Consider the following 60,948-nt stretch of genomic DNA (forward strand, 5'->3'; position numbering starts at 1 on the left):
CCCCGATCGATCGAGCCGGTTGGGGCTGGATGAAAAGGACCCTGTGGAGGGCTGGATGAACAGTAGACAGTGGAGGGCTGGATGAACAGTAGCCCGTGGAGGGGTGGTTGAACAGTAGCCGGTGGAGTAGCGCACGGTGGAGGCTGGATGAACAGTCGCAGGTGGAGGCTGGAGGAGGTCGACGGTGGATGAACAGTAGCCCATGGAGGCTGGAGGGGGTCGACGGTGGAGATGAAAAGTATTCCGTGGAGTCCTGCTTTGCGGTACGCCACACCCCTCCCAATGAGCAGGACCCTCGTTTCGACCGTAGCACTCCAACACAAGCCCATTTCCTCCGTTTTGCGGTACGCCACACCCCTCCCGATCAACAGGACCCCGTTTCGACCGTAGGAGGTCCGTTTCCTCCGTTTTGCGGTACGCCAAACCCCTCCTGATGAACAGGATCCCATTTCGAACGTGGCTGGTCGAACACAAGGCCGTTTCCTTCGTTGTGCGGTACGCCAGGCCTCGTTTCCATCGGCTGTTCCGTCCAAGCCGGTTGGCTCCCACGCGTTCCGTTGCCTCCCGATGAACACGATGCATTCCGTTGCCTCCCCATGAACACGACGACGACGCAGTTTCTCCGTTCCGACCCAGCCATGTACACGAGCCCTGGCCGTACGTAGGCGCGAGTAGGCGTTCGAGGCCCCGCCCGTATGTACGTACGTGGTCGTATTTTCTATCTTGCACACTGGCCGCTGTACGTGCGCGCCTCTACTATGACACGTGCATGCCTCTACATCGACCAGTATGTACGTACACGTTCGCGACCATAATGACAACGCTACGTACGCTTCGACCAGGTGGGTCCTGACTGTTAGGCACTTCCTTGCGTGTGAAGATGTAGCTGGTGGGTCCCAGCAGTCAGGGGGCGAATCGTTTTTTTTTTGCCCGGACGCACTTCCTTGCGTGCAAAGATGTAGCTGGTAGGTCCCAGCAGTCAGGGGGGAAACATTTTTTTTTTGCGAAATACGGTGGCCCGTCTGGTGGGTCCCTGCTGTCAGGTGGAGGAATCATTATTTTGCGCGTAATAAGGAGGCACTTCCTTGCTGCGGCCATGGACCCGGCTGTCAGCCTCTCCACATACAGTCCACGTCCGATGGAAGCCGTTCCTTGACCATGTTGACCACGCCGCGCCGAGAGCACCAGGGCGGTGGACGACGACGAGGCCTAGGAAGCGGACAACTCAGAGCCCGGGAAGACGCGACAGTGGATGCCCATGCGTAGAGGAGTCTGAGGGTTCACTGGTTCGCTGCGGTGTAAGGCTGCCGTCGCCGCAGAATAACAGGGGGTGTGGGTGAGTAGAGGGATGGACTGGCCAGCGGTGGGAGTAGTAGGGGGTGGTGAGGCCTCCACGGCATCGCAGCCGGCCACGGGAGGCAGGAGCACGAGGCACGACCGGCGCTGGTTTGGGCGTCTGGAGCAAGAAGACCAGAGGTTGAAAAAGCACTACGGTCGTTGGATGGACATCGTACGGTAACTGGAGCTAGAATCGTTCATATTGACTAAGTTGACAAAGCCCTCCGTCCCCGTCAACTTAGTTGGCCCACGAGTCAGCCTCCCACTACTGTGGGTCCCAGCTAGCAGGGGGTATTCATTTTTTTGTGCGTAATAAGGAGGCACTTCCTTGCGTGCGAAGATATAGCTGGTGGGACCGACCTGACAGCTGTGGGAATATTTTTTCGCGAAATACAGAGGCCCTTCCGGTGGGTCCCAACTGTCAGGTGGAGGAATCATTATTTTGCGCGTAATAAGGAGGCATTTCCTTGCGTGCGGCCGTGGACCCAGCTGTCAGCCTCTTCACACACAGTCTACTTCCGATGGTGTCGTTCGTTGACCACGTTGACCACTCCGCGCCAAGCGCATCCAAGGTGGTGGACGACGGCGAGGCCCCAGACAGCAACGAGTCGGAGATGAGAAGGCGCGGGAGTAGAGTCGCAGACGGAGAGGTGTACGAGGGTTAACTGGTTCTGGTGCGGTGTGGTTCGGCAGTCGGTGGAGAAGAACAGGAGGTGTGGAGGGGTGGAGGGATGGCCTGGCCAACGGTGGAGTAGTGCTGCTAAGCAGAGCTGCTAGCAGCAGGAGGCGGGAGCAGGTGGTCCCGGCGGCGGTGGAGGAAGAAGACGAGAGATTGAGGAGGGATGTCGGCCGTTGGATGTAAATCCAACGGCTAACGATGTCAGAATCATTTGTTGACTAAGTTGACAACGACTTGCGTTGGCTTCGACTTATTGGCCCACATTTCAGCCTCCAAAAATGTGGCACGTATTCAACCCATTTTTTCAGAATTTAAAGTCTTTTTTACGGGGTAGAATTTACAGTCAATTTGATCTTTTTTTAAATTATAGTCCATTAGTTGCGCTGGGTGAACAAATAATGTAGCATCCTTGCGGCCCATTTATGTTTTTCCTAAAAAATTACAAGCCATTTGCACTTTCTCGAAATACACGATTTTGTTGGGCTAATTCTAATTATAATGTTGGGGTGGGCGCAGCAATTTTATCAAAAAATAAACAGGGGCTTAGCATTTTGTTATATATATATATATATATATATATATATATATATATATATATATATATATATATATATATATATATATATATATATATTAAGTGACTTATTATTACATTGGTCCTTAAATCTTACCAAGCTTTTGCAAAAAAATCCAGGATTTTATTGTTAAGAAATTATTTTTATAAGTTAATAAGATGTGGGATATTGTTTTCTTACATATGTAAGTATCTGTTAAATATATGATGACAATAACAATAATATATAATAACATAGAAAATAATTTAAATATATATAATATAGTTAGAAGGGAAACATAAGTTGGACCACGCGTTCCTATTCTTATATAGAAAAATAGAACAGACCTCTATGTTTTCTTCTAAAAAAATACATAAATTGGGCTGTCGATGTTTTAGGAAAAATAAAACCTCGGATGGGAGGTCCATAGGCCGGTCGATACATGATGGCCCTCAAGAAAATACAAACAGGCCTATGGACCTCCCATCCGAGGTCGTGGGTTGTGCATGTTAAAAAAGAAAGCCTAGACGGGGCAGCCCAAAACCCAGTTGATACTTGCTGCCCCAGTGATAATAAATGATACCTGCCAGCTCCCCGGCTTCGTTGTGAATTTATCTCCTATAGTAACTACGTTGAAGCACCTAAAAAATGTAACTATGTTGAGAAACCCGTGGGCCCCAACGTCAGTATAGCATTAGGAGGAAGTATTTTTTCGATGAGGCACTTGCTTGCGTACGGCCATAGACCTGGTGGGTCCCGACTGTCCGCCTCTCCACATACTGTCCTCTCCAGATTCCTCTCGTTTGTTCAGCATGTTCACAACGGCAGACAGCGGCATCGCGGCGAGCGCACAAAGGCGCAGGAGGAGATCCGACCACATGAGGAAGTGCGTTATTAGTAACGAAACAACTGAACTAGCCTAGTGGCCGACTGACACTACCCGCCAGCTGTTCCACCCGGGTTCGATTCCACCTGTGTAGAGAAAATATCTCCGATTTTTTTGCCTCTGCCTTTATAGACATGTGGGTCCCAATTGTCATCTATGCATACCACGTCCAACACTTGCCAAAACTTCGTCCCTCGTTTTCTCTGTTTTTCGCACACTCGACATTGTGTGGGCATTTTGAAAATAGCATATCTTTTTGACTGTGCATCATATGAAGATGTGCTATGCATGAATGTTGATCAGCATGATGTTAACTGGCTGGTAGTTCCAGTTTCGACCATCAATAAAACTTCCAACATGATGTTAACACTGTTTGAAAAGGCCATGTCAATATAAATGCTCTGCCTCTGAAAGTTGCAGTTTCTTATCTGAAACTGAACTTGGAGTTTCTTATCTGAAACTGAAACTTGCAGTTTCTTGTCTGAGAATCACATTGTCTGCACTTTTATACTCCTATGAAACTACATTTTTAAGTGCTAAAAATAGATCTCTAGAATTCATAAAATACTTCATGTGCTCAATACTGCAAATCTGAAATTCAAAAGACATTCATATCTAAAAGTACTCTCAAAATACACAACACAAAACACGATTCACAACCTGCAAATACTAACAACCCTAAGCTCCTCCTGACAATTCACAACCTGCCCGACTATTGGGCTAGGGGGGCAGTCCCTCCTATTCCTCGGCAGCAGACAGCCGCCCCGTGAGACGATGTGAACGGCGAGGGAGAGGATGGCGGGGAAGCGTCGTAGGGCCAACTGTTTTTCTCCTCTTGCAGCTGGGTTCGGTCGACGAAGACTCCACCGGCTCGCTCTGGCACGACACCCTCACAAACGGCACCCTGTAGATGCTCGATCCTTCAATCTCTGGTAGATGCTCCATCTGGGATCGATACTCCCACCACCGCTCCCTCACGATCGGATTCGGTGAATCTGGTTGCTCCATGGCCCAGAGGAGCAGCTCTATGTACTCCCGCGCGACTCCCTCCGGGAGTATCGCCGCCTTTTCACTCTGTTGCAGATATTTGGCCATGCATGTCGCCGTCGCCGCTAGTTGGTCCTTGTTGTCAAACCAAGACTGTATCTCCAACATCCTAGCTAGCTTCACAGGGTCGTCGTCTGCGATCCTCACGTATTGGTTGTACTCCTCCATCGATCTACTTATCCAGAACAGCTTCACTTGCCGGCGGTGGTTTTTGAATGGAAGAGGAGAGGAGCAGCACTGGTTTTGGATTAGAACGGGAGAGGAGCGACGCTGGTTTTGGATTGGAACAGGAGAGGAGGGGCGGTGGTTTTGAAATGGAAGAGGAGAGGAGCGGCGCTGGATTTAGATTGAAATAGGAGAGGAGCGGCGGTGGTTTAAGAGGAGAAGAGAGGAAGAGCGGCGCTGGTCTTGGAAGTATTTTTTTGTTTTGCGTATTTTGGGTCAAAGTTTGACCACGTACTGTATTTGACAAGAAAAATGTGAATGCATGTCACCAAAAATTGTATCGTTTGGTTCGTATCTGAATGTACTTTCAAATTATATTATTTTTGCAACGTATAACATATATTTTATTTGCAAAAATCATGGTAAATTATGACCCTGAATAAAAGGGAGACTAGTTAATGTGGGGTCGCTTTTTTAATTGAAGGGTAAATTGATTTTGATTTTGATCCAGTCACAGCGCGCCGGCCCTCTCGTCCAATCCTAAATCGCTGCCGCATGCTCCTCTCCCTCTTCTCCATTGCAAAACCACCTCCTCTCCTCTCCATCATCTCCATTCAAAAACCATCGTCTCGCCTCTCCCTCTTCTCCATTGCAAAACCACCTCCTCTCCTCTCCATCATCTCCATTCCAAAACCAACGTGTCGCCTCTCCCTCTTCTCCATTGCAAAACCACCTCCTCTCCTCTCCATCATCTCCATTCCAAAACCATTGTCTCGCCTCTCCCTCTTCTCTATTGCAAGACCACCGTCTCTCCTCCCATCTTCCAAAGCTAGCACCGGACCACTCAGAAGGACATTTATGGAGAGATGCAGCAGCGAATCAGGAAGATTGCCGGCGGCGACCAGGCAAAGTTAGCCAGGTTGAAGGAGATCCTTACTTGGTTTGACAATGAGTGGGAGATTTCAAGGACGGTGAGGGCCATGTGGCAATGTATGCCAAAGAGCGAGATAGAGGCGATGAGGGCAGCGATGTACATGTACTCCTCGGCGGCAGTCATGCCGCAGTCCTTCGAGCTCATCGAGTATCTCCTCTAGGCGATGGAGCAGACAGATTCGCCCGAGGCAAAAGTCAGGCGGAGGGGTGGGCGTACAGGTCGAAGGTCGAGCACCCAGAGGATAACGAATCAATCAAGTACGATGTGCCGTTCGTGAGGGTGCAGAGCCAGCCGGAGCCACAAGAGTATTCATTCTCCCACCGCAAGAGGAGGCTGGATGGCGCGACGTCGCTTCCCCGCCGTTCTCCACGGTTCCCTCGACGCTCGCCTCGTTTCAACAGCGGCGGTAGGGTTTAAGGTAAGCTTTGCACTAACCTAATCTTCCACCTGCTCATGCTTACAATCAGTCTCCGAGTACTACGCCAATCACCCTTAAATAGCTCTGGACCTTTGGGTCAAAGTTGTGACACTATGTACAAATAAAGAAAAATACATTGGTGCTTCTTTCAGAAAAGAGTACTCCCTAGAAAACTGCCAATATAAGCTACGAGTATTTAGTTAGAGGATTTGCTGCCGAGAAAGATCTGTCCACAGAGAGCGCCACACATCCCACTGGTGGTGGTGGATGCCAATGCGTGCATGGAGCATGGTTGGTGTCGGTAATTTTTACTTGGCACACCTCGCACTCTGCATATATGTCGGTTCCATCCGTATATTTGTGCTCCACCAAAATGCAGCTGAATAACCCTGTTTGCATAGATAATGAAAAAGCGTGATTACATTATAGTGGCACTAGTTGATGAAACACGCAAAATAAATAGAAGAAAATATTGCGATAGTATCATAGTATGCCATGCTGCGAGGGCGAGATGGGCCCTGCGACGCCTCATTCGGTATGTCACGCCTCATACTGGAAATCGTCCCAAGTCTCCCCGATACACCTTCTGCCAGTGACGAACATCAGTGTACATCGGTAGTACAAGGAGGGGCCTTGAGACATTCAAATCTCTATTTTTGTGCAGATCAACTAAAATTAAGCACCCCAGTTTGCAGAAACGCTTAAACATTAACAATGGGACTAGTTGATGAAACATACATTAACAAAGAGAAGCACTTTCTTTATCTACATTGGAAACAAAATGATAGAGAAGACACTCGCTCTATTTTAACTGTATTATTACTTCATTTTATCAGTGACACTAGGGTCGAGCAGGTGGTAAACGAAGTGTACCGTGCGTGGCAAGGATGAAGGCCGGGGGTGCTTAGACCGGGATGCTGAAGCTGGCTCTTTCAGTCCCTATCTTCCCCCTGATGGTTCTGTGGTAGCATTTGGGTTGTAATCCAAACTTGGTCGAGCTAGTGTTGCGTCCCCCTACCTGCCTAGCTTATGTGGCGAACTTGTCTCCTGCTAGTACTCAGTTCGTTCTAGTAGTAGTTGCATAACTGCCCGTTTACACTAAGATGTTGTCGGATAATGGTTCTCTATGGTTGGGTTTCTTTAATGAAATCAAAGGGAACCCCCTCTTTCGATATATAAAAAAAACAGTGGCACTAGCGGCGCCAAAACATTGCCTCAAATTAATAGTGCCACTAGATTAAGGTGCAAAATAATAACATTACTGCTTTATCATGGCAGTGCCAAAACAGTAGCACAAGAGCAGGATCAACATGCAGGATCTTTGGCAAACGGTCAGACCAAAAAGGAACATACCTCGTGATGGGAACCATATCTGCAGTCAACGCCATCGTAGAAGGGATGACACCAGTCACCAACATGGATGATTCAATTCATGGGACCTTTTGGTGCAGTTCACCTAAAATGAAGCAATGTCCCATGAGCTAGCAGCTTCTTCTTCTTCTTTTTTAAGAAAAGGGCCCAGCCCCGATTCCATTTCCATCAGAAAACAAAACCCACAGAGCTTCTTCTTCATTAGTTGCAATAAAATTGAGCAACATCAAGGTTGGTCGTGAAGCTCCTGGAATGTTCAACTATAATTTGGATATCATTTGTGCAGTTCAACTAAGATCAAGCGTGAAATGTATATCTCTGTTTGCACAAAAAAGGTGGAAAGGAGGGTGACTAACAAGTGATGAAACATGCATCAAATGAAAAAAAGCATGTTCCTTATCTAAATGGCAATCGTACAAGGACAGTAGCAATTTCTAGCAGCATTGCTAGATATTAGTGTGGGCATTAGGATTAACTATGCCAACCGTTAAATATGACATTACTTTAATGGTGCCATTGCTTCATTTTACCAGCAACATTACATTAACAGCTGCTACAGAGTCGGTATTTGGGCACGGGAGAGTAGGCGGACCAGGACAGTTGCATCTCTAACAAAAAGAAGCAACTTATCTTAATGGGAAATTTAGCAGGACATGAAAAAAGTGCCATTGATTCATATTACTGGAGGCATTACATTGAAAACAACATTGGTTTAACGTGTCCTTACTTTTAACAGTGTGACTGCTACATTTTACCAGTGGCATTACATAAGAGCGGCTCGGGGCAACAAACATCAGAAGAGGATATCAGGGTTGGTCTCATTTTTGTTCGGTATATAGCCACCTTATACTGTGTGAGGCTAGCAAATCTAGTGATGGACTTACTCTGTTGACTTGTCCCCCAGTCCCCACTTTCTTTCCTTTTTCAACCAATAGATCGGGTTTATATTGAGTTTGTACTGCGTTCCCTTTATTTCCCTATTAGACCTAGAGACCAGTTGGATAGCCAGTCTCTGCTACTTTTTGCCCCCATTATTTCCTCTTTCGACCAAGTCCTAGATTCAGGTAACAAATCTTCCCCCACCCCCACCCCCTTTCTTCCTTGTTTGAACCAAGTAGTACTAGATTCAAGTGCATGAACTAGTTTTACCTCTTAACAGTAAAAAATTAGGTGGTTTTCGAACAGCCGATCGATCCTATCTACGAGGGGGCCTGAGAAATAGTAAAAGATACAAATGCAGCGACTCAGGAGCTCGGGAAGTAGAGCAAGGCCGGTTTCGAAGGAAGTTATACCTGAGGGTCGCCGGGATGTCGCTAGGTGGGCGGCGGGAGGCCGGATCAGCCCACACTACGGCAGCGAGGAAGAAGGGGTGGGAGGCCCTCCCTCGCCAGCAATGCTTGGGAGAGAACGGCAAGGCACGCTGATCGGGACGCGCCGGCAATGGGTAAGAGCCGTCGCCGAGGATGACCGCGTGAACGTTGCACCTTCTCACCTTCCCCGGCGGAGAGGATCCGGCTGGATCTCTGACCAGCGGTGAGCAGAGAGAGAGAGTGTGGCCACCGCTGTCGTGTTTAGATCTGGAGAGGACGAGACATTATGAAGAGAGCAACACTAGCAAGCAAGTGCGGAGGCTCCTGCCTATATAGTGGAGTACTAGTTTTTGGAACGGATGGAGTACCTACTTGCTCCTACAGGGAGTGTGGCTATGGTCAGTTCTTAATTGCGGTCCCACATGTGTGTGCAAACGCGATATGACGCGCGTTCCATTCGAAGAGCGGCGTGCCAGACCGACCGACCGTCTAGGGTGCGATGCGAACGCGACGGGCGTGTTGTATACTCCGTACATGTGTACCGCCGTTTTCTTGAGGCTTTGCTCCATGGCGCAATCCATGGATACAAAATTAGTATATTGTACTATTTGAAAGTCGAGGGCGGGGCTTTTCCTGCGTGGTAGGCGGGGCAGTTCCGGCTAGTCGGTTCGACAGAGACGTGAGAAGATGAGGGAGTAGGATACTGCAAACGTAGGGCTGTGTGATTTGACAGCGAGTTACTGCTGGACAGGTGGGGCCCCGTGATTTGACTTGCCATTATCATTTTAACTGCGGCGCTATGACCAGCGTGAGTCTCCCGATTCATGACCACCTCCATACAGGTACCTCTCCCAATGCTCCACCATGTAGAGGTTGGCTCTTGCATGAGAGCCCACTCCTCCACTTTTTCCTTGCCTCTTTCCTCCACATATGAAAAAATGCCATGTAAAGCGGGCTTATAGCCCACTATTGTACTCCCTCCGTTCCAAAATAGATGACCCAACTTTGTACTAACTTAAAGTTAAGTTAGTACAAAGTTGAGTCATCTATTTTGGAACGGATGGAGTACTTACTTGCTCCTACAGGTGCTAAGCTTGCCACATAGGCATAAAGTCTGATGTGGCAAGTTAATTAAGAAGAGAGAGACTAGTTTAGTGACCCAAGGAAGAAACGGTGCTAAGCGCGTGTACCTAGGTGAAAAGACAATTTTGAGTCTATAGTTAATTAAATGAAGCAAACTTAGCAACAAAAAACTAAGCACCTATGCATTTGGGACTTGATTGCTAAGCCATTTAATTCCCTTAGCACCTCATCTAAGCACCATTTCATTGAAAGAGGTCACTCCTTGGCAAATGCAATAAATACTAGTACGAAGAAAGAGATAGAGAGAAGTAAAAAAATCTTATAGCTAACCTTGTTGTAGTTCGAGTGACTAAGTGATGACTATGTATGACATGCCAACATCAGATAGCCTAACGCACCGTGTTAAATCTCCAAGGGCGCGACCGCGTGAGCCAGGCAACGGTCGTGGTAGGCGGCGCGACCATGATACGGGCTGCTAGCAGCCCTTGGATCTGAGATCGAACGGTCGCATGCTCAGTTGCTGAAAATTTGCAGAATAACCCTCTAGGATAGGATATTCACCCATAGGTCTAGAATCACGCCATGCAACCGTTCGATCTCATATTCAAGGGCTCTCGGAAGCCCGTATCATGGGACAATGGAAAGCTTCGTATCACCTGTAAATTTCCCGACGCTTGACATGACATCGAAAGCCACTTAATTGGGCGTCGAGTAGACATGACAACTAATTGGGCCCCCATAGCACTGTGCATGAATCCATTTATCCAGCAGGCAAGCCACTACCCTGCCGTTCGCACGCTCCACTCAGCATTTTTACAATCGAAAAACCGCTGGCAGTTTGCTCCTACTCGTCCCCGGACGTCCTTTAACATTACGGCAGTTCGCTCCTAGTCGTCCTGTCCTTTCACATTATGGCAGCTCCACTAATCCTAACCCTCCTCCCAAATTCATGGTGTCCCAAATCTCCATGATCGGCGGTGAGTACAAGGTTAGAACCATCACCGCCGATGAGTTCAACGTCATCTACACCCGTTCTTCCGCGACGGTGAAAGGATGCCTTGCTCGCTTCAGTTGCATGTTCGAAAACTCAAATGATGAGTGGGTCGCTGGGCTAGATGTTGAGTACACCACAGTCCTGGGACAAGAGAAGGATCTAAAGGAGGAAGATAAGAAGAAGCCCGCTGTGATCCAGGTTTGCCTGCATGACTTATGCTTGGTTTACCACATATGTCATGCCGACGTTGAGTGCGAGGAATTTAAGAACTTCCTCAAGGGCGGCCTAGTCAAATTCGTTACTGTAGACTTTACGAACGACAAAAGAGTCCTGGGTCAGATAGGCCTCATTGTAGGCAACCCCTTCGACCTCCAGAAGAATCGGCTGCTGCCCTCCCGTGGTCAGCCTTCAATGCTGACCCTGGCAGGAGCCATGGTTCATCCTTCGTATGGTAAATTAGAGAAACCTCCGTACACGTTTCATCGTCATGCATGGCAGTGGAATGTACTGGATATAGACCACATCCACTACGCTGCAATGGATGGCTACCTTTGTTTCAATATATACAAGGGTTGGATGAAGAGCAAGAGCCAAGTGTGCGGTTCAAGCAAAGAAGTATCGGCCAAGAGGAAGAGGGACAAGGACGAAGTCGAGGACGTGGACGAGGACTCCGAGTAAGGTGGCAGTGTCGTTGCTCATGGTGATTCTAACGCAGTGTCTACCGGATTAGTTGCATAGTTTAATTTCAGGTGTGCTTAGTTTAATTTGAGGGGTGTGTTGTGTTGAGCCCCCAGCAGAACTATGTTATGTTTCTTCTCGTTATATTTCGTACATTTCATCTTTTAGTTGGTATAGTACTACCACTCGTTTCTTCACATTATATACGTACAATATATATGGCCAACATCATATAGCCAGCTGTGGTAAAAAAATTGCAGAATAGGAACAAGTTTTGGTATAAGTTTCTTGCAAACCGGAGCTTCTCTCAAGAAGGCTCGTAGTTCTGAGAGGGAACGTGTCACCTTTGTGTGCATAATTCAAATTTTAAATACAAGCACATGCTCCAGTGCACCAAAGCTGGTTAAAAATCCACATGTGTGTCCTCGGGTAAATTTCTAGGTCCCATGCTAGAAATGGGAATGAAATTCAAACATCTGGGCGCATGGCTCGGCTGGAAACATTGAGAAACTTGGTTTTTTAATTCCTGTAAATCCGAAACACGCATGAAAATCATGAAACTTGGCTTGGTGTCATGACATGGCACCAACATGTTGTGGTAATTTTGCTGTCCGATTTGCGAAGGCGCACACATTAACAATCAACAAAGTCATTTTGGAACAAGTGTTGTCACGTTACAATCGGAAACACAAGTATTATTGAAATCATGGGCGTTCTATTTACCATTTACGTGCCGCCACGCGTCCCCTTTTTTTATTAGCTAGGAGGCGCCGTGCAGGGTAGCTATTTGAGTATGGGAGGCGTGCGATCAGACCCCTGCGCGTGCTTATCGGGAGGAGAGCCCTTTGACCTCCATCTGACGTCCACCTCTCTCCCAAGGTCTCCATTAGTGGCGCCCGAGCCTCTGTTTAATGGCATGGCAATGTCTCACTTGACTAAGATTTAAGAGAGAGAAAAGAAAATCTGAAAAGAAAATTTTGCACGGATCTTGATGTAAGATCCGACGGACCTATATAGCATCTACTGCGACTTATAGCAAGACTGATGAATATATATAAGGACGACAAGAGTGGATAATAATTGTCTTACATAATTAGGAAGATAATTAAAAAATCCACATGCGGCTACGCCCGAAATACACAAGGGCAAAAGAAGAAGGAAGACACATACAACGGTCTGGCTCGCTGATCTCTACTTTCTTTATGCGCTGCAGGTCGCGGAGACTAGTTCTCGTGGCGGGTGATGATCTCTTTCACCAGTTTCATGTCCTTAATATGCTGCTTGGCAGCATCCATGGATTCCTCCACCAGCCTGTTGCGCTCGATGCGGAGCATGGCATTCTTGTCCATAAGTTTCTTGATGATGACGCCCGTCATCTGCAACAAGGCAGTGGTCTCCTCCTCCTGCTTCGCCCTTCCGGCGATCTTCGCCCTCAGCAGGTCGCGCTCGCCCCGGAGCTTCACATTGCCCTCCCCTAGTTGCCGGATGACGCTGGTAGCCTCGTCCTGCAACCTCGCCCAGCCGGAGATCTGATCCATCTGGCTATGGACCATCGCATGCATGCGCATGTAAGAGTCCTCGCCTGCACGCGAGAAATTTTCCCAGGCCGCCGCGGCGCGGCAGGACATCTCTGCTGCTTTCGCGGCGTGGCCGGACCAGTCTGCTAAATCGACGGCGCGGCGGGACCTCCGTGCTGCTTCGGTGGCGCGGCGGGACCTCTGTGCTGCTACTGCTGCGCGGCTGGACATGTCGGCTGCTTTCGCGGCGAGGCGGGACATCTCTCGTGCTTCCTCTTCCATGCTCACCTCTCCCTGGTGGAAATCTCTCGACCCAGAACTCACGGTGGCCATGGCTTGATTGACTTGATTGTTTTTTGTGGATGAGGAGTTGAGGAGTAATGTGCAGTCATCTTAGCATAGTAGTATTTATAACCGAGTACTACTAATACGCTCCTAAGTGGGAAAACGTTTAGGTTGTGATCGGTGTGAACAGGTTTGCAATTAAATATAGCTGGTAGTAGTAGTAATTTGGAATGTGACGAGACGCGCTCAAAATTTATTGACGGTTCTAGTTTCGAAGTGCGGCACTATTCCCGGATGGCGTAACGTCGGCACGTTTTCTCGGCCGTGGTGTAGCATATGCCATGGTACTAGTTCTTTTTCTAATGTTGTGTACGTACAAAAATTGGCACCGTCGGATATATATCTTACGCTTGGCGTTCGACAGGAATAGCCTCGTGGCGAGCTATAGACTAGTCTTTTTTTAGACGCATTACACCTATCTCTCGGCACTTATCGCACGCACCATCACTGCTCCCTAGGTCGATGCCACCCACATACACTTGTACTCTGAGAAGAGGTGCACGCACGCACTCATCCTCTCTCACACACGCATCTGTAGCTACGAATTGTAGTTTTCTCAACCATCCGATTGGCTCTATCATAGGTTTCACGTTGCTCCTTGGCCTTGAGATTGAGAAGTTTAAAACGCAGAGGCTAAGATGGAGGCGCGAGGTTTGGGTTAATGTGCAGGCCGCACACGGCACCAACACGACACGAGCTTCGTCTGCCTGGTGCGCATGCAGTCGGGTGAGTTGTCCAAGTATAGACACAGCCAGGCCCTCATTGGTATCCGTGCCTCGACTTTGGCTGGTCATAGTGGAGAGTAACATAGACTAGTTACTAGTCTATGTTACTAGTACCTTCATAGTGGGTAGTGTCATATAGTATATGCATAATTTGGCGATGAGCGCTCTCTATATGTACCACCTTTTTTCTTTAATTTCATCTTGTTAGTTTTGCTCCATGGCGCAATCCATCGATACTACTGTACAAATGTATACATTTTTTAAAAGGCTAGAGGGCGGGGCAGTCTAGCTTGGTCCTTTTCACGAGAGGCGAGGGCCTTTGTGATTTGACGGCTCATTACTGCTGGAAGGCGGGGCCTTGTGATTTGACTGCTCGTATAAATGTGCCGACGACCTGAGGAGGAGCAAAGAACCGTGCGGTATACTCAAGTTTTACACTGGAGTAGTACTACGACGGAGGAGCACGAAACATGGCAGCCCAGTGCCATATGGCGATAAAAAATGATCTAATTTGCTAGTCATCTCATTGTTAGCATTGTTCTATTCATGCCTCGCAGAGAACGTGACACGTGCGGCGAAACACCCAAAGCAAAAGAAGAAACACGGGAGCAAAAGAAGAAGGAAGATTATCACCCCAAATGATCTAATTCGCCGTGGAGTCGTAACTGCTTCTTCATCGCCTCCATGACCTCCATCTCCTTGCGCGTCTCCTCCGCCATCTTCTTCATTTGTCCATGACGCGGGATTTCTCGACGCGAGCCTTCATCATCTGTTCCACGGCCGCATTACGTACCTTGACAGCAGCCGGGTGCTCGATGCGGAGCTTCGCCAACTCCTCCTTCTGTTCCATGACGAGGGCCTGCAGCATCTTCATCGAGGAACTACTACTCTCATGCAGCTTCTTCCAGCCGGCGTTCTTCTCCTTCAGCAGGTCGAGCTCGTGGCAGAGCTTCGCCTTGTCCTCCTGAAGTTGCAGGATTTCGCCGGTCGCCTTCTTCTCCGAGGCAATGCTCTTCTTCAGCAGCATCACCAAGCCGGCGGTCAACTCCCCCTGCTTATTGAGCTCAGCGGGCATGTCGTCGAGGCTCTCCTTCAGCAGCTCCACCAAGCCGTGGATGAACTCCTTCTGCTTATTGAGGTGCTTATTGAGCTGATCGGGCATGCCGTCGAGGGATAACGACTCCAGCGCCGCCAGCTCGGCATGTTCGCCTCCGCGGCTAGGGCGCTCCTGGGAGCCATCGCCAGCCCGTGAGAGATCTTTCGAGGTCTCTGCGTGGCGGCGAGCCCTCTCTTTTTTCCGCAGCCTTGGTTGCCGCTCCCTTGTTACGAGTAGTTCTCGACCTAGAGCTCTGCGCACCGGACATGGCAAGGACGGACGAAGAAGAAGCACTTATGAGGAGGAAAGGTAGAGTAATTTTCGGTTAGGTAGTTCCCCTTTTTATAACCTAAGTACTAGCACTAGTACTAATACCTGCATAATGGGAACACGTTCAGGTTTGGTACGTACTAGTAGGTGTGAGCAGGCTTGCACTTAATTGTAGCACTAGTACTTTCGAATGTGATGGGAACAAGGTAAAGATAAATTGATGGGTTTTGGTTTCGAGGCCCGAAACGGCTCCCGATGAGTTTAGTGGAACATAAATTTCAAGTAGACTACACTGCTCAGATGCGTAAATATTATGTTACTGTCAAAAATTGGCACAAAATACGAAGGAGACCAATGGAAGTACTAGTACTAGCAACCCATGATTTAACTACTCGCATGCGCGTAGTGGAGTAGTAATGTCTTTCTTCCGCCCTCACGTCCACTCAATTTGCATGTGATGTATTAATTGACCATCAATGAAGTGAAGGACTTTACACGCGTCAAATTATCACATGGGGTGGATCTTGGTACAAAATTGTGTCCGCCCGTGTACCCGCGTGTGCGTGCGAGGGAATGAGTGTGTGTGTGGCGTGCGTGCACATCTTCGCTTCGTGCATGTACCGCCAGTGTGGCTCAGGGAGGACGAGTACATTCTTCTGGAACCAGCAGCACGTCACTATGATCAATCCACACAAGGATGTCGCGACAACGCCTCCACATGTGCCACGTGGCTTCATGAACTGTAAGAGAGATAGTGTGTAGCGTGCCATTGTGTTTTGCACATACTCGAAGTACTAGTAAGGTACACGTGATTTTGCAACCAAATTATGAATAAATACCACACTATAGCATGTAAGCTCTGAGTCATATATGCCTGATGTAGACCTTCGTTTAATTCTTATAGTTCATCTCATTCAAAATCAATTAGTTTTTATAAAAAACCTAGGGCCTCTTTGATTCGTAGGATTTCCAAAATGCGGGAATAGGAAAAACATGGGATTAGAGTGGAATGTCGTCTTGAATCCTACAGGATTGTACGAGTGTTTGATTGTGCATAGAAAAAATGCAGAATTCTTTCAAAGAGGTTTGAGTGGATGGGATGTTTCCTATGAAATCTAGTTCAAATGAATCATATGGAAAAATTCCTATGGTTTACAATCCTACGAATCAAACAACCAAGATAGGAAAAATTCCTAAGGATTAGAATCCTCCAAAATTCCTTTGAGAATCCTTTGAATCAAAGAAGCCCTTAATCTATTTTATGATTCATGGAATTGTGCGTTGTAAAGCATAAAGTAAAAACAAATAATGGCAATTCAACTAGAAAAAAGTTTGGGCAGTTATGATACGGAAGATTCTAGAACAAAGGAGAACCACTGTTGTTTTGAGATTTGTGCATTATGCTTAAGTTCAACCATGGAGTCTGCTAGATTGTACATGTGGCAAAATCCGGTGGGGGGCTAGAAGATGGTGCGAGGGGCCGAGTGGAGGGAGACTATGAAGGAGTGCACAACTGCGAGATCGATATTTAGAGAGAGGGGCGAGAACGTGCGCTGTTGCGCGCAGTGGCGGAGCCATGAAAAATGTCCCATGAGCTAGGGGGCCAAGCATTGCTAATCCTTTACGAGGAGGGCCAATTCATCAACTTAAACCATTTTTACCAGCAATTGTCTAATGATCACATTCATATTAGCCTCGATATATAGTGATGTTAGGGGGGCAGGGCCCTTGCTGCCCCCTGTCTTCGCCATTGTGCGCGCGTCTGAGAGATGAAGCGGAAGGCATGGATGATGAGAGGGGGGCATTGGATATATAATTAATGTGGGTGTATTAGCTATATATGTAATCCTATATAGAGAGGTATAGATTGATCGATGTGGACGTGGGAAAGAGGGTGAGACCTCACTAGATATATAGATTGATCGGTTTATGTGGAAAACTATGAAAGACCTAGCTATATACACACACATAGAGGAACATCGATCGTTGCGCATGCACGTGAGAGATAAAGAATGCCCGATATGATGGAGAGGGGGATGTGTGTGTGTGTGCCTTCATGGGAGACCGACCTGAAGAAAAAGATTGCATGTGTGCGATGGATAATGCCGACTGGTAGTGTGTGTGCATGCATGCACGAGAGAAAGTTAGTGGTACAATTATAAAGAGAAGACCAATGTGTGGGTGTAAAAGACTAGGTGAGGTCATAATCAATGTAAAGTTGAATTCAAATATTTGAATAAGAGATCATGATGTTTGAAACCCATGCATGCATGAATATAACGGAGATCTGCGCGGTGTGGTTTGGAAACGAGCATGTTGTAATGTATACACATTGAACAAGGTCAGACTGGTTTGAATTTGAGATACCGATGGCAGACATCATTTGGCCACATTGCATCCGTGCATGGACACACTATTCTAATTGGAGATGATGGGTGGCTTTCGCATCACATATCTATATCTATACCCCTATATATATATATATATTATATTATTATATTTTTTATATAGTGTGCAGATAACTTTAACTTTGAAAGATGGTCGTTGGATGAGGCCAATCCGATGGTGCAGAGCTGGCAAATTTGAGCACTACTGGCCGTTGGATATCATCTAGATTCCACCAGATTTTGCCACATGTACAATCTAGAAGACTCTATGGTTGAACTTAAGCATAATGCACAAACCTCAAAACACAAGCACTTCTTCTTTGTTCTAGAATCTTCCGTATCAGAATTGCCCAAATGTTTTTCTACATGATTTGTTTTTACTTTATGCCTTACAACGCACAATTCCATGAATCTTAAAATAGATTAGCTTTCTTATAAAAACTAGATGATTTTGAATGAAATGAACTATAAGAATTAAACGAACATCTACATCATGCATATATGACTCAAAGCTTACATGCTATAATGTGGTATTTATTCATAATTTGGTTGCCAAATCTCATGCGTGCAATGCACGTGTACCTTACTAGTCTAAATGGTGTCTGTGTGTGTGTTGTGCGTGTTAAACACATTGTACATAGTATATCATACTAGTCTAAATTGTCTTTTTTTGGGTACACGTTAAGCTTGTTCTCCCGAAATTTCAAGCCGCGCCTTGTTATGCCGAAATTTCAAGCTAGCGTCTCTGTCTATCGTGCTGCGAAACTCCCGCCTCTTCAACCCGCGCCTTGTTACCCCAAAATATTTAAGATAAATCTTTGTCTCGTTGTGCTCCGACAACTCCCTCCATCTCAACCCGCACCTTGCTATTCCAAAATTACAACGCGCGTGAAAACTCCCACCTCCTGTGAAATCCCGACACGTGAAATGCCCGTGATACCCTGAACCGAAAGAACCGCCTCAAATTGGTGGGGGTACTTTTGTAACTTACCCCACATTTCGGACAAGCGCGTCCCTAAGCCATGGTTCCCCACTCCCATCCCATCCGCCCACCCATTCGTACACCGAGGCCAGGAAAACCCGCGAAGCCCCTCACCCTCCTCCATCCGCCACCCAGCCGGAGCCTCTTCCCCGACGATGTCATCCACAGCAACACCTCGACGTCCCTCATCCGCCATACCGGATGAGGATCCGTCGTCGATCTGGTCGTCCCGCCGGTTCAGCCACCCCGTCCTCCACCTCCAAGGAGCTGCCCCGACGTTCCCCTCGTCTTTCGCGCCACCTCCATTCCCACACCACCGTCTTCACCTGCACCACCGGAAGAGCATCATCATCACCGTTTCCTCGGATGAAGCTGCGGCCTAATCGGCGCCACCAAAGAGGTTGTACACTAATCGCCGCATTTTCTTCTTGATTCGATCTCACGGTGCTGCCGGCGCTCGGTCATGAGCCGACACGGCGCGGCTCCATCCACGGCGGCATCACCGGCCACTTCCTCCACGGCGTCGCTCCCTCGACGGCGACGTCCACATCAGTAGGAGTCGCTGCTGCATTAGCTCTCGCTCGTGCTGCTGCTCTGCTCTTGCTCTCGGTCCCCTGCCTTGTCTGCTCTTGCTCTTGCTCGCGCTGCTGCTCTTGCTCTTGCTCTTGCTTGCGATGCTGCTCCGATTTAGCTACACTTCAGTCGACAGAATCGACTTTTGGTTCAGCCGATTTTCAGGGGGGGGGGCTCGCCGGAGTTAAGGAAGAACCAGCTGCAGCGGGGAGGGGGCCTCGCCGGAGAGGTACCCCACTATCTATCTTAGGGTTCAGGGTGGGGGCGGTAGTCGCTGGGTGGTGGGGCGGTGGCTTGGGGATCGCCGGAGAAAAAGCTCGGCATGGGGGGGCCTAGAGGGATGGCCAGGGCGGCGGCGGACCGGCGGTGGGGAGTGTTTTCGGGGCGGGCGGGGCGGTGCACCGCTGGCCGCGGGCGGCGGGGGGCGGCTGTTTGGCCGGTGGTGGCTGGCGGCTCAGGGGGGTGGAGGTTGAAGATGAACTGCAGGCCCTTGATTTCGTATCCAACGGCTGCAAAATCGACTGACGAGAGATGAAAAAGTCAGTCGACTGACGTGTAGCCTCACCTCTAGTCCATTCAGTTTCGACAGCAAAATTCAGTTTCGACAGTTAAGTTCAGTTTCGACGGTTAAATTCAGTTTCGACAGTTAAGTTCAAAGATGAGTGGCTTTGTGGTTATGTATTTTACGTCATCTATTGGAGATGCTATTAGAATTCCACTCAGGTTAACATTGTCTCTCTTGTCCTGCTTCAGCCTCGGCATCGTACAACTCACCGGAGCTGCTCCAACGACGAAACCCTCCATCACAGCGGAGCAGTACCTCGGGCTCCATCTCCAGACGCCTAAGATCTTCTTCCCCTCCTCCGACAGCCACGTCAGCCGGAGCATCCTCACCGGCCAACCCAATCACGCTGAGATCGACATGGCTTCGCCAAAGAGGTTGTACACTTGTTGCATATCTTTTTTACTCTACATGTTATATATATTGTCCACTGAGCACACGGAGTAACGGGAAATACGATTATTTTATCCTACTATATGACAAGCAGTGAGGTACCGGGCAACTTAGCTATCCGTGATGGACTCTCTTGAACGCCATCATTATTTATCTCTGCGCGTTTGAGCTGTGCATTTGTCGATGGCCCTGGGAGTTGAGCTAGTAGGGCAGTGGCTGCTACCTCTTGAGCTTGCGTCGGGTTTTTCCCTTGAAGAGGAAAGGATGATGCAGCACAGTAGTGTAAGTACTTCCCTCAGTTTTGAGAACCAAGGTATCAATCCAGTAGGAGACCACACGCAAGTCGCCTCGTACCTACACAAACAAATAAGAACCTTGCAATCAATGCGATAAAGGGGTTGTCAATCCCTTCATGGCCACTTGCAAGAGTGAGATCTGATAGAGATAATATAAATATTTTTGGTATTTTTATGATATAGATTGAAAGTAAAGATTGCAAAATAAAAGTAGATGGAAACTTATATGATGGAAGATAGACCCGGGGGCCATAGGTTTCACTAGTGGCTTCTCTCAAGATAGCATAATTTATGGTGGGTAAACGAATTACTGTCGAGCAATTGATAGAATAGTGAATAATTATGAGAATATCTAGGCATGATCATGTATATAGGCATCACGTCCGCGACAAGTAGACCGACTCCTGCCAGAATCTACTACTATTACTCCACACATCGACCACTATCCATCATGCATCTAGAGTATTAAGTTCATAAGAACGGAGTAACGCATTAAGCAAGATGACATGATGTAGAGGGATAAACTCAAGCAATATGATATAAACCCCATCTTTTTATCCTCGATGGCAACAATACAATACGTGCCTTGCTGCCCCTACTGTCACTGGGAAAGGACACCGCAAGATTGAACCCAAAGCTAAGCACTTCTCCCGTTGCAAGAAAGATCAATCTAGTAGGCCAACCCAAACTGATAATTCGAAGAGACTTGCAAAGATAACACATCATACATAAAAATATTCAGAGGAGAATCAAATATTGTTCATAGATAAACTTGATCATAAACCCACAATTCATCGAATCTCGACAAACACGTCGCAAAAGAAGATTACATCGAATAGATCTCCAAGAGAAACAAGGAGAAGTTTGTATTGAGATCCAGAGAGAGAACAAGCCATCTAGCTAATAACTATGGACCCGAAGGTCTAAGGTAAACTACTAACACATCATCGGAGAGGCTATGGTATTGATGTAGAAGCCCTCCATGATCGATGCCCCCTCCGGCGGAGCGCCGGAAAAGGCCCCAAGATGGGATCTCACGGGTACAGAGAGTTGCGGCTGTGGAAATAGGGTTTCGTGGTGCTCCTGGATGTTTTCAGGGTATATGAGTATATATAGGCAAAGGAAGTCAGTCAGGGGAGCCACGAGGGGCCCACGGGGGTGGGGGCGCGCCTAGGGGGGTAGGGCGCGCCTCCCTGCCTCGTGGCCTCCTTGTTTCTTTCTTGACGTCCACTCCAAGTCCTCTGGATCACGTTTGTTCCAAAAATCACTCTCCCGAAGGTTTCATTCCGTTTGGACTCCGTTTGATATTCCTTTTCTGCGAAACACTGAAATAGGCAAAAAACAGCAATTTGGGCTGGGCCTCCGGTTAATAGGTTAGTCCCAAAAATAATATAAAAGTGTATAATAAAGCCCATTAAACATCCAAAACAGATAATATAATAGCATGGAACAATAAAAAATTATAGATACGCTGGAGACGTATCAGTGGCCTGGTTCCAAAGTAATAGAAGTAGCACACAAACATTTTTTTAGTGTAGGCTTTTCCTTGCTCAAGCCTGCCTACTAGAATCGCCAGTGCTCGAAAGGAAAAGTGAATGAAAAACATAGGAATTGGAAAGTTTCGTATGGTACTACTTTTCATGAATTTGGTGCAAAGGAATGGAGCAAAGGAAAACTGTAGGATTTATTCCTTTAGTGTCTCCTTGAAAGAAAAACCGTAGGAATTTTAATTTCCACTTGTCCTCCTTTTCAAATTCCTATTCATGAAGCACAATACTAAGAGATAGTAGCATAATAGCATTATAACCGTACATTTTCTTGTGGTTTGACTTAATCTCACCATGCTTCTTTGCATTCCTATGATCTTCCAATTCTTGTGAACCAAACACCCAGATTGGCAGAAATCCTGTGTTTTTAAATTCTCTGTTTTGCACGTGCATTCCTATCCTATTCCTGTCTATTTCCTATCCCGGAATCCTGTGGCAGAAATCCTGTGTTTTTAATTCTTCTTATTGTGGCATGAATATTCAGATCCATAATATTCAAGATAAAAGTTTAATGTTGACATAAAAATAATAATACTTCAAGCATACTAACTAAGCAATTATGTCTTATCAAAATAACATGGCCAAAGAAAGTTCATCCCTACAAAATCATAAAGTTTGGTTATGCTCCATTTCGTCACACAAAATGCTATCCTCATGCACAACCCCGATGACAAGCCAAGCAATTGTTTCACACTTTAGTAATCTCAAACTTTTTCAACCTTCACGCAATACATGAGCGTGAGCCATGGATATAGCACTATGGGTGGAATAGAATATAATGATGGGGGTTATGTGGAGAAGACAAAAAAAGTAGAAAGTCTCACATCAATGCGGCTAATCAACGGGCTATGGAGATGCCCATCAATTGATGTTAATATGAGGAGTAGGGATTGCCATGCAACGGATGCACTAGAGCTATAAATGTATGAAAGCTCAATAAAATAAACTAAGTGGGTGTGCATCCAACTTGCTTGCTCACGAAGACCTAGGGCATTTGAGGAAGCCCATTGTTGGAATATACAAGCCAAGTTCTATAATGAAAAATTCCCACTAGCATATGAAAGTGACAAAACAAGAGACTCTCTATCATAAAGATCATGGTGCTACTTTGAAGCACAAGTGTGGAAAAGGATAGTAACATTGCCCCTTTTATTCTTCTTTTTTTCTATTTTCTTTTGGGCCTTCCTTTTTTTGGCCTTTCTTTTTTTTGGGGGGACAATGCTCTAATAATGATGATCATCACACTTCTATTTATTTACAACTCAAAGATTACAACTCGATACTAGAACAAAATATGACTCTATATAAATGCCTCCGGCGGTGTACCGGGATGTGCGATGAATCAAGAGTGACATGTATGAAAGAATTATGAATGGTGGCTTTTCCACAAATACTATGTCAACTACATGATCATGCATAGAAATATGACAATAATTAAACGTGTCATAATAAACGAAACGGTGGTAAGTTGCATGGCAATATATCTCGGAATGGCTATGGAAATGCCATGATAGGTAGGTATGGTGGCTGTTTTGAGGGAGATATAAGGAGGTTTATGTGTGATAGAGCATATCGTATCACGGGGTTTGGATGCACTGGCGAAGTTTGCACCAACTCTCAAGGTGAGAAAGGGAAATGCACGGTACCGAAGAGGCTAGCAATGATGGAAGGGTGAGGGTGCGTATAATCCATGGACTCAACATTAGTCATAAAGAACTCACATACTTATTGAAAAAATCTACAAGTCATCAAAAACCAAGTATTACGCGCATGCTCCTAGGGGGATAGATTGGTAGGAAAAAACCAGCTCATCCCCGACCGCCACTCATAAGGAAGACAATCAAATAACATCTCATGCTTCAAATTTGTTCCACAACGGTTACCATACGTGCATGCTACGGGACTTGCAAACTTTAACACAAGTATTTCTCAATTTCATAATCACTCAACTAGCGCAACTTTAATATCACCATCTTCATATCTCAAAACAATCATCAAGTATCAAACTTCTCATAGTATTCAATGCACTTTATATGGAAGTTTTTATTATACCCATCTTGGATGTCTATCATATTAGGACTAATTTCATAATTAAAGCAAATTACCATGCTGCTTAAGACTCTCAAAATAATATAAGTGAAGCACGAGAGATCAATAATTTCTATAAAATAAAACCACCACCATGCTCTAAAAAGATATAAGTGAAGCACTAGAGCAAATCTTAACTAGCTCAAAAGATATAAGTGAAGCACATAGAGTATTCTAATAAATTCCGATTCATGTGTGTCTCTCAAGAAAGTGTATTCAGCAAGGATGATTGTGGTAAACTAAAAAGCAAAGACTCAAATCATACAAGACGCTCCAAGCAAAACACATATCATGTGGTGAATAAAAATATAGCCTCAAGTAAAGTTACCGATAGATGAAGACGAAAGAGGGGATGCCTTCCAGGGCATCCCCAAGCTTAGGCTTTTGGTGTCCTTTGAATTTTACCTTGGGGTGCCTTGGGCATCCCCAAGCTTAGGCTCTTGCCACTCCTTATTCCGTAATCCATCAAATCTTTACCCAAAACTTGAAAACTTCACAACACAAAACTCAAACAGAAAACCTCATAAGCTCCGTTAGTGAAATAAAACAAACCACCACTTTAAGGTACTGAATTGAACTCATTATTTATTTATATTGGCGTTAAACTTGCTGTATTTCAACTTTTATATGATTCATACCCTCCGATACTACTCATAGGTTCATCAAAATAAGCAAACAACACACGAAAAACAGAATCTGTCAAAAACAGAACAGTCTGTAGTAATCTGTATCTAACGCAAACTTATGTAACTCCAAAAATTCTGAAATAAATTGGTGGACGTGAGGAATTTGTCTAGTAATCAGGTCCAAAAAGAATCAACTAAAAATCACTCTCTTATAAAAAAATAGAAGCTATTCTCGTGAGCGCAAAAGTTTCTATTTTTTACAGCATCATCATATAAACTTTACCCATGTCTTGCCAACGGTTCTACTTGGCACAAACACTAATTAAAACATAAAAAAACATCTAATCAGAGGCTAATAAATTATTTATTACTAAACAGGGGCAAAAATCAAGAAACAAAAATAAATTTGGTTTGCCTCCCAACAAGCGATATCGTTTAACGCCCCTAGCTAGGCATAAAAACGAGGATAGATCTATGTATTGCCATCTTTGGTATGCAATCCATAAGTGGCTCTCATAATAGATTCATAAGGAAATTTAATTTTATTTCTAGCAAAGTGTTCCATGCCCTTCCTTAATGGAAATTGGAATCTAATATTCCCTTCCTTCATATCAATAATTGCACCAATCGTTCTAAGGAAAGGCCTACCAAGAATAATAGGACAAGAAGGATTGCAATCTATATCTAGAACGATAAAATCCACGGGAACATAATTTCTATTTGCAACAATAAGAACATCATTAATTCTTCCCATAGGTTCCTTAATGGTGGAATCCGCAAGATGCAAATTTAAGAAACAATCATCAAATTCATGGAAAACTAGAATATCACACAATGTTTTTGGAATCGTGGAAACACTAGCACCCAAATCACACAAAGCATTGCATTCATAATCTATAATCTTAATTTTAATAGTAGGTTCCCACTCATCATAAAGTTTTCTAGGGATAGAAACTTCTAGTTCAAGTTTTTCTTCATAAGATTGCATCAAAGCATCAACGATATGTTTAGTGAAGGCTTTATTTTGTTCATAAGCATGAGGAGAATTTAACACGGATTGCAACAAGGAAATACAATCTATCAAAGAGCAATTATCATAACTGAATTCCTTGAAATCCGAAATAGTAAGTTCATCGCTATGTAAAGTTTTGACCTCCTCAATCTTACTTTTAGTAATTTTTGCATCAAGATCTAAAGACTCCGAATTATTGGGACGCCTTTTTACTAAGGTTGATTCATATTCAGTCCCATCATTATCAAGATTCATATTAGAAAACAAATATTTGATAGGAGACACATCAATCACTTTTAGATCTTCATCATTATTATTATGGAAACTAGAAGAACACGCTTTCATAAAGCAATCTTTTTTAGCACGCATCCTAGCGGTTCTTTCTTTGCACTCATCAATGGAAACTCTCATGGCTTTGAGAGACTCATTGATATCATGCTTTGGTGGAATAGATCTAAGTTTCGAAGAATCAACATCAAGAGAAATTCTATCCACGTTCCTAGCCAATTCATCAACCTTAAGCAATTTTTCTTCAAGCAAAGCATTGAAATTCTTTTGAGACATCACAAATTCTTTAACACTAGTCTCAAATTCAGAGGGCATCTTATTAAAATTTCCATAATAAGGTGTTGTAGGAATTACCATAATTATTAGAGGAATTACTAGGGAACGGCCTAGGATTAAAGTTTCCTCTATATGCGTTAATTACCAAAATTGTTCCTACCAACAAAATTCACGTCCATAGATTCATTATTATTCTCAATCAAAGTAGACAAGGCATATCATTGGGATCAGAAGAAACACTTTTATTAGCAAACAATTTCATATGTTCATCCATCTTTCCACTCAAAACATTAATTTCTTCAATCGCGTGAACCTTTTTACTAGTAGATCCTTTGGTGTGCCATTGAGAATAATTAACCATAATATTATCTAGGAGTTTAGTAGCTTCTCCTAAAGTGATCTCCATAAAAGTGCCTCCCGCGGCCGAATCTAAAAGATTTCTAGAAGCAAAATTCAAACCGGCATAAAATTTTTGTATAATCATCCATAAATTCAAACCATGAGTAGGGCAATTACGTATCATTAATTTCATCCTCTCCCAAGCTTGTGCAACATGTTCATGACCAAGTCGCTTAAAATTCATAATATCGTTTCTAAGAGCGATGATTTTAGCGGGAGGAAAATACTTAGAGATAAAAGAATCTTTGCACTTATTCCAAGAATCAATATTGTTTTTAGGCAAGGACGAAAACCAAGTTTTAGCACAATCTCTAAGTGAAAACAGAAATAGCTTCAATTTAACAATATCATTATCCACATCTTTCTTGTTTTGCATATCACACAAATCAATGAAGTTGTTTAGATGGGTAGCGGCATCTTCACTAGGAAGGCCGGAGAATTGATCTTTCATGACAAGATTCAGCAAAGCAGCAATAATATCACAAGATTCAGCATCGGTAATAGGAGCAATCGGAGTGCTAAGAAAATCATTGTTATTGGTATTGGAAAAGTCACACAATTTAGTATTGTCTTGAGCCATTGTGACAAGCAAGCAATCCAACACACAAGCAAACAAGAGGCAAGTGAAAAAGAGGTGAACGAAAAAGAGGGCGAATAAAACGGCAAGGGTGAAGTGGGGGAGAGGAAAACGAGAGGCAAATGGCAAATAATGTAATGTGAGGGATAAGAGTTTGTGATGGGTACTTGGTATTGGCTTGATGTAGATCTCCCCGGCAACAGCGCCAGAAATTCTTCTTGCTACCTCTTGAGCTTGCGTCGGTTTTTCCCTTGAAGAGGAAAGGTGATGCAGCACAGTAGCGTAAGTATTTCCCTCAGTTTTGAGAACCAAGGTATCAATCCAGTAGGAGACCACACGCAAGTCGCCTCGTACCTACACAAACAAATAAGAACCTTGCAACCAACGCGATAAAGGGGTTGTCAATCCCTTCACGGCCACTTGCAAGAGTGAGATCTGAAAGAGATAATATAAATATTTTTGGTATTTTTATGATATAGATTGAAAGTAAATATTGCAAAATAAAAGTAGATTGGAAACTTATATGATGGAAGATAGACCCGGGGGCCATAGGTTTCACTAGTGGCTTCTCTCAAGATAGCATAATTTACAGTGGGTGAATGAATTACTGTCAAGCAATTGATAGAATAGCGAATAATTATGAGAATATATAGGCATGATCATGTATATAGGCATCACGTCCGCGACAAGTAGACCGACTCCTGCCTGCATCTACTACTATTACTCCACACATCGACCGCTATCCAGCATGCATCTAGAGTATTAAGTTCATAAGAACGGAGTAACGCATTAAGCAAGATGACATGATGTAGAGGGATAAACTCAAGCAATATGATATAAACCCCATATTTTTATCCTCGATGGCAACAATACAATACGTGCCTTGCTGCCCCTACTGTCACTGGGAAAGGACACTGCAAGATTGAACCCAAAGCTAAGCACTTCTCCCGTTGCAAGAAAGATCAATCTAGTAGGCCAAACCAAACTGATAATTCGAAGAGACTTGCAAATATAACACATCATACATAAAAGAATTCATAGGAGAATTAAATATTGTTCATAGATAAACTTGATCATAAACCCACAATTCATCAGATCTCGACAAACACACCGCAAAAGAAGATTACATCGGATAGATCTCTAAGAGAAACATGGAGAACTTTGTGTTGAGATCGAAAGAGAGAGAAGAAGCCATCTAGCTAATAACTATGGACTCGAAGGTCTGAGTTAAACTACTCACACATCATCGGAGAGGCTATGGTGTTGATGTAGAAGCCCTCCGTGATCGATGCCCCCTCCGGCGGAGCGCCAGAAAAGGCCCCAAGATGGGATCTCACGGGTACAGAGAGTTGCGGCTGTGGAAATAGGGTTTCGTGGTGCTCTTGGATCTTTTCAGGGTATATGAGTATATATAGGCGAAGGAAGTCGGTCAGGGGAGCCACGAGGGGCCCACGAGGGTGGGGGCGCGCCCAGGGGGGTAGGGCGCGCCTCCCTGCCTCGTGGCCTCCTTGTTTCTTTCTTGACGTCCACTCCAAGTCCTCTGGATCACGTTTGTTCCAAAAATCACTCTCCCGAAGTTTTCATTCCGTTTGGACTCCGTTTGATATTCCTTTTCTGCGAAACACTGAAATAGGCAAAAAAACAGCAATTTGGGCTGGGCCTCCGGTTAATAGGTTAGTCCCAAAAATAATATAAAAGTGTATAATAAAGCCCATTAAACATCCAAAACAGATAATATAATAGCATGGAACAATCAAAAATTATAGATACGTTGGAGACGTATCAGTGGCCTGGTTCCAAAGTAATAGAAGTAGCACAAAAACATTTTTTTAGTGTAGGCTTTTCCTTGCTCAAGCCTGCCTACTAGAATCGCCAGTGCTCGAAAGGAAAAGTGAATGAAAAACATAGGAATTGGAAAGTTTCGTATGGTACTACTTTTCATGAATTTGGTGCAAAGGAATGGAGCAAAGGAAAACTGTAGGATTTATTCCTTTAGTGTCTCCTTGAAAGAAAAACCGTAGGAATTTTAATTTCCACTTGTCCTCCTTTTCAAATTCCTATTCATGAAGCACAAGACTAAGAGATAGTAGCATAATAGCATTATAACCGTACATTTTCTTGTGGTTTGACTTAATCTCACCATGCTTCTTTGCATTCCTGTGATCTTCCAATTCTTGTGAACCAAACACCCAGATTGGCAGAAATCCTGTGTTTTTAAATTCTCTGTTTTGCACGTGCATTCCTATCCTATTCCTGTCTATTTCCTATCCCTGCATTGTTAGAATCCTCAAATTCAAACAAGCCCTTACACAATTACTTCTGTTACAGATATGTGTCAAAGAAAACCTTGTGTGGTTTGTCCTGCTCCTGCGGTGCTGTGTTCCACCCCAGCTCAGCTGCTCCAACAACGGAAGGGTTCACCACAGCAGGGATCCGCTCTCCAGACTGTCTTTCACCACCTCAGATCTTCTTCCCCGCCGCCAGCAGCCACGACAAGTGCATTACCATCATCAACTAAGCAGATGACCTTGAGGACTACACGGGACGGCAAGAGAGGTCGCACTCTTCCGTGTCTGCTTACGTTATACATCGCTTAATATGATGACATGCTACTTTATCGTCGTGTTCACCTATTAGACTCCGAGTCAGGTCCAAACTTATGCTGAAACTTGAGTTTTTAAATGGTTGTGGGGTACATATTGGGGCAGCAATCAATACTATCTGTCTACTATCTGGTTAATCTCGGGTGTCTACTATGAGTTTCATGTTGGGTGCAAACAAACATTAAAGGAGCCATTATCTGTATTTTTTAACTAAAGCTATTATCTGCCTGCTAACATTGGTTTTGGGTCTATCCACAGTTTGCTACCATCACTCTGGATTTGTGCATGCACTCCTTACATAATCTCACTATGTTATATTCCTATGCATGTCAGTTATTGTACACAATGGAACTGAACATGTAGAGCAAAAGAGACGAGCCTTGCGTGGCAATAAAATTTCATGCAGACGTCGCTCCATGGTGGGCGCAGAGGCAGCCCCCCTCCACCCATTTCGGATCGTAATCAAGAGGAAGATAACTGTTTTCAGGGGGATTCAGAAGCAGAAGACCACTCCTATTTACCCCATGAGGTCTTCGCTCTAACTTGGCATGTTGATGTTGGTAATATCATGCATATGGTGCCTTGCATTGCTTACTGTATACATCAAAGATGTCATCTGCTTAGTTTAGACATGCTTTGTGTCAATGTCATCTGTTTAGTTTCTTTATCGTATATGTGAATCATGCAATGCCATTTTGTTTAGCCAGGCATCATATATGTGAATTTTGCAATGTCACCCTGGTTAGCCAGCCATCTTATATGTGAATTATATCATGACATCATTTTTTATTACATGTTAAATTGTCAACAATTTTAGTACATTCAATTACTCTTCCTGTGCATCAACAATTTGGTACGGTCATGGAAAAATCTGGAGTGGAAACAAGGTCTTCAGAGCAGACAATGATATCTGACGAAGCGCATGTCTTGTTGGTTACAGATAGCTCCTCAGAGGAGGATTCAGAGACAGATGACCAGTCCTATTCCCCCCCCCCCCCGAGGTGCATGCTCTAACTTGGCAGGGTTATGTTGCTCATATCGTGGGTATGGTATCTTGCATTGCTATGTCATTTGCTTAGTTTAGACATGCTTTGTGTGAATGCCACCTGTTTAGTGTCTAATTACCATATATGTGAATTATGCAATGTCATCTTGTTGCAAGACATTATATATGTGAATTATGCAATGCTATCTTGTTGCAAGGCATTATATATGTGAATTATGCAATGCCATGCTGTTTAGCCAAGCGTCATATATGTGAATTATATCATGTCGTCCTTTTTTTTGTATTTCTCATTGCTTTTGTCGACAATGTTTGTATATCCAACTGCTTTTCCTGTGCATTAGCCATTTGAATTGGTGATGGAGAAATCTGGAGTGAAAACAAGGTCTTCAGAGCAGACAATGCTACCTGCTGAAGCAGATATCTTGCTGGTTACAGATAGCTCTTCAGAGGAGGATTCAGAGGCAGATGACCAGTCCTATTATCCCCCTGAAGTGTATGCTCAAACTTGGCAGGGTTATATTACTCATATCATGCATATGTTGTATTGCAATGCTTAGTTTTTACATCATATACACGATATTGAATGCCATCTCCTTAGTTGACACATCATATATGTGATTGCCCTCTGCTCACTTCCTTAGTATATAAATCATATATTTGAATTATATCATGACATGATGTTTACATAGACAGCATGTATCTGAATTATGGCATGCCAACCCATTTTCTAAAGACATAATATAGTTATATCATCTCATCCTGTTTACATAGTCATCATATTTTGAATTATGTCATTCTATCCGTGAATTATATCATGCCATCATGTTTCCATCGACGGCATGTTTGTGATTTATGGCATGCCAACCACTTTAATAGACACATCGTATAGTTATATCATGTCATCCTATTTACATGGTCATCATATTTTGAAGTATGGCATTATATCTTGTTTAGTTAGCCATCATACATGTGAAATTGTTTCATGCTATCCTGTTTAATTAGCCATCATATATGTGAAATTATGTCCTGCTATTCTGTTTGGTTAGACAACATAAATGTGAATTATTTCATGCCCTGTTTTCTTCCCTACTATCCATTGTACCTGTCTATCTTACAATGTCTGTACATTCAATTACTTTTCTTGTTTATCATCCATTTCAATTGGAGGGGTGATGGCAATATCTGTGGGAGTAAAAACACGGTCTTTAGAAAAGATCGTGCTACCTGTCGGTGGAGATAGAACCACGGTTGTACTTGCCCAAGAACCATCCCCGCCACACATAACTCAGACTCACGCAGATTGTATCCCTACCCAGTTGGACAGAGAACCAGCTACACCCCTTCTAACCCCAACCCCAGCAGATAGTAACCCGGTTCCCGTTGACACAGCACTGTCTCCACCACAAAGCACCCAAACACGAGCAGTTAGTAAGGCAACTACAGTGCCCAAAGCACGAGGACCACCACTCTGAACTCCAAGTCAACGCTTAAAGCAGAAGAATTGTTCTCAGGTCAGGTTCCATAGCTATGGTTCATACTACTTTGCTCTTGCATCACTCTATTTACTCATACCAACTAATTTCAAATTTGAAGGATGCAATTGAAACTCCAATGGCGCAACAGGTATGTTTTAAACTTGTTTCTTTAACGTGTTTGCTGTTGTAACTTGCTCTATGTTGATTTCAGTTTCAATTGAATAAACAGTTATGTTCTCATGCCATGCACATTACAAGTGTTGTTATTACTGTGTAGTTTCCCACACTTATATTTTGTCTATGCTGCTTTGTCTCAAATAGATATGATTCGAACTGTATCTATATTGATTTGGCAACATAAACTAGAATGATATAGACCATACAGTGACCATACTACATAGATATATGTTTGTTTCATGTTGTTATCCTGTCCACCTTACTACTGAACTGGTTTACCAAAATGAGTTTCATATACTACATTATAAACCTGTGATGTGTTTGTTTGTTTCTCTTTTAGAACGCGGATAAAATATTGGAGAAGAGTACCCCGTTATGCAATGGTAAAGGAAGTAATGCAGATAAGGTTCAAGATAGTGAGACATCCCTGTTGGTCTCCAAGAAAGCTGATAAAAACTATATTGAAGACACTGAGACAACCCCAAAGTCCTGTCTTGATGTAGTGTTAGAGTTACTGGCTACTACTGCTGGCACCAGCTCTTCGAACTCGCTGCCTGAATCAGTTCGGCTTCTTGAGTCTCAACTTCAAGTCGAAAGACATCGATCAGATGTTATGCGACAGGAAGCCGAATGACTGAGGAAGTCCCTGGAGAATTCAGATGCATACTTTCTGGTGCAACAGCAAGTGCTGGAGGATTTAAGCGCCAAACAAGAGAAAGTTAATAAGCTTGCTAAGCATCTTGCCAGCATTATGGGTACCCAGGATATTGTTTCTTGAGCTCTTCTGAAGTGGTTTCAGTTCTGGACTTTTTTTGTTGCGACGTTTATATGATGCTTTGTTCCCTATATTTGCACTGGTGGCGAACTTTGATGTCCAGTGGATGTAATATGTGTAATAGCCGTGATAGCCTAGCGTAAGTTGCTTGCTTATTTATTTCTTTATTGTCTTGTTTATTTGTTTTCTTGTAGTCAGTGCAGTTCTTTTTCCGCGGTTTGCTAGTGGCCGCAATAACCTACTTTTTAAAACTAGGCCACAATAACCATGGGCTACATATTTACTGTAGTTAACATGGGCCTCCTACGGGCCGTAGAAAAAATGCGCCTTCTAAGGGCCGTAGAAAAAATGCGCCTTCTAAGGGCCATAGAAACAATGGGCCTTCTGCGGCGTAGAAACAATGGGCCTTCTACGGGCCATAGACACAATGGGCATGGGCCTTCTACGGGTCGTATCATCAATGGGCCTTCTACGGGCCGTACGATCGGTTGGCCAAACATGGGCCAATAATAGACCACATTATGGTCGTAAATGGGCTAGAGTTGAAATCGTCCGTTCATGGGCCGACCATAACGGGCCGTCGTTAATCGACCGTATTTGATGATGCTATGAAAACGGCCCAACGTATTAATGGCCCATAAACGGGCCGACTGTAACCACGGGCTGAATTTGGCCAAGCAGAAAATGACAGTAATGGGCCGTAAGTAAACGAATGCTGGAAATGAGCCCAAGAATAAATGGGCCCTGAGAAGGCCGAAAGGTAACATGGGCTGGAAACGGCCCAACGGAATAATGGGCCGTTAATGGGTATAAAGTGATACAATGTTCATTACGGGCCAGTTTCACCACATGCCGTTAATGGGTATAAAGTGATACACTGTTCATTACGGGCCAGTTTTACCACGGGCCGTTAATGGGCCGAAAGTTACTAAGGGCCTCATATGGGTTGAAAGACGTCATGGGCCATACATGGGCCGGAAGTTAAAACGGGCTGGAATTATATTGGACGGCCCAGATGATGCTACTGGGCCTAATTCGGATAGGCCGTAAACGGGCCCTGGGTTAGCGGGCTGTAAATGGGCTATATGCGAACATGCTATAAACAGGCTTGCCGTGGGCCGGCCCGACACCTTTTGACCAAGTCAAACGGGACAGCCTTTTCACAGGAATGGGCCTCTGTTGGGCCGTGCCACGTGTCGACGTTTCATAGGCGCTTTGGGTCCAATGAGTGGATGACATCTGTCCCAACGGTGAGCCGACACGTGTTTCCTCCAGCCAATGATGATTTTACACGTGGAAAATCCCCATTGGTCGGGGCTGTTAACGGGTTATCGGATCCAAAACCGGACCCGATAGCTTAACGGCGTTCCGTTACGGTGGATGTCACGTGTCGGTCACCCTTGACGAAAGCACTTCTGTGACGCGCGATTTATCGTCATGGAAGTGGACACTTCCGTGATGATAAATTTGGTAATGTCATGAAACACTTCTACGACAGCACAGGTATGACTATCTTGATTCTGTCATAAAATCGTCATGGATGTACATGCATGACAAAAAACGTGACCTACTGTGACAAACACGTATCATCACAGAAGTGTATTTTTTTTGTAGTGTGATGTGATCCCGTTACTCAAATGACAACTCATGTCTATGACTAGGAAACTTAACCATCTTTGATTCAACGAGCTAGTCAAGTAAAGGCATACTAGTGACACTTTGTTTTGTCTATGTATCCACACATGTATCAAGTTTCCGGTTAATACAATTCTAGCATGAATAATAAACATTTATCATGATATAAGGAAATATAAATAGCAACTTTATTATTGCCTCTAGGACATATTTCCTTCAAGGTGATGACAGGAGCTCAGGACGCGGTCTCGGCTCTCACTACCCAGTTATCAGCCATGTCTGATATCCTGAAATCCTTTGGATCACAAGGGGCAACTACTTCCACTCCACCAGTGCAAACTGCAGTACCAGAAACAGAGCAAGCCCTCAAGACTACAGCAGCAACGGATAGGTCTCATCCTCCGGTTCGACCACTTACAGAGGAACTTAGGAAGAGAATGCAGACAGAACAGGAGAAAACCAGAGTGTTAGGAACACAAGTGCCACACAATTTACCACCAATCAACACCAGTAGGCGCCAAGCACCTCCAGGTTTTCGTCAGGCATCATACCAGGACATCACCTCGGGTGGGTAATGCCACCCCAATGGCACCTATCAGAACACCACACACCCCAGCATTCCACAACTTTCAACCACCTGCAGTTAGAACTCAATGGGAAGACTATTACAGAGGATATGAAGAGGAAATGAGAATCCAGTTTCTCAAATCCATCACAAAAGGGCCTCGGATGGACTTTCCCAAGTTTGATGGTGAAAACCCATGAGGATGGATCAGACAGTGTGAAAAATTCTTCCAAATGGCAGGTGCACCATTAGAATACAGAGTAAATCTTGCACAATTGTATGTCACTGGACCAGCTGATGTGTGGCTTCGCAGATCAGGACTACTCAAGAAGAAACTCACTTGGTCACAATTCAGTGAAGAATTACTGCATAGATTCTCTCCTTCCAGTTCTTATGACTTGACCGAGCGCTTCCATTCTCTCAAACAACACCAGTTATCTGTAACAGAGTACACTCAGCAATTTGAGGAACAAGATGACAATGAGCAACCTTAGACAGATGAGCAATGCATGACAATCTCAGCTCAGGCTATGCAATCTGACAATGTGAATAATATCTCTATCCTTTGTGGTCTCGTTCCTTTGTCCCCACCACCACTTTTACTGTTGGCAGCACAAAGTTTCAGCAACAATTCAGAGTACTAGACCTTCCAGGGCATGATATTGTACTAGGAAGTGACTGGATGGCTAAACACAGCCCAGTTGCATTCCACTACAATCCTAGAGAAATCACTGTTATGAAGAACAAAGGAACTCCTGTTACTATACTAGCATGTGACACTTTATCATCTGCCACAGACATTGATGCATCTGAAATTGACAAGTTACTGTCCAAGGAAGCTCCTGGTTATATACTGCAGCTTATCAGAGATACAACACTCAAAGTCCCTGAAAAACAATTTGTGCCACCTGAAGTGGAAGAAGTTCTACAACAATTTCCTGCTGTCTAGAGTGCATGGATACGGATATGTGTATTAGTATCGGGTCGATACGGATACGTAAATTCACCATTTTGGATAAGCGCCAATACCGGGATATGTTTTACTATTTTTAATCTCACCAAAATAATGTGCTGGTAGGTTGAAATCCATAGGACAGGATCAGAGGAGCAATACTGTAAGATGGCTCCACAATGGTGCCCTTAGGTCGATAGGTTGAGCAGGAGGAGAGGATCCGAGGAGATGAGATCATGAGAGGAGAACAGAGAAGAGGAAGTGAGATTACCTACGGCTGGCGGTTGAACGGCTCGGTACAAATACCTCGGGAGGTTGTGCCGACCTCATCCGTTGAGCTGCCATCGGGGATCAAGCTCGATGACCTAGCTGGGCTGCCGCGTGAAAGGATGGAGCATAGTTTACCTCTTAACAGGGCTGGGCCGTATCCAAACGCACCTGCCGAGTATCCATGAAGCGTCGACATTGTTTTAAATCGTTTATTCCCTGATACTCAGGGGGTACGTATCCCACCTAACACTAGACCATACAGAGTATCTCACATGCAAAGAAATGAATTGGAGAGACAAGTAGACAAGATGCTCAGAGACAAGATCATAACAGCAAGTGAAAGTCCTAACTCCTCTCCTGCAATCCTAGTCATGAAGAAAGATGGAACCTGGAGATTATGTATTGACCACAGGAAACTCAATGCTGCCACTATCAAAAAAGAATTTCCTATTCCAGTGATTGAAGATTTACTGGATGAATTACATGGAGCCACTTATTCCTCCAAATTAGATCTCAGATCTGGCTATCATCAGGTTAGGATGGATGAAAATGAAATTCCAAAAACAGCTTTTAGGACTTACTTTGGCCATTATGAGTTTCTGGTGATGCCCTTTGGACTTGCTAATGCCCCTGGCACCTTTCAAGCCCTCATGAATAGCATATTTGGCCTTTATCTCAGAAAATTTGTGTTAGTCTTCTTCGATGACATTCACAAATCCCTATCTGAACATGTGACACACTTGCAAATAGTGATGCAGTTACTCCAAGAACACCAGTTGTTCGCTAAGCTCTCCAAGAGTGTCTTTGCTGTCAAACAAGTGGATTATGTAGGTCATGTTATTACTGGAGAGGGCGTATCTACAGATCCTTCCAAAGTAGCTGATGTAGCTAATTGGCCTGCCCCCACAACAACACAGCTCAGAGGATTCTTGGGAATGTGTGGATATTACATAAGGTTAGTGAGAAATTTTGGGTCAATTGCAAGATCTCTCCATGATGCTCTCAAGAAGGACAACTTCTGTTGGACACAATCTCAAGCAAAGGCCTTCCAGGAACTTAAACAAGCTCTTGTAACTGCTCCAGTACTAGCTCTTCCAAACTTTATTGAACCCTTTGTTTGGAAACAGATGCTTCAGGAGTAGGATTAGGGGCAATCATGATGCAGAATGGGAAACCTTTGGCCTACTACAGCTCAGCACTATGCCCTAGGAATGCTGCTCTTTCAACCTATGAGAAAGAGGCATTGGCTATCATTGCTGCATTAAAGAGGTGGAGGCATTATTTTCTGGGAAATGATCTCATCATAAGAACAGATCATCAGAGTCTGCAATTCATGACAGACTAGAAATTAACAACTGGCATCCAACACAAACTGATGCTGAAGCTCCTGGAATTAACTTCGCACTGCAATACAAGAAGGGCAAAGAGAATATTATTGCAGATGCCCTTTCTAGAAAAAGCCCTCTTATGGCCATGTCAATGGTAACTCCACAGCGGATATCTGAAGTGGAGCAGTCATACAGCAATGGTCCTGCTTGCAAATCTATCCTAGAAAAACTGCTCTTATCTCCAAACCACTCTATGCATCAGAACACTCTGCATTCAGGGATAATCAGACATAAGGGCAGAATTTATGTTGGCAATGATAATGCTGTAAGAGCCAGACTCCTCACTGCTTTGCATGCCTCCGCACTTGGGGGCCACTCAGGGATGAAAGCCACCTATCGCAGGGTCAAGGGCATATTTTACTGGCCTGGTCTTAAGCAAGATGTTGACAAATTTGTGGCAGAATGTCCAACCTGTCAAAAGAACAAGGGAGAAAACTGCTCTTATCCTGGTTATCTAGATCCCCTGGAATTACCTGATATGGTTTGGACCCACCTGAGCATGGACTTTGTCAAGGGCCTTCCAAAATCAAATGGCAAGGATGTTATATTTGTAGTGGTCGACAGATTATCCAAATTTGCCCACTTTTTTTTTGAGGGAACTATGGCAGGCAAGGCCAGCCTGAACTCATTTTATTGATTTGGTTTTACATAGTATTTACAGAGAGGCGAGAGAGAGGGGGGGGGGGGGGGGGGGTTAAGGAGAAAAATAAAAGCTAGGGACTAAGCTACATCCAGACGGGACAACATAATCCCCCAGTCGACCAGAATTTGTTTCCGGGTCTCATTAGCACATCTGTTTGACCAAAAGAATATTTCTTAAGCAGCACGACGGAGAACAGTTCCCAAGGATTCCACCTCATTCCGGAAAATTTTGGCGTTTCTTCTTTTCTGGATACTCCAGTGGATAGCCAAGATGACAGTGTTGCGTGCCTTGCATGTAAGCTGTGGATTTCGCAGGTCGTGTATAGTCTCGCAATCAGCAGGATCAAAGTTTAGGGAGTCGACGACCGTCCAGACCTCAGAGGCCGTTGGGCAGTGTAGCAGCATGTGGAAGTTGATTCAGTTTCCGAGCAGAACGGGCAGGCGTCAGAGTCTGACAGGCTTCTTCGGAGTTGACGCTCGTTGGTGAACAAACGCCCTTTGTGTGCGAGCCAGAGAAACAACCTGCATCGATTAGTCGCATAGTTCTTCCCCAGATGAAGTCTGCGAACAGATCCTCTGGCCGAGAGTCAAAAGCCGCTTCATATGCAAAAGCAACAGTGAGGGGTTTGTCGTTAATCCTGCATAAACGCGAATCTGGCACCTGCGGCATTAAGATAACAGTGGCTAATAGAGATCGCAAGGATTGAAGTTCGGAGTTAGCAGCGTTGGATAAACGTGGCTGTAGCGAGAGACGTAGGTCCACATCAGCTAGCACGAACGCAACTGAGACATTCTGTTTGGTGGTGTGTGAGAAGAGATTTGGAAAGTGGAAGGCTAGAGGAACAGCGCCGATCCAGAGATCCAGCCAGAAGGCAGTAGAGATGCTGTTGCCAATGTTGACATGGGTGATTGAGCGAAAAAAGGGAAGGCCGGAAGTTAGATCTTTCCAGACGTTCGTGTGTAGCCTATGGGTGTCCCCAATGTAGTGCCCACCGGCCCAGCCGTAGGTGTTAGCAAGCCACGTCTCCCAGGTGGCGTTGCCTGGGCAGTGGATTTTACTTAGCGATTTGAGGAGGAGGCAAATATTATGGGTGCGTAGGCAACGGAAACCGAGACCGCCTTTGCAAATCGGAGCACAAACCTCATCCCAAGCAACCTTACACTGTCCCCCATTGACAGTGTCGTCACCTGCCCAAAAGAAAGCGCGGCAACGTTTGTCGATCTCTAGAATAGTGCCGGCAGGAAGAAGCATAGCGCTCATGGCGTAGGTGGGAAGGGCACGAATAACAGACTTGACGAGGACCGCCCTACCTGCAGCAGAGAGAAGGTGTCCTCGCCAACCAGCCAACCGTTTGTCTACCTTGGCGATCATAGGGTGGAAATCTAGCAGCCGTAATTTATGCGTAGATAGAGGGAGGCCGAGATAATTTTGAGGGAAAGAAGCTACTGTGCAACCTAGAGATGATGCCATAAGCGTAGCAGAGTGAGGGTCTACATGGATCGGGGCGAACGTGCTTTTTTCAAAGTTGATCGTAAGCCCAGTAGCCAAAGAGAAATTATGTAAAATAAGTTTAAGGTGGGCTAGATGGTCGGGGTCGGCCTTGATGATAATGAGAGTGTCGTCGGCATACTGAAGCATCGGGCAGGGGGCGTTTGTGATGATTGGATGTTGCAGAAGACCTTGGTTGGAGGCATAAAGAATCATACGTTGCAGGATGTTGGCAACAATAATAAATAGGTAAGGAGATATAGAATCGCCTTGCCTAAGACCATTTTTGCATTGGATCCAATTCCCGGGGACACCGTCGAGCAGGATGGCCGATTGACTGGAGTTATTTAACATCATAATCCAATGAATCCAAGTGTCTGGGAAACCTTTTGCCTTTAGGATCTTGCACAGACAGTTCCAGGAGACTGAGTCGAAGGCTTTCTTAAAGTCTAATTTTAGAACTATAGCCGGACAATTCCGCTTGTGGCAAACTTGGACAATATCCGCGGCAAGGATGAAATTTTCCACAATGTTACGTCCTTTAATGAACCCAGATTGGTCGGGGTGGACGAGGTTGGTTGAACTCTATTAGTTAGGCATTTGGAGCAGAGTTTTACGGAGCAGTTCTAAAGAGAGATCGGCCTAAGGTGATCTGGTTCAGAAGATCCTGGTTTTTTTAGGAATGAGAACGATAAAGGACTTGTTAATGCGTGTAAGGTCGGTGGTGCATGAGTGAAAAGAAAATAAAAGATGCATCAGATCGTTTTTAACAAGGTCCCAGTTTGCTTTGTAAAAAGCCGGCCCAAAGCCATTTGGGCCTGGACTTGTGTTGTCGTTCATGGAGAGCAAAGCCTTCTTGAGCTCATCTAGGGTGAAAGGCACGCATAGAGCGTTGGACTGAGACGAATTGAGACGAGACGATGAAACCAACTCATCAAGATTGGGGGGCATGTTACAGGCGGTTGGAGAGCCGATTATTTTTTTGAAGTACTCACGCAGAGCCTGATGCTTGCCAGAGTGAGAGGAAACATCGACGCCATTTACGGTGATGGCCTTAATCTGGTTTTTACGTGGCACAAAGGTGGAAATACTCTGAGTTCTCATCTCCGAGGGCACAGTCCTTAATTTTGGCACGTTGGCGCCAGTAAGTCGCGGAGAGAGCATTGTGTCGATGCAGCGAGAGAGCCACTTGGGTGCGCAAGGAGCGTTCGAGGGTGGACGGAGTGCACGATTCTTCTATCTTGTCGAGAAAGGTGATGACAGTTTTACAGTTTTTTTGGTGATCACCAGAGGAGACCTAGCCTTCTTAGCCCAAGTCTTGGCTGCGGCCCGCACCCGTTTTAGTTTTAGGCATAGAGAGGCCAAGTTCTGAGAGGAAGGAACACTGTTCCAATTTTGCGTGATAAGATTTTTGAAAGCCTGGAAACGCAGGAGACCATTTTTGAAACGAAAAATGGAAGGTTTAGGAGTTTTGGAGGAAGCAGCGAGGACTAACGGAACGTGATCTGACGTCGTTCAGCAAGAGGATGTGAGGGAAGAGTCTGGTAGTAGGAAGCTCCAGTCGGTGTTAACGAAAGCCCTATCTAAACGAACGAGTATAGGAGGGGTCTGTTGGTTGGACCAGGTATATAACCTGTCATGCAGGGGAAGCTCCTGAAGCTTAATTTGGTTAAGCACAAAGGAGAAGAAATTAGCCTCAGAGTGGTCAAAGTTATCATTGGATCGATCAGATGGCCTGAGAGTGAAGTTAAAGTCACCGATAAGCGCCCATGGGCCGGAGACAGATTGACCTAGCTGAAGTAATTCATTGGCAAAGGCTTGCTTGTCCGAGGTAGCACAAGGGCCATAAATATTCGAGATTGAGAAGGTGCCCACTTCATACCTTTGTCTCACCCATTCACAGTTCAGACTATTGCTCAGGCCTTTTTTTTGTGAGTAAGTATTACGGTCCCCTTCCGAGTAATTGCCAAAGTGGGACGTGTCGCGTACAAACTGCTGCTACCTGATTCTACTAGCATCCACCCGGTGTTTCACGTCAGTCAACTCAAGAAGCATATCGGACCTCGGGCCATTCCTTGTGCTGATCTTCCGCTCGTTCGCTCTGATGGTATGATCCAAACTGAACCTGTTCTGGTGTTAGACACTCGTCAGGTAGTTCGCAACAATCTCTCCATCGTCCAGTGGCTTGTGCAATGGGCAAATTTGCCGCCGGATGAAGCTTCCTGGGAAGATGCAGCGTTTATCAAGAAAACCTTTCCAGCCTTCTTCAAGCAAACTATCGACAAGTGGTGGGTACTACCACACCTGCAGATTCAGTCCCAAGTTGTCGACCGTCTTCAGATAACGGGCGGCCAAGATTCAAGACATTCTGGGGGTCCAACGGCTCACGATGCTCGCCTGATCACCAGAACGTTATGTACTTTTACTGCCTCGTTTCAATTGCCGGACTGTACCTTTTCACCGTGGCCAGCTGAGCATACAAGCCAGCTACCCCTCTCTGTAATGGCATCGATCATCTCTGAGAATTATCTCTACCAAGCACAATTATACCTTTACAGCAATACAAACCCTAGACGGGGCTCCTACTTCCCCCTTTTACTTGTGAGATATGCGTGATTTAGCTAGTTCGTCCCTCTCGATCTCCTCATGAGTGTGACAATAACTGCACATTGAAATATTTGCCAGATGTAGTTGTGGGCACAAACTGGTAGTTAATTTAGACATTTTTTTTATCAGTTTCATTCAGGTACAAGACAAGATTCAGTTTAGGGATTTTTGTTTTTTTTGTTTTTGCATGCAGATAATAACGAGTCTGTACACTTTGTGTAACCTTCTGTACATTAGCAGAACATATTCTAAGCATAAAAAGGTGACTTCGATGCATCCTGACAATAGCATGCCATGATGAAAGAAAAAGTAAAAAGAGGAAGTAGCAGAATTAAGAAAATTCATACCGGCAATTTTAGGGCCATAATTAGTTCTGACAAGTCTTGCTTATTTAGTTGGAAATGAAGATTCTTGGGTGTGCTTATCCGTTTTTCCACCCCTTCAGAACAAAATTGCATCAGAACAATCTAACATGCATATCTGCAGCAGAATGTATATTAAGTAATGATGATCATGATACCTAATTTTCGTTGTGTGCCATACTGCCATCCAGTGGTTGAAGAGCAAGACTCGAAGTAGAACACTTTTTAGGCAACATACCATCGTGTTTATTGTCAGGTGAACCTTTTGAAGATTGATTTTGATTTCGCCAACCTATTTACGCTTCCTTCTGGTCAGCACGGACTTTGGCTGGTTCTTCTATGTTCTGCAAGACTTTATGGCCTGATTCTGGAGGTTCAGATATATAGCTCCAACACAAACGATCCTCAAAAAAGTCAGCACTGAATGAATCCGACTCGAGTTCGTGAGTCAAAGTCGTGGCAAGAGAGCGAGTTCGACTATCCACACATTTTCCCTCTAGTAAAGTTAACCAGAAATTAGATGGATCTCCATCTAATTCACACATTTCCTCTTTTTCACCTATTACAGTAATCTTTCTGACTAAAATTTCCAGCTGATATTAGCTTCTGATATGCATGTACAGTCGATTTTGGTGCTGCCTACAACATTCGTCGTTTATTTTGTCAAGAGCTCTGAAATTACTTTATACATAAGCTTTTACTTGCACAGTTGTCATGCTTAAGCTCATCAAGTCTACTAGTCTAGTGAAGAGATATTAATATAAGATGCACCCAACTGATCAAGGAATGGCTTATGCTATGTGTTATATCCTTGAAGTAGTTATCACTTATCAATAAGCATGCCCTGTTTTGCAAGCACAGACCACTTCTCCTCCATTGTGAAAGGAGTGTGTAAGCAAAAAATGCTTGGATACTTAAGTTGTGACTCTATTTTGATTCTTTGAAAGCCTTTTGATCATTTAGTGGGTTCCAGTCACTATTACATATAATAATGGCATCGACAAATGACAGTTCAATACTTGGGAGTCATGCACTTGTCATCTAAAGACAGCAGATGAGCCCTTGAAGGTGAGCAATGTATGGATTGTATGTATAAAGGACGCAAGATCAAGCCCTCGGAAATTCGATTGAATATATTATACCATGCGTGTAATGGAAGTAAACCCAGTAATGCTACATGAACCATTATTAGCTTCTGCACTTTCCATGTCTTTTTGTTTCTGCCCAGTGATCGACTATCAGATGAAGAGCAACCATCCCATATTGCCTGTAGTTATCATACACAGATGGTTCCAAACTAGAAGCTTGTTAACTAGATAGGCAACATTTGTCTATTGATTTTTTTTATATTGATAAGGACGGTCGCCACTTTTAACATTTGCAGGGACAACTAAGGATAATAACTTTATGGTGGTCTGCCGGTGAAAATACTTAAATTCCTGCAAGGAAACACCTACTAAACTGAAAATAGCATTTTTAATGAATCCAAGAATGGTATGCAATCTCATATTTTTTTTCTATTGCATGAGGATGAAGAAGTTCAAAACCATGCCATGAAGGAATGCAAGTATCAGTTTCATCAGGAGCTAGCAACGACAAAGGTAGCATGCAACAGATTAAAAAAGAAGGGGACATACAATAGCAGGAAAAAAGCATATAGTATCAGTTAAATACCTTCTCGCTGATCACGACTGTACTATAGTAGTCCCGGTCGTGATCTAGCAATCCATTTTCCTTGAGAAACTTTACAACGTAGTACCGGGGTCTGATCCTGCCCTCCAAGCTGTACATGAGCATTGCTGGACGAAAAGCAATGTATGCCGGTTCCAACCCGACCTTGGAGATGAGGCACTCGGACCTGCGCTGCAGCGATTCTTTAGTCTTCAGCAGCACCGCTGGAGCCTTAGAAACAGCAATTCCCACCTCGGCATCCGACCACTGAAACATTTTCTTCAAGTCCTCCACTTTGGCGGTGATTTTCTCCTGGCTGAGGAATGCAACAGCTTGTAGCGCTTGCCCGAACATTCCCGATCCACGGGTCCTTCGGCGCACGCCACTATCGCCCGGATGCACTCCGGGTTATTGCCGAGCAGCCATGGCACACGGATGCACAGCCGGACAATATCGCAAGCACCTAGCCCGCACTCCCGCAGGAAGGCGACGTTGGGCTTGATGACCCGGTCGAGGTCGCATCCGAGGAGATTGGGGCTGTGCTTGAGCACCCGGAGGAGGCTCTCGTAGGAGCCGAAGAGGAAGAGGAAGTAGGCCAGCCTCGAGGCGACGGATCTGCCGCGGAAGAACTCGCCGGCGAGCGAGACGAGCCGCGCGATCTCGGGGCGCGAGAGGCCGAGGCCGGCGAGCCCGACGGCGACGGGGGGCAGGGTCCTCTCCACGCCGGCGCAGAGGAACCTGGGATCCTTGGCAACGAGCGCTGCGACGTCGGCGGTGGAGAGGCCGAGGCCGGCGAGGAAGGAGCGGACGGCGTCGGGATTGGCTGGCGACTTGAGGTGGGAGAGCTTCGTGGAGGCCTTGAGCGCCTGCGCCCGGGAGAGGCCGCAGGTGGAGACGAGGTAGTCCTCCACGGCGAAGCTAGGGCCTGCGGAAGCGGCGGGCGCGGCGGCGGAGATGAGGCGGTGGAGTGGGGAGATGGAGGCAGAGGTAGAAGGGAGCAGCTGGTTGAGGATGCACTTGTGGAGGCGGAGCAATAGCATGGTGTGCTGGTGTTGGCGGCGGCGCGGCGGCGGTGGCGGTGGCGCCGGCGCCGGCGGCGAGGGAGAGCGAGCTGTGAGGATCTGCGTGGTCTGGACTGGTCTGCGGTGGCCCCACTCATCAGTGTCTCCAACATATGAAAATGGCCTGGGCTGGAGCGACTCGCATTGAACTAAAACCACGACGGTAATTTAAAACGGAAGGAGTAAAAAATAACGGTTTTGCTATTTAACAGTCGATTGTTTTTCAATTCGCTGTAATTCGAATTTGTGGCCGTCTGATCTTGCGCTTAGATTTGCGCTGAGAGTTGTTGTTTCAGTCGCGGGTTTCTTTTGTCGGGTGCTGTTTTCTTTTATCGGGCTGGGTTTTATTTTGGGTCCGCCCGTTACCATCTCCCCCGTGCGTGTCATTTCCTTTTCCTTTTCTCCCTTTTGAATTTTTCCCCATTTCATTTGGGTCGAAAGGGCAGAGGGGCAGATGGGGGAGCGTTAGGAGGAGGCGCTCGAGCGGCGGAGGAGTCGAAGCGATTCCGTCGGGTTCATGGCGTTTCCGAGATCCCTCTCTGCCGGAGCCTGATTTTCCTCTTCGATTCCCTACTTCCCTGGTTATCTTCTTGTCTCTCTCCCTTCCCGCGGGCGACTTGCCATGGTTGTGGTTCTGTAGCTTCCACATCTAGGTGTTCGTGTGTTTGTCTTGTAGAGCTTGTTGTTGTTTCAACATTTAGCTGTTGGTTCTGCTTCGTGGTTCGTGTATTTACTGTGGATTCCAGGTGCTTGCGTCAGTTAGTATTTGTGTGTTCGCCCCTGGCTTTGTGATTGCGTTGTTACATTTTAGATGTTCTCGTTTTGATCCTCTCGTTGTAGCCGTTGTTTGGTTGCTCATTTATGAATATTTTGCTTGATATGTTGGTCCTCTGGTAGGGTGAGGGTTTGTGGTTTTTCAGGTGATAGGCATGTCTCTGTGTTGAGTGTTGGTTGAGCCCTCTGGCTCGTCCCCTGCCGTTGCAGTTTCAACCATCTGACAGGGTCAGGTTTTAGGTAGACGTGCATTTTTAGGGTTGGTTTTCTTTTTTTGTATGAGTTTTTTCAGAGTTTGCAGTGTTGTTTTCCTGGTAGTTCGTGGGTTTTTTCTCCATAATCCCGTCCGTTCTAGCACTGCAACTAGGTCTGCTATTGTGTCAACTTTTTTTCTATATGTTTTCCTAGAATTCCAGTGGATTTTAGCTCTGAATTGCACTGTAATAAGTATTTCCATGTAATGTGGTCCCCCAGTTTTGCACTGTATTGTAATTCCCGTCTGATTGTTTGCTGCAATTCTTGTGCTTTTGGTCTGTAATCCCCCAGTTTAGACCTACGTTTGCACTGTAATTGTGTAGTTTTGCTTTGTAATTCATGCGCTTTTTTACTGTAGTAGCTTACTCTGTAATTTTCATCAGTTTTGCAATGTACTCTGCAACAACCATGGCAATCACAGTGTACTTTGCATTGTAATTTCAATGAAAGTAGTCTGTAAGTAATTACACTGTAATTTTCCTCTATGTACACTTTAATGTCCATGGTAATTTCACTGTAATTTCCCTCAATACACACCGTAATATTCATGGTAATTACACTGTATTTCCTTCAATGTACACTGTAATTTCCATATAGTACTTACACTGTAATTTCCCTCGATGTACACTGTAATTTCTGTATAGTTTTTACACTGTAATTTCCCTCAATGTACACTCTAATATGCTTGGTATTTTCACTTAGATTTTTGCCAGTGTAATTTCCCTAAAGTAAACTGTATAATTGCTCTGTAATTACTATGTAATTCATGTGATTTTTGCACTGTAATCTCCCATTTCTGATTTTCACTGTAATTCATGTGCTTTCTTGGCTGTATGCCTTTGATTACTCTGTAATTTGTGTCAGGTTTACACTGTAATTTCTTCTGTTCTTGAGTGTAATTTCCATTAGTCTACACTGTAAGTGGTGTCTCCTGGTTGTGTTATGCGCTAGGGTTGTGTAGTAGCTGGGATCTGTGGAGGGGAGGGGTAGTACAAGGTGAGATCTGGGCCTTTTCATGGGTTGCAAGTTCAAGGTCAGCTGTTTGCTGCTTTTCCTCTTCTTTTAGTTGTCAGGTGCTTTTGTGATCCAGGTTATGTGCTTGGGGGCGGGGCGGGGAGGGGCGGTCCTTTTAAGCCGCCTCATTGAGTGTCTGTTTGTGTTTCTGTTTTGATTAGTTGAGAACCGGGTCACAATTTTAGCTCGACCCATTTTTTCGAAAATACAACGGATTTGCTATTATACAGCTGAGTGTTTTGCACTTCACTGTCATTCAAATCGTTGTCCGTCCGTTCTTGCGTGGAGATTCACGCTGGTTTTGTTTTTATTTGGGCTTGTTTCCGGGTCCGTTTTTTTCCGAGCGTGGTTTTCTCTCTGCCCGTTACCGCCGCCCCGGCCCCGCTGGTTTTTGTCTTGTTTGAATTGGGGAGAGCGTGTATTTTCCTCTTTCCCCATTCTGGAAGCTCTGTTTCGATAAGGCCGAGGGCGAGCTCGAGTGGCGCAGCAGAGGAGGCGATTCTTCATCCATGGCGTTTTCGAGATCTTCCACCGCTCGATCTTGATTTCGGTCCCCTTTCTCTTAGATCCCCGGTGTCGCGGTTGGTTGTTCCTCTCTCTCTCGCTCTCTCCTATGTGCTTTTTGGTTGCGTTTGGTTCCAGATCTAGGTGAGTTCATGTTGCCCTCTCGCCGCTCCCCTGATGTAGTTGTAGATGCGTGATTTGTTGTCTCCCCGCTAGAGATGGAGATGCGTGATTTTGTTGTCCCCCGCGCCCCTGATGTACAGTTGTAGATGTTGTGGTTGTTTGCCTTGTCTCCTGTCCGCGGTTTGTCGAAGTTGGGGGATTATGTAGATGTACTCTGTAGGTGCGCAATTCCGCGGCTTTGTGTCCTGCTCTCTTATGTTTGTGATGCTTCTTGCTCATGTTTAGTTCCATTTTGTAGTCCCTGGATTTGCCTCCTGTTTTGTTGTTGTGAGATGCAGTTGTTTAGTTTCCTTTTGTGCCATGTTTTTTTATCCTAGGTGTTTGTGTGATGTTGACTACAAGCAGACATGTAATTTGAAGTTTAATTTAAGTGTAATTTGTCCTAGTACATTCAGTGTATTTTACTCAATATTTCGAATGTAATTTGTCTGATGATGTCCCAGCCCCTTCATGTTTAGCTCTTTCCAGTGTACTCACAGTGTTATTTTGAATGTAATAACAGTGTAATCCCAGTATTTCAATGTAATTTGTCCCAGCCTTACAGTGTAGTTTATCCATTATCTTTTCCAGTGTGGTGTTGAGTGAATTTTACTGTGTTATTTGAATGTATTTACAGTGTAATTTATCTCAGTATTACAGTGCAATTTGTCCTAGAATTACAGCGTATTTCACCTAATATTCCGGTGTGTCATAGTGTAATTTGAATGTAGTTGCAGTGTAATTTATTCCAAGTTTACAGTGCAATTTGTACCAGACTTCAGTGTTTTTTACCTAACTTTTCCAGTGTGTCATAGTGTAATTACAGTGTAATTTATCCCAACTTTACAGTATAATTTGTCTCAGACTTTACAGTGTAATTTACCTAATTTTTCCATTGTGAATTGCCATAGTGTAATTACAGTGGATTTAAAGTGTTATTTGAATGTAGTTACAGTGTAATTTATCTCAGTATTACAGTGCAATTTGTCCTAGACTTACAGTGTATTTCATCTAATATTTTTTCAGTGTGTCATAGTGTAATTACAGTGGATTTATGTAGTTGCAATGTAATTTATCCCCAGTTTACAGTGCAATTTGTACCAGACTTACAGTGTATTTTTAGCTAATTTTTCCACTGTGTCACAGTGTAATTTATCCCAACTTTACAGTGCAAATTTTGTCCCAAACTTACAGTGTAATTTGAATGTAGTTACAGTGTAATTTATCCCAACTTTACAGTGTACTTTACCCAATAATTTCATTTGTGATTTTTGTCATAGGATTTGAGTGGATTCTTACAGTGTAATTTAGCCCAGTTTGCATAGTAATTTTATCTAGATTTTCAGTTCCCTTTGTATTAGAGTGTAAGCTTATGTATTAATGTGTACTTTTAGTAGGTTTTTCGGTGGTAAATCATGTGTGCTTAATCATGTATTTGGCAGTATTTTTCATGTGCTCACACCGTAGTTCATGTGTTTGCCCTGTTTTCATTACACTGTAATATTCATGTGATTTCCAGTGTAATTCCAATTCTTAGTCACTGTATTTTTAGATATGTTACGATGTAATCTACCCCCAGAGTTGTACTGCAATTCCCATGAATTTCCTATATTTTTTCATTTTTTATTTGCTCTTCTTCTTGTTATTCATATGTAAGTAGTAGGGTTTTCAGGGTGTTCAGCCGTATTTGTGTAGTTTATGCGTAAGTTTTGTATTTTACTAAGAAATTTGTAGTAATCCGAGTAAATATTTTGAGTGGTTGAAATGTTATTTTTAGTTTTGTTGCTTGTGTATTTCAACGTTTTATTTGCTTATTGGTTCTATCATATGTGTTTTGATATGTGTTTCACTTTTACTATTGTTTTGTAGAGGCAGAAACGATCTAGTGATTTCCCTTCTTGTGCCACTTTCACTAGATATTCTGAGAAGTTCTTCTCTGGTGTTGTTGATGGAATGTGTCCTAGGTATCAGGGTGTTATCCAGACATATGGCATGGGCTGTCTTAAATTTCCCATAATTACAATTGATGTTGATCTATCTCTTTGTAGATGAAGAGAAATTCCTCCTGATTTGTTCATGTGAGAGGTGAAGAGAAGATGGTGAGCAGTTGGGACTGTTACTGACCTATGGAATCATGTTGCTGAATCCCCTCTGATGTTTTTCCTTCTTGCTCCACGTCAGGTACATCCTCCTCTCCCAAGCCCTTTTGATTTATGTTTGCTCTCCCTCCCCCCTCGCCCATGGCCGCCTCCATCTTGCCCCTTCTTCTTCTTCCCTTCTGATTTGCTCTTTTGTGCTGTTAGGTGTGATCTGTCGAGTGGTTTGTGGGAAGGGTTTGGCCCTTTTCATGTGTTGCAAGTTGCGCACGTGTTGTGTGGTCATGGAGATCAAGAGGGGTTGGCCCCTGATTTTTCTGAGTGGTTAGTTGTCCAGCGAACCGGGTCAGATGTTTTCCCCGACCCGTTTCGGTGTCTCTTGTGTGTTGTTGGCTGATTATGTGGTCATACAGGTGTCATCTATTCATTTGTCAGGAAATTTGAATGTTGTCGAATTGAAAAACAGTCAAATGTCAAATAGACAGTCCCAAAAATAATTCAGCTTTTCCCTTTTGCAAGCAAAGCACTCATAGTAAAATGTCAAACGTTACTAAGAAAGTAAAATGTCAAGCTTTCTAAAAAATAAGGAAAATGTCAAACTTCCTCAAAAAGTAAAGTAAAATGCCAAACTGTTCCAAAAAACAGTAAAATGTCAAACCAAGGCAGAGCGATAAAGAACGAGAGAAGAATTTGGGATGGACCCAACAAAACAAGGACACTTTTTGTATTTAGTAGTTCAACTGTGAAGATACGTAAGATTGTTTCTTGAACAGAATAGCACTAGAATTTCGTAATATGTTATGAGATTAATTTCTCAAATTTGAATTTGTTCATCGGCTTCCAAACTTCTTTGGGATCAAAAGAATAAATAATAGTACGATTCCTTAAACACAAGGAGAGGTCATATGGTGGTTAAAATGGGCGAGGGTTCTGAAAACCGAGCCAAGGTCCTTGGTAACCGGATGGTTTCATATGATTTTCCAAACATTGAACACTAATAATACAGAGGAGGTGGATATATACAATTTAACCATCAATATTGAAGGATCATGAGCAACAATGTTGTATGATATAACAAATATTGGAACTTTCAGCTTCACTACAGCTCAAAAGAAGACTAGCAATGCTTTCTAGTCTACGTAACTCAAAGGCATTAGAGAATAGAACCATATATTAAATAAGATGTCTTCAAAACAATTGTCAGCTTTGGTTGCAATGCCATAAAATGTTATGAAAGAGAAGTGCAACTCCACCAAGAGTAAATATTCTTGGCCTTGATATTTTTTGGCTCTCCAGCAAGATTGTCTAGGATGAGAAGCAGATCCGACTCGTCAACAGATATTGGTGTAACCTGTCAACGCATTGTTTTCTATGCATGGGAATTTCTAAATGCGGGAACCTATAGGAGAAATTAATTTGACCAAACCACTATTACCATCATGTTATGATGCCTATTTGCATACTATAGTATGATCGACTGCATTGTGATTAAAATGGACCAGAAGCAGCTAGCAAACTCATGTTTTTCCCATGGATATTTATCGTTCTGCTAACTACAATTGTAGCTTTGCACTTCAAAATCAGGTTGTTGTATCCACATTGTGTATCATGATCTTCACTTCTATGACCTCCTGGGCATTTACTAGCTAGTATCCAGGCTCGTTCGCATACCAAGTCACGGGTTGGGGCCGAGCACGCGCGATTCATGCACTTAATTCCACGTGAAGTGGGGAGCACACAGAGTTGCCGCCATGTGTGAGCTGTGGCACCTTACCGTCAGTCGTCCGGTGGCAAGAGCATCGCCGATGAGGAGTTGATGGTTGTTCTCCTTGACTTTTGGTTAAGTTGGACTGTTGGTCCATCAAGACTTGGTTGAGGGAATATGGGACGTCGTTAGTTGACTGAACTGAACCTCGGGTTGACATCTCTAATTAAGTGAACGAACACTATCTTCGGTTCAATGTTTCATACAAAGAGCGCGACAATGCCGTCATCTCGAGGCACAACTCGTCCTTGTAGAAATTACTCAGTTATTGTCAAATTGACGAGCAACTGGGCGGAGAGTGTCCGATCGATAGAGCAAAGTCCTCCAATCATAGGAGGAAATGAATCCATGGAAGCCAGAGATGGAGTAGCAGAGCACGGGAGAGGAGAGCAGGGCCATGAGTCGCCCGGATCGGCCACCCACACCACACGTCTACATCACCACAACAAGCATGTGTCTAAAAAGGACATTGTTGAGCTTGAGCACCTGAATGCGATGAAGAACGTCATCAAACAGAATGCGAGGGGAAAGATTGCAGATGTATGGAAGCTGAACTGGTTGGTGATGTTTGACTGCAACTAGCTTCATCTTGCTACTTGATTTGTCCATCGTGATATGTAGGATCATCATGAACTTGCAAAGCAGAGCACGGGCGAATGATGGATTTGAAGAATGTCGTGGTGATGATGAACACTCGCCATTAGGGCAGCCATAATGTTGGTTGCAAGGAGGGCATAAGCAAAAAGCGGCTGTATGTTAGCTTTATATATCGTGGAGGTTGATCTTAAGGGAATCTTTTTAAGGGTAGCCCAGAAGCTTAGGTATCTCCAATGTGGACGTAAGGTTGGTCTTAAGGCTTCTAAAGCCTACACTGAAGAGTGGGTCTTAAGCATAGTTTTAAAAAGCGCCCTATCTCGAGACTATAACGGCGCTTTACCGTTTGGAGGGGCATCCCACTAAGCTATTTAGTTCCATTTCGCGTGCTGTAGCACCGGTTTATCACGCTAGCAATTTGACTGTTATTTTCCATAGCCCAGTATTTTAGAACTTTGGTCATAAGCTTAAAAACGTCAGACCAGGCCTTGGCACAAAGACTAGCCCATCCCTCTCCTCAGTCCACATGCATGATTGCACAAAATATTCAAAAATTTGAATAATAGCCCATGAATTTGGAAAAAGATCATGAATTTTAATAAACTCACTAGTTTGAAAAATCATGAATTTTAAAATCTTCACACATTTAGAAAATTCAAGAATTTGAAAAAATTTCAAGAATTTCGAAAGCTTTCAAGAGTTTGATTTTTTTCATAAATTCAAAAAAGTCATATATTTGAAAAGAAATTAAAAAGTAAAGAGGAACAAAAATAAAAATAAAAATAAATAGGAAAAACAAATGGAAAAAGTAAAAAAATTATAAAAATCCAATTAAAGCCAGGTAAAACAAGATGAAAAAGAGCCAAAAAGGGAAAAATGGTCCGAATAACATTCTGAACGTTCCGATGCAAAGGCCGCAGCGTTGCGACTCTTTTATTGGCCGGCCCATTGCCCAGGTACACACTCGTCCTGTTCCCGACAGATCCTATTTGACGCTTGTTAGCGTCAAAATGTCGTGCCTTCACTCCGGTTGGACCGGTCAACGTACGGGATCCACGCGTTTCCTGTCGGGTTTTTCTATTCAGTGGTTTTTTGCTACGGGTTTTCTCAATGGTTGTCCATTTTCACCGGTTTTGTTCTGCTTTTGTTCTTTTGGTTCCTCTTTTTTCGTTTTTTATTTATCATTTATTTTCTTTGTTTTTCCTTCTTTTTTTGTGTGTTATATAAATAGTTCACTGTATATTACAAAAAATGTTAATTGTATATTAAGAAAATGTTCACTGTGTATTAGAAAAAAGTTCACCATGTATTATAAAAATGTCCATCGTGTATTACAAAAATGTTCATCATACACGCAACCAAATGTTCACCATATAAAGAAAATGTTCAACGTATTTGGAAAAGTGTTCATTTGTGTACCTAAATATGTTCAGCGTATATCACAAAATGTGTATTTATAAATTCTTCAGTGTATATCACAAAATTGTTCAATGAAAAAAAATGATTTTTTTTATCCGCCGCTGCATTTTGTTCTTAAATACTCGTGTGGCATGTTACTGACTAGCATTTCAGCAGCTCAACATGTAAATAACGTATACTCTCTATCGTGAGGTAGCGAGTTCAATTCCTTGATCGTGATTTTTTTGGGATATTAATAGCGGCACGCCATGACGCCACCAAATGGACCGGTCCATTCATATCGTGCACCCTACGCGAAAGATCGTCGGTTTAATGCTCGTGAGCGTCAGCTAGGAGCTCTCCCTATTACCCGACCTACGAGATGAATAGAGAGGAAACGCACAGCCCCAATTCGCCCGCTCTTGCCCTGTGCCGGCCCATATTCAGGACGTGGCTCCTTTGTTTAATTTTGTTTCTTTCATTTTCGGTTATTTTCTTCTTTAAATATAGTTCACGATTTCTAAAATATTCTGAATTTCAAAAAATATTCCAGTAGACAAAAACAATTTTCACAAATTGACAACCTTCTTGGATTTCAAAAACAAATTGTGAACTTGAATATATTTCATCCAAATTTCAAAAACATTCGAGAATTTGGAAAATGCTCCTGTATTTTAAAATGATTCATTAATTTGGAGAACTGTTGTCGGATTTCAATATTTGTTTGTGGATTTGAAAACATGTTAAAAATTTTAAAAAAAAATTATCACAATTGCAAAAATTGTTCAATTTTGAAAAATGCCTCCGAATCAAAAAAATGTTCACGAATTTTTTAAAAAATGAATTTTAAAACTGGTTCTTGTATTTCAAACAAAATTGGGGATTTGGAAATTGTTCACATTTAAAACAAATGTTCATGAATTGAAAAATGCCTCAATTAAAAAATGTTAATGCTTCAAAGAATTTTACCAAATTTAAAAATTGTTCATGAATTTCAAATAATATTCATGTATTAGGAAATAATTCCCATTTAGAAAAAACTGAAAAAAATAAAAAGAAAGATAAGAAAAAAAAGGAAAATGAAAAAACCAGCAAAGAAAACACGAAGAAAAAGCGAATAGCGGTTGAACCTTTCCAAAACCGGAAGGGGAGACTCTGAAAATAAATAAATTATGACACTGCTACTTCGCTCCGTGCAGAATGAAATAAGAAAGTGGACCGGCCGAGAAAGAGAGGAATGTGCTTATTGGGGGAGGGGGGGGGGTGTTTAGTAGGTCGCTATCCAATGACCTACCTGCCAAATAGGATCCACCCTCATGAGGGTTGGGTGTGCACATCAAATAGGAGTATTACGTAAGCGAGATATAGATTTCTCAAGAAAAATAAATCCCTTGCGCTTTTGAAAATCGGGAGAGAAGGAAATAAATCATGTGGGCATCTGCAGGAGGCTACGCTCAGGAGTGTGGGCTGGACCGGAAAGCCAACTCTGTGAACACGGCAAGGGCATGGTACTCCGCTTTGGCTGCATCATGACTTTATCTCGCCTATTGCGACAGAAAGCAGTAGCTAACCGCCTGGTAAATGCACCAGCCCATACTGTTCTGCATTTTTTTTAATCTTTTTTGGTTAATCGAATATTTCTGAAATAGATTTAAATTTTAGCAAGACACATTTGGCATACCTAGAAATTTTAACTAATAATACACTAGAAACCAATTTTTTGTTAGATTATATGCCTTAAAAATCTCTATCATGACATGACATTAATATATATAAACACACACACATGCAATTATAAATTTATACACTATGTAGTTAATACAACTTTTATAAAATAATTCAAAGATGTTTTTATATCATACAATTTAAATTTGAGATGTGTAATTTTGTATTGATATATATTAAAACTGCATCACAAAAAGAGAATAGGTACGATTTACCAACATTCTTATGTTGTTAAATATGCTAGCTTAGTAATGTAAATGTGTTGTAACTAAAGATACACTATTAAATAACTTGTTTAAATAAGTACAAAAGTTTATTATAGAAATATAGGTTTTACTATGCCTCGGGTCGGGTCCAAAAGGTATTTGAACCGGCCCTGAGCTGGAACGGGCGTGGGTTGGGCCTGCTACGGCGGCGGCCAACGATGGGAGAAGGTCCTTCACACAGATTCTCGTTATCCAGGGCTTCTTTTGAAATGGAATCATGTATATGCAGTTCACTACAAGCCCTTAGATGACAACCATCACAAAGTCATTTTCGCGAGTTCCTTGTGCATGGGCCTGGTGGAGGTGGGCTCGTCCACCACCAATTGCTTCAGGGAATCTATCCCAAACTTCACCTCCACTGTGTACGCCAGCGACTATAGCTGCAGCTTGATCCCCTTTTCACCCACAATCTTCTTGATCTCCACAACCGAGACAACATAAAATAGCAACATATGTTGTCAACAATTATACAAAAAAATCAACTTACCAAGTAGAGAACAATAACTTACGTATAACAATATAAACATAGTTTGATGACTATAAACATTTGTTGAATTGTCCATGACCATGCCATCTCCACATGAACAGGTGTACATTGAAAGTCATCTATTCCATATATTTTATCATCTTTGTTTAACTATTTTTTATATTTTTGAAATATATTTAAATTTTTAAAAACATTTAGGAATTAGATAATGTTAATATGCCAAAACTTTCAAAAAATTGAACCAATTTTAATACATATATTCCAAAATGTTATATTAATTTAATATTTTAAAAAGTTAATTTGAAAATGGTTACGTAGTGTACAAAATTATTTAACATAGTGTAAATGATGTTGTTAGCATTAAAAATATGTTTGTAAGAAAAACATGTTCACGTGTTTCAAAAAATTGCACGTGACACTATAAAAAAATGTTAATCGTCTATTTAAGAAATATTAAATGTGAATAAAAGCAATTTTCCTGATGTATACTACAAAATGTACAACATGTATGGAAAACTTAGACATCAAAACGTATATTGAATAGAAGGGTCAGTCTTGTATTTAAAAAATGTTGAACTATATAAACAATGGTACTGATGTATATGGAAAATGAAAATCTTACGTGAAAAAAGTAGACATCAAAAAATATACTAAAGAAATGTTAATTATGTATTTTAAAATTGTTAGAGATATAATAAATAATGTTCCTGATGTATATGAATTATACAAAATGTACGTGAAAAATGTAGACATCAAAAGAATAATTTTTTTTAAATGTTAATTATATAATTGAAAAATGCTACACATGTATGAAATTTTTTCTCTGATGTATATGAATATTTTACATTTTGTGTGGAAATGTGTTGGATAAAATATTAAAAACCTTGGAAACCGGAAACAAAAAAGCCTAAGAAAATATGGAAATAAACAAAGAACACGAAATAAAAAAAGAAAACAATTGGTGCAGAATAGGGAAAACAGAAAACCTAATGCTACAGGAAAGGGCCTTCCCAGTAGAGCGCTGCCAAGGTGAGATGGAACTCCGCCTCGCAGTGGGCGAAGCATCGTCATGGCAGGGAAGCCAGGTGAGACGCGCCATTGCAAGATATAATTCAGTGATCAACCTGTGCTGGACAACAGTGTAATGAAACTGTCGGAAGAGCAGTTTACTGAAACTGCTGTATTCTGCAACTGTTGTAGTACCCCCTCCGTCCGGAAATACTTGTCCTGCAAATGGATAAAATCGAAATACTTGTCCTAGAAATGGATAAAATCGAAATACTTGTTCTAATAATGAATGTACCTAGACTTATTTTAGTTATAGATACATCCACTTTATCCATTTCTAGGACAAGTATTTTCATACGGAGATAGTATTCTGCAACTGCTGTGTTGCTAATCATCAGACAGTTAGGTTTTGGGAGTTGTCTGGACTGTTATATTTATTAATGTTCTAAACGCTTTTATATTAGTTTACGGAGGGAGTATATAATAAGTATATAAAAGTAGTTGAATGGAAATAGCTGGTATTTGCATTATTTGTACATAGAGACGATGCTAGAAGGTGGTTTGAAGCTAATTAATTGGTTGCTGGGGAGAAAATCACAACGCAAGTCAGAAGTTCTCTTATCTTTCTCTACTTTGGCACTTAATTGGAAACCCAAATCAGTCGAGAGTTTCTTCTGTTTGGTTGGACTGCTTTGAATAGCCTGATGTGATCCAAAATTCAGGTGGTATCCTACAGTAATTCAGTTTTGTGTTGTACTACATAGGTTGTCTTGTTCGCTAATTCTGCAAAACAGTTCTCCAACGGTTGCTAACGTCAATGCAGAGTAGAGAAAGATAAGAGCATGCAGGACTGCAAGAGTGATGCGGTGGTTCTAGCAGTTCATTCTCCAGGTCAGTCCGTCATCAGAAAATGATTTTGTGTTCTGACTCAGATGGAGTTCTCAACGTGCACCTGACCTGGGCACCAAAATCCCGGTGACTTGCTACATTTAGCGGCACGCGTACGTGGTTTCTGATTTCAGTAACACGCGAACAAAGTTCAGGTTTTAATTTTATCCGGCAGAACTGCAAGAATACTACTTCTACTCGCCTGAACATACAGATTGAATGAATGATGCTAACATTCTTTGTTCTGAGACATCCGTCCAACCATACATGGATAAGTAGCGTAACAATTAAAACAAGACTTTTTTATTTCTTTCTCTAGCAAGGAAAAAGAAAGTCGTTGTTGATTGCATATTTGTTGTAAACATTCAGGCAACCATGGATAGAGAAGTACTAGCATAACCATTAGTACTAAACTTGGATGACATATATGATAATAATACTACTGTAGGCGTTACTCTCACATTTTCATGACAACCTCCTTTGCCACGCTCCATTCAGCCGGGAGGATTCTAGCTATGAGCTCCTTGAGGACAGACGGGCAGCTAGATGTGAGATGCTCATAACCGTCGCTTGCCATCATAGCTTTGAAATTGGAAGGAGAATCAAGGAACTGTAGACAAGCCTCTTTGAGACGAGGGAAGCCATGCTGCTCCGCCAGAGCCAGACTGGTGGCCACCATGTTGGAATCCATGTGAACGCACAACTTCTCCTCGCATATCTGCTTCAGCCTCACAACATTGTACCTGTCAGCCGCCACCAGAAGATGGCCAGCCATCACCACATCAAGCTTCAGTGTCAGAGGGACCGAATCGGTGTACATGAAATGGAGCAAGGACTTGAACACATCGTCTTCCATGTCACAGATTTCAATAGGGCTGGCAGCAGAGCTCTCCTTCATGGCGCCGAGGAGCTCCGCTTTGAAGACGGATGACCGAGCAGCGAGTACGCACCTATGAGCGGAGATGCTCTGTCCGCCAACTTGGAAAGTCAGGTCTGCTGCGTCCTTGTTCTTGAGGAGGTCGCCGAGATGCCGGTCGAGGTCGCTTGGAGGAACCCTTGCTTCTTCGCCGTGGATCTCCTTCATGACGGTGACATCGCACCTGATGTTGAGACAATTGTCCCTCAGATGCGACGATACGTCCAGATCATCCCTCTTGATGTAGTCATGCCAACCCCTGCTTGAAGAACCTTTCCTCGAGAAGGTTTCTATAGAGCGGGCGGTACGGGTGTATGAAGGCACCGGTTCTCCATTCTCGTCAAGTACACTGAATGTGAATTTTGCCTTCACATCTTCGGCGTCGGCAGATTCAAGCCGGAGAAAAAGAGATATAAAATCGTCATAACCCTCATGGCCACCGTTTGGGAAATATCTCACGACCCAGCTGTGGCCGCCAACACCGAAAGGGGTAGAAGTCACACACTGGCCGTTCTTGAGAAGCTCCTTGGCTCTTGAATATCCATCTACCTTGAGCACATATGACCGCGCATATGACCTTTCCTCGGATGCAGACACCATGGAAGCGGAAATCTTGCATTGCTCTGCCATTCTGGAGGTGTAGCCTGGAGTGGGATACTCTAGAAGACTAGTGAGGGGAAACATTTTGCTGCATCTAGCTAGCTATATATAGAGAGAGGAAAGTGCACTCGGGAAGTCAAACGGAAACGCTGGCCTCTTCACACCTCGATCTACATATGTTTGCGTCCGGTCCACACAAATTTGCTGCATGCCATTTACTAGTCGTTCATCATCACGAGGAGGCGCCATTGCAATGCCAACGGACAAGGTAGAGTCCAGGGCAAACAAAACCTTTTCATCTGCCGATGCAATTAATTATGCAATGCATGCAACGATGGCGATTTTCCCGGCCCGTCCGTCAATGCGACCCAAGCATTTAATGCTTTGCACAAACAAAACTTT

The 60,948-nt window shown here is 43.7% G+C and overlaps 2 protein-coding genes and 1 long non-coding RNA gene across 4 annotated transcripts; 1 reads left to right on the plus strand and 2 right to left on the minus strand.

Moving 5' to 3' along the window:
* Nucleotides 1–35,198: 35,198 nt before the first annotated feature.
* On the minus strand, nucleotides 35,199–45,209 carry LOC123183403 (uncharacterized). Of its 2 annotated transcripts, XM_044596212.1 has the most exons (3): nucleotides 45,037–45,209; nucleotides 43,521–43,723; nucleotides 35,199–43,439 (listed from the first exon to the last, which is right to left on the minus strand). In XM_044596212.1, exon 3 carries the CDS (start codon nucleotides 40,748–40,750, stop codon nucleotides 39,281–39,283), a length of 1,470 nt encoding a protein of 489 aa, XP_044452147.1. In that variant the 5' UTR covers nucleotides 40,751–43,439; nucleotides 43,521–43,723; nucleotides 45,037–45,209; the 3' UTR covers nucleotides 35,199–39,280. The 2 variants fall into 2 exon arrangements, with proteins under 2 accessions (XP_044452147.1, XP_044452145.1); XM_044596210.1 differs by lacking the exon at nucleotides 45,037–45,209 and having other exon boundaries at nucleotides 43,521–44,642.
* A 3,367-nt stretch (nucleotides 45,210–48,576) lies between these two features.
* LOC123179574 (uncharacterized) lies at nucleotides 48,577–50,971 on the plus strand. The gene is made up of 3 exons (XR_006490473.1): nucleotides 48,577–48,718; nucleotides 50,673–50,767; nucleotides 50,852–50,971. It is a non-coding gene; the product is annotated as an uncharacterized lncRNA (long non-coding RNA).
* Nucleotides 50,972–59,487: 8,516 nt separating this feature from the next.
* LOC123179585 (BTB/POZ and MATH domain-containing protein 1) lies at nucleotides 59,488–60,576 on the minus strand. Its single transcript, XM_044591572.1, has 2 exons — nucleotides 60,387–60,576; nucleotides 59,488–60,236 (listed from the first exon to the last, which is right to left on the minus strand). Exons 1-2 carry the CDS (start codon nucleotides 60,574–60,576, stop codon nucleotides 59,488–59,490), a joined length of 939 nt encoding a protein of 312 aa, XP_044447507.1.
* Between the last annotated feature and the right edge of the window lie 372 nt (nucleotides 60,577–60,948).

This window comes from Triticum aestivum, chromosome 1D (genome assembly GCF_018294505.1).
Source record: "Triticum aestivum cultivar Chinese Spring chromosome 1D, IWGSC CS RefSeq v2.1, whole genome shotgun sequence".
Taxonomy (NCBI): domain Eukaryota; kingdom Viridiplantae; phylum Streptophyta; class Magnoliopsida; order Poales; family Poaceae; genus Triticum; species Triticum aestivum.

Coding starts and splice junctions, on each gene's coding strand:
- LOC123183403 (XM_044596212.1), bottom strand. CDS start 40,750: ATGATGTTAAATAACTCCAGTCAATCGGCCATCCTGCTCGACGGTGTC.
- LOC123179585 (XM_044591572.1), bottom strand. CDS start 60,576: ATGGCAGAGCAATGCAAGATTTCCGCTTCCATGGTGTCTGCATCCGAG. Junction 60,237..60,386: donor CGTGAGATATTTCCCAAACG/GTGGCCATGAGG, acceptor CCCGCTCTATAG/AAACCTTCTCGAGGAAAGGT.